The 72089-nt window shown below is 41.6% G+C and overlaps 1 protein-coding gene and 1 long non-coding RNA gene across 3 annotated transcripts; both read right to left on the bottom strand.

Annotated features, from left to right (window-relative positions):
- Positions 1-39770: 39770 nt before the first annotated feature.
- LOC309451398 lies at positions 39771-43267 on the bottom strand. Its single transcript, XR_014186246.1, has 3 exons — positions 43210-43267; positions 42440-42645; positions 39771-40641 (listed from the first exon to the last, which is right to left on the bottom strand). It is a non-coding gene; the product is annotated as an uncharacterized lncRNA (long non-coding RNA).
- Positions 43268-44427: 1160 nt separating this feature from the next.
- Positions 44428-58076, bottom strand: ARRDC3 (arrestin domain containing 3). 2 transcript variants are annotated; one of them, XM_082075819.1, is made up of 8 exons: positions 57605-58076; positions 54330-54411; positions 51643-51790; positions 50310-50412; positions 49655-49911; positions 49080-49242; positions 48129-48316; positions 44428-46711 (listed from the first exon to the last, which is right to left on the bottom strand). In XM_082075819.1, the coding sequence occupies exons 1-8, from the start codon at positions 57882-57884 to the stop codon at positions 46655-46657; spliced, it is 1278 nt and encodes a 425-aa protein (XP_081931945.1). In that variant the 5' UTR covers positions 57885-58076; the 3' UTR covers positions 44428-46654. The 2 variants fall into 2 exon arrangements, with proteins under 2 accessions (XP_081931945.1, XP_081931946.1); XM_082075820.1 differs by having other exon boundaries at positions 48129-48283.
- Positions 58077-72089: the final 14013 nt, after the last annotated feature.

Raw genomic sequence — 72089 nt, 5'->3', positions numbered from 1 at the left:
ACTTACTCCTGCTAGCAGCTGGCTTAAGTTGGATCAGGTTTGCCCATTCAGCATCATTTGAGAACACCGAATTCCTGATTAATTATATGCACTGTTATTATATGGAGAACTGGTTTCCTTCTCAGCCAAACCATTTCTCTCGGTCTTGCGGAAATTGGGCTCCTCATCCATGTGGAAAGTCTGGGTAGGCAGAAACAATGTGAGAACACAGCTGGAAAATAGTCATTATAGTGGAGACAGACTGAACAGAGGAAAAAATGACTTGGAGTATTGGAGATTTATTTCATTTGGTTGTATGAGAAATCTGTGGTGGAACAAAGTCCTCCCTCACGCAAAATATTTTATGCTCAGTTCTAACTGATTCCAGTGAAATTGATTTTGGATTGAATTATCTTCCCAGGTCTGTGAGTGAAGGTGGGAGTTGGAATATTCCCACATTAAAGGAACTCCAGTGTTTTCCCAGCGAATCCTTGATTACCTCCTTGCAGACTTTATTCAAGGATGAATTTTGAATCCGGTGATACTGGGCAGGGGATGGAAGCAGCTGTTGTCTCTGGCCTTAAATGTTACCAAACAGTATTGGTTACCATAGACTTCTCTCCTGTAGCGGTCACCTTATTTTCATTTTTTTCCTATTCCTTCCCATCAGTAACACAGCATGGAATCCAAACAGCAAGAAAACTTATACAATTACCTAATAAAACCTGCTTCTTTGGAAAGTCTGAGGAGCTTGCTCGTTATCTCTTTTTTCCCCCCAAGGTTCTAATAAAAGCAGATTGTGGAAAAGGACGTGACATTTTTACAATATTTATCCATGACCTGTATGGCCACAAGCGTCCAAAAGAAAGATGGGTAATTCTACCTAGACATGGCACGAAGAATGTGAGTGAGATTGGCTGTTTACCTTATTTAATTTTTAAAGAAAAGGATAGATAATAAACTGTCTGGCAGTTAGAATTTTCTGCAGAAACGCCGGACAAATACAGTAGCGTGTGCAAGTATCTAGAAGAAAACAAGGAGCTTAGAAACAGCCAACACAGATTTGTCAAGAACAAATCATGTCTAACCAGTTTAATTTCTGCCTTTGAAAATAAGGAAAGCTTTCTTAACAGATAAAAACAGCAGATGCTGCACATTCTGCTTTTAGTACAAGGTTGTATTGTTTCACCTGACACTTTTTTGGCAAGGAAACATGGTTAGCTGTATGTGCTGAAGGCTCGGTGCAATTCTAGTTGGAAAACCATTCTCAGAATTCAGTTGTTTAAATTCAGTGAATATGAGCTGTGTGTGGCACTCATCAATACTTTGTATTAATGATTAGATAATGAAATAAGAGTACACTTATTAATTGCCATTTAATTTAGAGGTAACATTAGGCTGGAAGAGAATGAGAATGTGTGGACAGGCTTGGCACAGTCTTGACAAGTTGGCAAATATGACTCAACAAGGACAAGCGCAGGGCATTGCCTCTCAGCAGGAACCATCATATTTTCAAACACAGAATGAAAAGCGACTGAGTTAGCAACATTTTTGTAAAAAAGGACTCAGAAATTATTATGGTCCACAGGTTGGATGAGTCAACAGTGCTGTTCAGGTGAGTAAAATTAGAAGAGACTAAGGTGAAACCACCTTTCCCTTCATCATTCAGTGCTGCAAGGTTTCCATGGCAGTGTTGAGTTTTAGATGGAAGGAAGAATAATTTGTAGAGAATCAAATAAGTAGGAATATGATCAAGGATCCAGAATAAATTCTCCAGAAGACAGATAAAAATCTTTTTACCTAAGCAAGAGGAATTAAGCTTCCTAACACCTAAAAAAGTTGCAAAATCCAAAGACAATCTGTCCTCTCATATAGATAAGTAATACATCAGAAAGCAGCGAGTTTAGCTTTCAAAAAGGGAACTTTGATTACGGGTTAAGGTTTTTCTGTAGGAATAAGGAAGTTCCATGCAGGAAAGCGGTGGAGCACCGGTTGCGTGTTGTAGTTGTGAAGAACGGGTTGGGCAAACGCTGTTCAGGAACGACACGTATGATTGATCCCGCATCACTTGCAAGGATGGAAGATGCCCTCATCAGGTTTCTTCACATCCTCCAGACTGTGACTTCGACACCTAGTAAGAAAATCTTAACCAAAGGCTCAAACTGACTTTTCAAGCCTCAATGTGGGGATGTAGACCAGAACTGGAGCAGCTGGGAGACACCTGCAAAACGAGACTAGACTTTAGGTAAGATTGTGTTCTTTTTTAACCTTTTCCACTCGGTTCTTATTCATAATAGCCATTTTATCTCCTTTTGTAATTTTCGGGCTGACCCCAGGTGCATAAGGAGACGTGTGTAGCTGGTGGTTAAAACTCAACTGGATGTGCTGAATTAATGTGCACGGAATAATGAAATATTGTGATCTGGATGTCAAAGTAACACAACTATTGAATTAAGCATTGACAGATTTGAATGTGCAGCCTTTTTGCGTAACAGTTGCCCCTTTTAAAAATAGCATGCTTTGGTTTAGCAGTGAGAAACAAATAGGCCTTAATTTATCATGGAATTGTTTTAGATCAATCATCCATATGCAGATGATTCAACCAGTTATTTCAGTATCTTGGTGGCAAGACTTTTTTCAATTTTCAAATTGTATCTCTTTGTCTTTCAGAACACAAACAATGGGAATGGAAACTTGCTTAAGCTGTTATTATGAACGTTGTTATTTTCTGCACTTTATTCATCTCCCTAATAATTCTGAGTGTTTGCTGTCTCTGCAGACAAACAGATAAATAAGCGCTAGTTTCACTGGGAAGCAACAGGATTTTGTTGTGTATGTCTGCATATATTTCTCTCAAGGTAATTTTTCCATAACAGATTAATATGGATCTTATCAGATTTTTCCTCCTATAGAGTGTGCATGTATGAAAATGAAGATGCTACTGAAAAAAGTCAACCACATAGAACACAATGTCAGTGTAAAATCTGACATTGCAAGGATGCTGCTTCCCTTTAGTGTCATCCTCACTGACCATAAAAAGCCACAGAAATTTGACATTCATGCTTCTTATTAGCAGAAATTGTCTGCACTTGTTTTCCTAAAGAATTAAGGGTCACAGCTGAGAATAAACATTAACTTTTGAAATGGATTTAATGAAAAATCTTGGCAGATAAATGAAATTACTAATTGAGAATCCAGATAAAGAAAAACTTCTGTGGGCACGTGTGCTTGAAAAATATAAACTAAACCCACTTACATGAGTAAAGTAGAACAGATCTAAAGAATTCAATAAAACCATTACCACTTGTAAAGTTGCATCTTATGAATCTGATTTCCAGCTTTTCTGCCTTGGCCAGACAGTCGGCTGCAGTTACATAAAAACTTTCCCGCCATAAGAAATTAACAGAAAAGAGACTTTTATCTTCATAGATTATGGATTATTTTGGAATATTTATTTTTGTTGTGTAACATTTTTTTAAAGACTTTTCAGAACTGTCTTTTAGTTTTTTAATGCCGTGGTACCAAAACAGCTGACAAGTTGCTATGGACTTACTAGTACTTGGTTATGATATGCTGATGTTACAATATTAACATTTTTTTCATGCAATTAAAATACATAAAATGTAATAGAGATTGTTGGACAGAACTTAAATTTGTTTCAACATTCTTCTACAAAACTGTAGCACCTGCAGCATCCTCTTTGAAATTGCTGTACTATATTCTGACGGGAGAATGAAGCCCATTCACATTTGCCATGGTGAGATCAAGATCACTATTTTTACTCTGCCAGAAGTATTTACTTTGTCAGAAAATGCTGAAAATATTTGTGAAGCAAGTTTTTTAGGTTTGCAACTAAAAAACTGAAAGAGTAACAGCATGTATTATTTTTGACTTGCACTGATATTTCTTAACCAGAAAACTCTGGAAATATCCTGATGAAGTTACTTTTTCCCATTTCTACACATCAGCTTGATTTAGTACAGACACTTAAAAAAAATAAAAAGCACTTTAGGATCTGGGATTGTATATAGAAAAATCATTGTGGTTTAGAGAAAATGTGGTGCCTTTTGTTTGCCGTCTAACACGCTTCCTCATATGTAAGCTTCAACATCTATGTCTGTCATCATGCTTACAGATGCACTGATTAAAAACACTTTTAAAACATTATTTTGTGATATCATTTCAGGAGTGGAAGATTTTTCAGCTTAAAACGCAAGGAAATTGTGAATACACTGGAATAGTTTACCAAAATGACATATTCATAGCACTGCAAGCTGGGATTTTCACTGATTTTATGACACGACTTTTTCTGCTGACTTAGTCTTATTGGCACAAAACTCTTCACATACACAAATCTGCAGCGTGAGGGCAGCTCTCTTTCTTTCCCTGGTGTATGTATAGATCTTTGCATTATAAACATAAATACACAATCCTCCTTGCCTCCAGCTGAGCTCTTAAATCCAATGGCATTTCGAGCTTTAAAGGTTGGTTAAGCACTTTGCAAGCAAATGTTCTGTTACTAACTTAAAATTTGCTTTTCATTAGTGGATATAATCAGACCTAAAGTACATAACTTTGGGGTGGTTTTGTTTTTGTTTGTTTGGGGGTTTTGGGGTTTTTTTGTTTTGTTTTTTTCAGGTTTTTCTTCCACTTTGAAGATAGTTGTGGGCATCTTTTCCCGCTCCCATCCCGCTGCATCCACCGCATGGTCCTGAGCAATGTCTCAGCCACCGGGTCATATCAGAAGGGAAGAACAGTCCGCCCCGTCTGCAAGGAGACCTAGAAAAGATTAATTCAGTGCTGTGAAATCAAAACGTGTTGAGAGACTGTTCCCAGGCAAACAGCTGCTGCGTTAGATTTTCATCATCGAGGGGCTGATGAGATTTACTTTAGGCTGCTTTTTTTTCCATTGGCACCGAGCCCCCATGATAAGGGTTCTTGTCTTTCTGCTGGTTATATTTTAACCTACCTGTTGGTTTTCTTATTTGAGAAGTTAAACGGAGCAGGCGTGGGGGGAAGGTCTGAATTAACTCTGCCGTTCTACTTCAAAGACACTTCTACTGTTGAACGCCCAATCCACTGGTGGCTATAGCTCTTTAATGCTTGTAATTAGCTTATGTAATGTAGGGAAATTAATTAACAGATGTCCTGGGTACTTTACCGACTTAAAGTGGACTCTTTTTTGCAGATTCATGAATGCATGGGGGAACTCAGCGCTTTTCAGAGCTGGGAGCGCCGACTGTATTAGCTGGCGTTGTGAAGCTATTTTTAGACCTTCAGCTATTTAGGTAATTGAAGCTTTTCCCACTTCCATCTAATGCTGTCTCTGTTGTATAACTCAGCTGGCGACCGGCTCGGTTCAAGGGACAGAGACACAGGAGACCCCACGGTGTGCGGGGTGAGATAAAAGAGCCACTCTCAGGTTTGGGGATTTAGCAGCCGTCAAAACAAAGAATTATAGTAAACACATGTGTAGGTGGAGGATGCGTCCCGTAGCTCTGAGAGAGCCGGAACACTGGATCATGTTTACTTACAAGGCTGAAAATGCATTAGCATTATTAATTTTCTGTGTAGAGTCAGCACTGAACCAAGGAATACATGAACATCTAGAGAGGTCTCTAAGGCTGAACAGCACTATTTCTTCAAGCCACCACCTCTGAGAAAGGGGCAGGTCCGAAATGGGAGCTGGATTCTCACCAAATCCAACATTTTCGTACGGCTTTTATCTCGCTGGCCTTCAAATTCCCAGCTTGGATGCTAGGCATGTGTAAGAAACACCAGGTAGGGCTCAGCTGCTTGGCACCTAAATTCAGTTTTCCCCTCTACAGCTGGCCCAAGGAGCACAATCCAACAAGCACCGAACAAGATAAGGCTAGAAAATACGAATTTTTAAAGGATTTTTTCTAACTGCGTTAACTAATGTAGATATGCTAGGCACACATTCTGCTCTTTCATCGGTATAGCCTTTAGCTCCCACAGTGTCCCTTCACCTATCTTAATTCCTAATCTCACTAAACTCTGCTCTTTTCACAAATGTGAAATATCCGAGCAGAGCGGAACACTGAGTCATAAAGTTTGCTTCAGAAAACTGAGATGGTTTAGTAACATAAGTGGCCTGTTTAGCTTTTCTCTTGGAAGATTAAATCATTCACTTGAAATAAAGTACATGGGTTGACATAATACTTCCTCTAGCAGCCTATATTCAAAACAGTGATTTTTTTGGTGTGGTATTTGGGATTGTGGGATGTGTGGAAAACAAAGGTCGTGTTTCTCAGATTTTTTGGGGGGTTATTAAAAAAACAATAATTAAAATTACATAACATATTCACCTATCCTCTCCCCCAAAATGACTTGGTGAAAATTGGCTAAATCAGTATCCAAAGGCTTTAGTATTTCACAGAGACATGGGCAGTAATATAATATTTCAAGATGAAATAACTTTTTTTTTTTTTGCAATAAATTGAGAGGCAGTTTTAATTAGATGCATTCTTAATGGAGTTTTCAGTGTGTTCCAGGTGAAAATATTTTCTTATAGTTTTCGGTTTAGACCATATACATCTCCGGCTGCAAAGTAAAACCCAAAAGTACAAACTAAACCACATATCTTGTCCTTAGGAAAACGAAGTCAGGTCTGTCACAGTGCTGGGCTGTACAAATCTGCCTTCACCTAGAAACAGAAAAAATATGGCTAAAAAAACCCAACCAACCAACCAAACAAAAAGAAACAACAAAAAAATACCCAAAGAAAAACAAATATCATCCTTGATGTAAAAGGTAGAGGGTTTTCAAATGCTTTTTTAGTCTCCAGAGCAGGAAACTAGATGCTTACCCTTTCTTTTGCTCCAAACCAAACTTTCAGTCCCTTCGAAAACTTTAATTACAATATTGATGTGGTAAGTCAGGGAGTGCCAGTTCAGCTCTTCCGGACGTAAATCCAGAAATGACAATGTTACTAGTGCTAAATATAGTTAGTGGTAGGTTTTGGGATCCCTCCTATATCCTCTAAGTGTGCAAATATGTCTCACTGATTGATTTATGTGTACAAAACAAACATGAATTCAGGTGCATGAGATACTCTTACCAGCAGGAAACCATTCTCCTGAAGTATAAACTCACAGTTACTGTAAAGCTTGTCTAGGAAATTAATTTTAGGCAGAAGAGAGAAGTGCGGTTGGAATGCTGGGTTCAAAACTTCATCTGTTTTAAAATGAGGATGCAGAAGAGAATATATAAATCTGGGTATAGTAAGATGCTTTTCCTCATCCTTATTGTTTGTTTTCATTCAGTAATATCCTTCTGAGAAGCATATCCTGATATTTAGAAGAGAAAAAAAAAATGCAGAATGTCTGTTTAAATTCTGCAGTTTTCAGAAAAAGAAACAACCAGACCGGGCAATAATAGCTCTGGATGGGCAGAAATGTCACAGCAGACCTTCTGCTTTTAGATGTGGGATTTAGAGCACAGATTTAGCAATTTGCTGCTTTCCATTTCTATACAGCTTGGTGTTAGGGAATAGATCTTGCAAGATCATTTGTTACACCAGTAGTGCCAAAATATCATTACTGTCCAGAGGACTTTTGAATAAAGAATGTCTTTTGAAAGATCTCACTTTAAAAGTATAAATGAAACTGCAAATTGTGTAGATTCGTGACACCTTGTAAACTGGGGTGTTTCTTAGCTGAAACAATGAAAAGACAGAAACACCCTGTAAAACTTGCAAATTCTCAGTTTGCCATTTTAAAAGCAAACATGCAGATCATTAGATGAAATTAATTTAACCCCAAGTTCGCTTTTACTGGAAAAATAATAGCGAAGATCAAACTTTAACAGAAAGTTGTTGGGTTTTCACTTGGTACTGAAATGCAAAAGCCTCTACCAGCACAATTTGATTTTTTTTTTCTTGTTTTCTTTATTTTCTTTTTGTTTTTTAGTGACTTCAGTGCAACTCGCAGTGCTGAGGACCCCTTTGCAGAGCACCCCTCTGCAGCAAAACCATCCTGTGCAAACATCTGGAGATTGCCCTGTGGGGAGCAAACTGGGGAACGACTCTTAACTCTGCCACAGCTTTTGGGCAGGAAAACCCCTTTAGTCCTGGCCCAGCTCCTGGGCTGGGCTTTGCGAAGGGTGGGCTGGTGAGAGCTAACAGATCTGTGGGTGCACCCCTTCTTCCATTGCCTTTTCCCAGAGAAAAGTGGGTTATTTATTACACAGCCTTGCTTGCCTCCCTCCCTCCCCCCGTGCCAACCCATCGCACGTGGGCTGTCGCAACCATCTCACAAGGAGGAGAGAGCAAGAGGACAACTTGTTGTCGGAATACCCTGAGGCAACACCAGCAGCCTTGTGCAACTGCTGCCTCGCTCTAATTTTTTCCATGAGCTACCAAGTCTTGTCTGTAGCTTTTTCTTTTTCTTTTTTTTTCCTTTTTTCTATTTTTTTTTTGGGGTAGCTATTTTATAACAAAGGTCACGTGAGTCCAAAAAAAAAAACCCGCCAACAATAAAATATGTAGTTTCCCAGTATGTAGTTTCCCAGTAGTGATGACTTCTGGCAATGAGTTTCATATGTCCTAATCTGAAACAAAGGCAGCACAGGAAGAGACAGTGACTCAGTCTGAGTCTCAGAAAGTAAACACTGTCTAACCAGTCTTATCTGGTTTTTAGGAGCTCGAGCGAGGCATTTTGCTGGGCCTGGATTTCTTCTGCGTAGGGGTACGTGTTAGGGACGGACGCAGTTTGTGAACTTGGCAAATGGGCTGCCAAATGCTCTTTAGCTGAGGATTTGAGAGGTACCTATGTGTGTCCCCTCAAGGGAACAGGCATATGTTAGGCAATGTCAGTGCTTTGTTTTCTCCTAAACATGTTCGCCAGCACTTTTTTTGAGCAGTTTGGGAAAGAGGGGGAATGGGATTTTTATCAGGGAGGAAACTTAGGGTGCCGCTCAGTCACTGTCCGAGTCAGTGCAAGTCATCTGCTGGGGCAAGTCACCTTTTCTTCACAGCAGTCCAGTTTCTTCTGAGCCTCAGACAGGGAACTGCTGGGAAGAGTCCAGCACAGAGCCATGAAGAGATGCTGCAGGGAGTGGAGCATCTCCCGTGTGAGGAAAGGCTGAGGGAGCTGGGGCTCTGGAGCTGGACAAGAGGACACTGAGGGGGGACTCATTCCTGGGATCAATATGGAAAGGGGGAGTGTCAGGAGGATGGAGCCAGGCTCTTCTGGTGACAACCAGTGATAGGACAAGGGGCAATGGGTGCAAACTGGAACACAGGAGGTTCCACTTAAATTTGGGAAGAAACTTGTTCCTGGTGAGGGTGGCAGAGCCTGGCCCAGGCTGCCCAGGGGGTTGTGGAGTCTCCTTCTGTGCAGACATTCCAACCCGCCTGGACACCTTCCTGTGTAACCTCAGCTGGGTGTTCCTGCTCCATGGGGGGATTGCACTGGATGAGCTTTCCAGGTCCCTTCCAGCCCCTGACATTCTGGGATTCTGTGATAGAACCCCCCCAGCTGTCCAACAGTTCTCCTTCCACATGCAGCAGAGACAGGCGATGCTGTTTCCACCCATATCATGGTCTCATCCTCACCAAAGGATCTCAGACATCTGGTTCATCCAAGCAGTTGTGGCCCTGCACTGAACAAGAGGGTGCTTCACACCTGCAGCTCTCTTGAAGGCAACTCTCATTGCCTTGCCATGTCAGTGTGATCTCCCTTCTCCTCCCTCCTGCAAACACAACCCAAAGTACAGAAATGTGTCCTCAGCAGGTGAGCCGCTATCTGCACTTTATGTATCTGGAGGTCTGTGGAGCTGAGAGAACTGAAGACACATTCCAGCTTCTAACCATTGCTTCATCTGGGGTGTTGATCTCTTCTTCCAAGTAACCAGTGATAGGATGAGAAGAAAAGGCCTCAAGTTGCACCCGAGGAGGTTCAGATATTACGAAAAATTTCTTAATGGAAAAGGTTGTCATGTATTGGGACAGGCTGCCCAGGGCAGTGGTAGAGTCACCATCCCCAGAGGCGTTTAAAAGATGTGTAGATATAGAACTTAGGCACATGGTTTACTGGTGGACTTGGCAGTGTTGGGTTAATGGTTGGACTTGACGATCCTAAGGGTCTTTTCCAGCCTAAGTGATTCTGTGATGCTATGATCTGCTGCTGGTAGAGGGACGACTGTGGAAAAACAAGTGCTGGTTTTGGTCCTCTTTGAAGATCCTTGGAAGCCCATGGGAAAACTGATGCACTTTCTTTGCCTGCCCAGCTCTTCTGTCCTTTCCTCCTCCTCCTTCATGGGTCCTTCAAACCTTCCTGGCAAAACAGGTGGAGTAAGAGCAAATGACACCCCTTCCAGCACTGAAACAATGACCCCGAAAGAATGTGGCTGCACGTACACAAACTAGTGCTGTGATTATATTTTAATAACACACTGAGGTGACCTTTCAATGAGTTGTCCTTCCAGTCATCCCAGGAAGACACTGGCAGTGTTTGTTACAGCACTGCTCGGCGCGTGTTGGAAAACACCGCAGCGTTAACTCCGTTTCAGAGATGGAGAAATCAAGGAACTTTTATCACTGTTAAAGTGGAAATGCAAAGCCGGGAGCTGCGAGCAGCTTTATCTGTCCCAGAAATTCAGGCCAGCATTCTTGAGGCATCAGCATTTCCATAGCAGCTAAGCACTTAGCACCTGCACTTGTGGATTTTCAACCATTCTTAACGCAGTATCTTCCCAGATTGAGGAACTGAGCTACTAACAAACATCTTGTTAAATTCTATGCAAGTTATTTAAGTCTAAAAGTAACTTGCATGATCAGTGTTCCCTTATCATGTTCAGGGAAATGCTTAGAGGTATTCCAGAAATGAGGACACCAGAAATACTATCTACTTAGACAGCAATCTGAAGTGAATAAATGCAGCTCACTTGTCAACCTAAGATGTCCTTTGTTGTTTTATTTTGCCGCTTAGTGCCAGCAGCCCGTGCCAAGTGCCGATCTGCATCACCGCTATGGTGACTGGGCCTGGACGGTGATTTTGTGGTGATGTATAGCGATTATAACCTTATAACTCTGGGGCTTATCAGTGAGGAGAGAGTGAAGAGAAGGGGGCAGGACATACATTTTTTGTATTTCATTTATTTATTTTATTTTTTATTATTTCCATTTTGTTGATTTATTATTTTTGTTATTATTATTATTTATTTTATCATTTTATCGTATTTTATTTTTATTATTTTATAATTTTCTCTCATTTATTTCATTTTTATTTTATTTTTTTACCTTATTTTATTTTCTATTATTTTCATTTCATCATTCTATTTTATTATTTTAATTCCTTTTTATTTTTATTTTATCTATTTTTTATTATTTTTCAATCTTTTTGACGCATTTTAATTTTTTATCACCCTGTTTTATTTTTTACTATCTTGCAATCTTCTTTTGCTTGTTTATTTAAATTTTTGCTTACTTATTTAAATGTTTGTTTATTTTTATCATCTTGCTTTATCTCTTATTTATTTTATAATTTTATTTTATGTATTTTATTTTTTATTTATTGTTTGTATGTGCATATTTTATATATATATATTTATATATTTTAATATATTTTATATTTTTATATATATATTTCTTATGCATTTACATATATTCCTTATATATTCATATATTTTTTATATATTTTTATATATATATCTGTGTATATATATGTGTGTGTGTATATATCTATCTATATAGATATACACATATATATCTCTATCTATATAGATAGAGATATCGATATAGAGAGATATATATATCGAGATTAGATAGATATAGATATAGATATAGATATAGATATAGATATAGATATAGATAGATATAGATATAGATATAGATATAGATATAGATATAGATATAGATATAGATATAGATATAGATATAGATATAGATATAGATATAGATATAGATATAGATATAGATATAGATATAGATATAGATATAGATATAGATATAGATATAGATATAGATATAGATATAGATATAGATATAGATATAGATATAGATATAGATATAGATATAGATATATCTCTTAATTTCTTTTCTGCAGCATGGACGGATGGAGACGCCGGCCTTCCCGCCCTCCCGGCGATGTCGTCCCCTGGGATGTCGCCCGTCGCGGAGTCCCCTGAGTCAGCGCTGAGTCACCGCCGTCCCCGATCGCCCCCGTCCCCCCTTCCCCGGGCAGGCAGCGTGCGGAGCCCCCGCACCCCCCGCGGCCGCAGCGCTGTTTTCCCGCAGGCTGGGGAGCGGGAGGATGTTCGCCAAGCGACGTGTTTCCTCTGCTCCCAGCGCTGCGACAAAAGCAAACAAACAGGAATACAAAACAAAACAAAACACGATAATAATAATAATTAAAAAAAACCCACTCCAAATAAAAATAAACCTCCTAACACCCCCTCCTCCCCCCCGTCCGCCTTTCCAGACGCAGCTAAAATACTGGCGCTGCTCTGCTGGTTTTATCCCTTCTAGGTTTTAAACGGATTTTTGGAAGGATTTAATTGAAACTAGAAGTGCGTACTTAGAAGGAAAGACCTGTTGGACTCCTGCCTTTTCGTTTTTATGAATTGCAGAAACCTTCAGCCCAAACCTCCGTTCCTTGCCCTCCCCTTCACGCAAGCCTCCAAATTAAAGGCAGGATTTCTGGGTTTGGTTGAAGCATACTCTGACAGTCAAAATACGCTAATTTGCAGTATAAGCTAAGTACCTAAAACCCTTTTGCTTAATTCAGGGAGGTTTTGCCATGAATTTGGTCTGTAACGGTGTTTTCGAGTCACAGAATTCCCTTTCTCATTGTAAAACCAGCTGCAGTGGGTTATCTCTGAGTGAATTAGCACTACCAGAGATTGGGACTTGTTTGATGTCCTTGGGGAGAACCCACTTGTGTATCAGGGGGAGAAAACGTTTATGCAAACTCTTACGGAATGCAACTGTTGAGTCCTTGCTCGGAGGCACTTTCTGAACTTCAGCTCCATATACTATAGAAAATCTTAGGTTAAAGCTGCTTAAGTGGTGTGCTTCCAGTTCTCCATGGGTAAAGCCAGATCATGAGCTGTGCTCTTCAGTGTATCATCTCTAATTTTCCTAATAGCTTGTGTCACCAGGCGGGATTTACCCTGTTTCTCCAAAAACAAGACAGTGTCTTATATTAACTTTGCTCCAAAACTTATCACTTTTTTACATGTATAGCTGCCTGGACACTACTTAAATTTCCTTTTTTAATGAACTGTAACTAAGGCTTATTTTTGGAGTAGGGCTTATATTTCAAGCATCCTCAAAAATGCTGAAAAATCATGCTAGGGCTTATATTTGGGGCAGGTCTTATATTCAGGGAAACAGGGTATTTCAGTCTTTCGCATGCAGAGTTTGTGCTGTGTCAGATATGCCTGTTGTTAATCTATACTTTGAGACACCTGAAAAGGTGCATGCAAAATGAGTTTTGCACAGGCTTACCTTATCACTTTTACCTAAAGAGTCTGGGCTGGGTTTTTTTGTTAACAAAAAGAGGGGGTTTTTTAATAAAAGGTAGTTTTAAACTCCTGGATTTTTGGATGTCCAAACTAAAGCACCTTATTTCTCAAAAACAGGTATCAGTAAGTGAAACGAGGGTCCTTTAAAGTAAGTAAATACAAACAAGATTTATTTCGTTTTGGTTTTTTTTGGAAGGATGTTGTTAAGGACAAGGAATGTTTCATTTTGAATTCACACTGTGTGACTTTTTTGAGCTGGAAAGATGTTAGTTGATTTAGACTGATGGTGAAAAAAATAAATTTAAATTTAGGGTATTCAGTTTCTCTCCACCTTTTCAAAAATTAGGCCTGTTTTAATATTTTTAAAAGTACATTGGAAATTGCTATTTGACCATTTTATTTTTTGTTTTCAAAAAAAAAATTGCGGGTGTGTTCCACTAAAACCTCCTGTCTCCAGTGAGTTTTATCTGCAGATGAGTGTTAATCTGTCTCTTCAATGAATAAAACATTCTTCCTTGATGTTCAAGGTTGGTGACTCCCAGCTCGATTAACTATTTTCTTTCTTTTTTAATAGCTTTTCTCTTATCTCCAACCAGGAATGTAGCCTCCCTTCAAGGTCTGGTCATCCTCTGAAGTCTGGATAACCCCACTCGTCTGTCCTTGTCTTTGTCCTTCCATCTGTAATCACCTCCCATGGACTCCACTATCCAGCTGCACATGTTGAGATCGCAGATATGGTGGGTACCACTTCCAAGATGTGAACACGTGAGAGATGGGGCAAGAGTTTCTCAACAGAAATGCGGATGAACTTGCCAGATAGGTTTGAAATTGGCTTAAAGGGGAGGGGAAGGAGGGGGACAACGACTATTCTATGGACCAGCAAGGAGGCTGATAAGACTATTCAACAGACCAGCAAGGAGGCTGGTAGAAGCATCTGGCTCATCTGATGATGACTAGGAGAGACAATACTGCAGGCAGTGATTGCAGAGAGCTATTCAGGCCTAAACGAGGGGAAAAAAGGGTGTTATGGCCTGAATAACACTAACTTGCCACAGGCTCAGGTAGAAACAGGGAAACAAACAGTGTGAGGGAGCTCTTGGGTTGTTCCATTTTATCCTTTGGCTTTCTTAAGGTCTTAAAAGACCGCCCAAGCTCCAAATAGGGCAGGCATTGAGAAAAAGCCATCTCAACTTGGAACCACGCAGACTTCGTGACCTCTTCTTTATTTTTTTTTGCAGCTGCAGAACACCCATGCAGTGCTAACACCAGCACGCCCAGTTAGTTCAGAGGAACAGAAAGACTCGATGCCTGCTTCTTTTCTTTCCCTTCGATTCAGCAGCTGGAAACAGGAGAGCCCGGCACACTGTGACCTGGTTTTTGCACTGTCCTTCAGGAGCTTGACGGCGGTCCAAAAAGCATTCCTCAGATCACAGGCTGTTGACACAGTACCTCAATATGAACCGTGAGCAGGCTGGATTTGTTCTATATTTATTGCTGCTGGCAGCCGTCGGGAGCGGAGCTGTGCATTTCTAGCATGCTCAAACCTCGTAAGCCCCAGAAAATGAATGTTACACAACAAATCTGGTCCGACGTAACCGGGCTCAGCCTATAGCCAGGCGATGCCCCTTGAGCTGACCTGCGGAATATTGGCCACGGTGTTGTGGTTCTCGTCGCCTCTTCTGCCAATGGGTGAGCTATGCTGGCAGAAAACTACTTTCTTGTGCCTTTTTTTTTTGTTGTTGTTTTGGTTTGTTTTTGTGCCAGTTTAACTCTCAGAGCAGCCTTTACTGTGCTGTGCACCAGTGCCAGCATGAGGGCAAACAGCAAGTTTATTGCTAAACAATATGAGACTCATCGCTCTCTTACCATCCCCATAGAAATAACTTCAAGGAGGAAAAGTACAAATGACAGAAACCCGGTATATATGGAAAGTGAGAGGAAAATTTGTTTAAATGGCTTTTGACAGCACATGCAGAATATCCCTTTTATGAAGAAGGAAAGCATATCATTAGGTTAAATGTTTTTTTTTATTCTTTAAAAAGGAAAGTAAGTTTTCAGATGTCTGAAAAGGAAAAAAAAAAGCTGACAGCTGCTCATTTTTTTTCCCCTTATTTTTATACCATCCAGTAGTCTGTGGTAACATTATGCTTAGCTAAGAAGCTGAAGTCCCCAACTGTAAGCATTTTAGAATGGGCTCAAATTCAAAGAGTGTGTAAGCTTGCATGTGCACACAAGCTATACAGCTGTACATTCATATGTGCAATTTTCTTATCACATCTTCATCAGTGAACTCCACGTACAGAAGACAGAGGGTGGTTTCTCTTCTCCTCTGACTTCCCTCTGGTTAGCTGAGAAAGAAACAAAAAATAATCTGACTCATGCTGTAATATATTTTTGTATGGGCTGCAACGGTTTTAACTTCCAGCCTTGGTTCCCAAGCTAAGCTGGGCTAAAACAAAGGGAGACAGAACAATAGCCTGAACGTGAACGGAGCCTTCAGTTGTGTTCTGTACTCCTGGAAAGGAGAGGGGGACAAGTCTTATTCAAGTTTTCCAGCACATGTCAAGTGGAAAGTAGAGCCCAGAAAAGAAACATTCAAATCAAGACTTCTGCAAGTGATTCAACTATTTTTCTCTCTTTTCTCCAGTAAGCTAACTTTATTATTGTTCCAATGTGGAGACCTCAGGCTGTTTCAAACCAACAATCTCAGCTGCTTCATGATCCTTGAGGGTTCACCTTCCAGCTCTTCAGAACTGGATATGAAAGGCTATATATATATATATATATATATATATATAGGTATATATATTATTTTTTTTTAAAGCATTGATTAAATTTTAAGTCTGTGGAGTCACCCTTGAATTTAAAGGCAGCAATTCAGCTGTTGCACATTTGCTGGCAGGGACTTGCACGGGAAGGGAGTGCTTGGAGAGAGTAAATCACCCTCTCACTCACACAGTAAATGAACTAAGAATATCACGGAGGTGCTGCGCTGCATTGCTGTGGTTACACATCTGTACCATGCGAGGCCCATTGCCCACTTTCAACATAATACTTTAAAACCGTAAAAAACACTGCCTCTTGAAGAAAGAGGAATGCTCTGCAGAAATACAAACTTATCTTGCGCAAATCCCCCACCCGGAGCTGAAGTTTCGAGCGGCGCTGGTGGGTCAGCACTTTGAGGTCGGCAGTAGTTGCATAAAAGCAAAACTCATAAACAAGCCGGTGAGTCAAACTCATTTCCTTGACTAACAGGAATAGGATTTCATAAACATAGCAATCACTTTGTGCTCTCCAAAGCGACTGTGAGCTGTGTTCGCCAGTTTACGGAGCACAGAAACAAGGAGCCGGGGGGGGCAGCGGGGGAAGGCAGCTGTTTCCCACAGCTTTTTGGGAAAGACCATTAAAAAAGAGCCTCTTTCAGAAAACGTGATTGGGCTTTGGCTAACAGGGGAGTCATTTTAGCAGGGCTTGTACAACTTGATAACACTGCCTTATTTCTGATCTGCTCTGTGCTGAAGTGCATGTTTACTCTATGCATTATGGAGTGGTGGCTTTATGTCCTTTCTTAATGTATTTGTGTAATTAAGTTGTGTTTAAAAAAATATTCAGTGGGCAAGACAAATCTTATTAAGACCCCAGTTTCATAAAATTCTCTGTGTTTCTAGTGAGGCAGCAAGGACCTTCGAATCCTCTTTACTTCAGTGGCAATTCAGACAGATCAGGTTTGTAAGGGATTCAAGATCTCACTAACGCAAGTAATCTACATTTTAAATTCAGAACACTGCTTTGCTTTGCCTTTTTTTTTTTTTTTACCAGCCTTTTAGAAATGTTGTGTTTCAGCTGATCAAATAGAAAATATATTCTGTATTCACACAGAATCACAGAATCACAGATTGGATTGGAAGGGACCTCAAAAGATCACCTAGTCCAATCCCAGTTACAACTTTACTCCAGAAGATATATTTTAAAACACTTTAGTACACAAAAAGCTGACAACCTCTTCAGTCCTATTCAAAAATACCCTGCCCTTGGTCCTCGGTGCAGAACAACTGCACACCACAAATATGTTTCCATGGGTGTCTCATGCCTTCAGTCATGCAAAAAGCTCAGGTTTGGGTCAGGGAGTGCATATAGCATGCTGAGGCCCAAAATTTAGTCCACAGTTGTTATTGTGGACAAACAATGTACTTTTCATACACCTTCCTTCAGATCTCAGGCTGGGTCTGCAAAGACATTCCTCCATTGTTCTGCAGCCTTCAGAGCACCCCTCTTTGTCATCAGTAATGCCATCTTAAATCTTTCATGATGTTGACACTTGAAAAGGTATTGAAACATCAGAATGTACTATTAATCCTAAAAAGCAGTGGATAAACCATAAACTCTGAAGGAGAGAGGTGTGTTTGTCTCCGTATTTCCCTAACCTTACCTTCCTCTTGTTTCTTAGAGAGATTAAGCCTTGCTGGAAGACCAGAACCTCGTGCAGGTGGTTTGGTGGTTTTTGTTTATTTGTTTTTTGAAAGCGTCAGCCTGGCATTCCCCCTTTCTCTGCCATGTGTTGTCACCATATCTCCTACCCTTTCCACCACTCTGCTTTGTGCAGGCAAAGGGAGAAGGTGAGGACATCCCTTCTGATGGTTCCTCTCCATCTCCACCACTGGAGCAGAGCAATGGTGGGCTTCCTCCTCCTCCATTTCAGTGAGCTGGTGGCGAGGCCTGATGGAGCAGGTCTTGAATCATCACAGTATGGTGAAATGTGTCCATAAACACCTCTCACACTACTCTGCTGTCCCACTGTCCGGACAGTGCTAACGCTGCCAAGACTTTGGAGCATACACTAGACTTTAGAAATTAGAGTGGTTGGTTGACACTGGTTTTGTTCACTGTAATTAGACACTGGCAGTCTCCAACATTATCAGTGGGGAGTAGAAAGATTTCTTCTGCCAGATTTTTATTGTCATTCACCAAAATGTACAGCAAATGGCAAATAAGTAGTTTTTCAATGTATGCTGTCAGAATAAAGTCCAGCTTGTTTGCACTGAAGGGCTATGTGGTGCAATTTCCACGTGACCTACTCATCATGCACTGCAAGGGTGTTCCTCTGTTTTTCCCCTCCCAGACTTCCTGTGCGCCTCTTCCTAGCTACCCTTAATTCCAGGGAGAAATCTGACATTTCTTGTCACACATTTAATCCACATTTTTTACTTGTTCGATGGCAAGGCTCTCTCTGTGTACTTCGTCTCCACCACTCCAGGATTTTTCTGTGTTTCTCTAGTTGTTTGTGCCTTTTATCCTGCTCCCTTGTGCCTTTATATCTCTGCTCTTTACTATGCTCACTCCTCTTCCTCTTTCTCCTCCCCCTCATTCAGGATGTGAGTGCTTTCAGAAGGGTATTAAAAAGTTGACAGAGCTGAAATGGAGCAACTTCTTTGGAAAAAAGTCAAAGATTGCTGGAGTTTGAAGTTCTGATGATCACATTCCAGTAGACTCACGTCTCCACCCTGCTGCGTCTCTGCTTTTCCCAGCGACAGCAATAGAGATTTGCCCTTTTATTTTCCCTGGAACTTCGGGACTGATTGGGTACATATGACATTCGTAAGCCGTTGTGTAACATCTAAATGGAGCAATATCTTCAAGTTGAGTACAAGACCTTGCAAGCGCAGTCAACAATACCAGGAAGTTGACCTGGATAAGATAATTTGTCAGTTGAGAGTAGATCCTGAAGACCTGGCAGCATCTTCATCCATGGGATTGAGGGGGCCGAGTGGAACAGGACAGAGAGTCCTTGGAGAGAACAAGCTGTCTACAGACACAGAACTTTGGATAAACATAAAAAGGACAAAACACAAAACCCCCAAACTCTGAAATTTTGGAAATCAGATGAATCCTGACCAGTGGTCACTTTTTTAGTCATGCTTTTGTCTAAGTGAACATATACTGTGGAAGTGAAAGTTAACAAAAAGAAAAAATTGATTGGCTGGCAAACTGCTATGAATATTCATACAGTACATTGCTATATCACTATTATTTCAGCTAGAAAATATATTGTCTGCAATTATTTTGGAAACCCAGAAACGTGAAATAGAAAGACAAGAAAGTAAATATTCCTTTCAATGTACAGTTATTCTGAAGTTCTAGATAAAACCTCATGTTATCTGGTACATGTCACCCCATGTTATCATCAGGATAAATGTGAGAAATATTCAGACTCCTCTGTGGAAGCAGGAAATAAAACAATGTTCCCCACTGCTGAAAACAGACACACAGTGAGATACAAATTTAACCTTCACAGAATCCCAGAATGTCAGGGATTGGAAGGGACCTGGAAAGCTCATCCAGTGCAATCCCCCCATGGAGCAGGAACACCCAGATGAGGTTACACAGGAAGGTGTCCAGGCGGGTTGGAATGTCTGCACAGAAGGAGACTCCACAACCCCCTGGGCAGCCTGGGCCAGGCTCTGCCACCCTCACCAGGAACAAGTTTCTTCTCAAATTTAGGTGGAACCTCCTGTGTTCCAGTTTGCACCCATTACCCCTTGTCCTGTCACTGGTTGTCACCAGAAGAGCCTGGCTCCATCCTCCTGACACTCCCCCTTTCCATACTGATCCCCAGGAATGAGTCCCCCCTCAGTGTCCTCTTGTCCAGCTCCAGAGCCCCAGCTCCCTCAGCCTTTCCTCACACGGGAGATGCTCCACTCCCTTCAGCATCTTGGTGGCTGCGCTGGACTCTCTCCAGCAGTTCCCTGTCCTGCTGGAACTGAGGGGCCACAACTGGACACAATATTCCAGGTGTGGTCTCCCCAGGGCAGAGCAGAGGGGCAGGAGAACCTCTCTGACCTACTGACCACCCCCTTCTAACCTACCCCAGGTACCATTGGCTTCCTGGCCACAAGGGCCCAGTGCTGGCTCATGGTCACCCTGCTGTCCCCAGGACCCCAGGTCCCTTTCCCCTACACTGCTTTCCAACAGGTCTTACAGGCCAACAGATTTTCTTGGCATCAGGTAGTAAATGCGAGGACTGGAGCAATAACTGGCAGTGTTTTGGGAGGATGGAACATTGGAAACTGCTGCTGACAAGCAACTGGCAAATAAATCTCCGAAGCTACACGAGAAACCCTGATCGGACCTGAAGGAAATACTTAAAAATAATTATAATTGAAATGCTAGTTTAGCTTTACGGGATTGGGCAGAAACAAGTGACATATACTAGCTTTTACTAAAGTTAATATATAGATGGTTCCTATATGTTCCTTGGGCAGGAATTCTAGTAGTGTTGGGAGTGTAAGAGGAAAACTTTGCTGCTAAAGGATACCTCCTACAGTAAATATTAACTCTATTTCAGGCAACCCAGTATTCACGTTCACATTAGGCTTCCCACATATGTTTCATATCCAATTTATGTCAACAGTAACTGAAAGCTGTTACCATCTGGGTTTTGGGTGGGCTACATGGAATGAGTTATCATGAAATAAGTAACGTCTCATATGAATGAAATATCATTCCAAGTCCTTTGGTGGCTTGTGGGAGCTGAGGAGAGAAGCCAAAGATCCCCAACTTGTGCAGAGTTTGAAATTAAAGAACCAAATTTTACTGGAATTAAGCAAAAATATCACCTTCAGTCTAGAGAATGGTGGGTTAGGGTATAGGATCTTCTATATGGTGATATTTGGTTATTTCACAGAAAATTTTAATAAGCACCCACATGTCCTCAAGTCTTGTGCTGTGCAAAATCTGTCATCTATTGTTTTTGTTCTGTATCTGGTGCAAAATCTACTTCAACTCTAACAATTCTACATTTATGATGAAGAATTAGCTAAACAAATAAAAGAGCTGGAACAGATGTTAACCTCTTCACTCTGGGGAAGCCAGATGTAAATTCACTGTAGGGGCCCAAATTCAGTAATTGGACTGCCTAACAAATTAGATATCTAGTATGCGCTGTGGTATGTGCAAGTTTATTGTTTTTATACAATTTCTTGTTTGTCATTGAAATATCTGTATTGCAGAACCAAGGTATTTCTTTAGATATTCATGGTTTCTATTCAGAAAAAAAAAAAAAACCAAACAAACAAACAAACAAAAAAACACACAGACACAAAAAAAAAAAACCAAAACAGAACAAACCAACACCAAAAAACCACCAGAGAAACAAACAAAGCTCAAGCCAAACCGACCAAACAATACATAATGTGAATCTTTGAGTAAAAATGTAGAGTTCTAGCCTTTGGCTTGGATGTTATATTAATGGGTGCACCACAGACAAGCAGATAAAGGGTTTGTTTTCTTAACCCAGCCTTTTGGATAAGTTAGTAGGACTTTTGCTACTGGCAATACTAAGGATCGGTTATATACCACAGGACCTGTTGTCCAAGGCAAGAGCTTCAGTATATATGGGGAAAAGTAGCCATGTAGCTCTACAATACTAAGAATGGCATTTCACTTGGGACCTCCAGAGGTCCCTTCCAATCTATATCGTTCAATGTTTCCATGACTGTTTGCAGTTCATTACCAGAGTGCTTTTGCTTTGAACTCTAAACTGAGTAAATCCGATTTATATTTTAGCCTTGCTATCTTTTTAATTTTCTGAAAAGATTGTGGTTTTAGGACTGGGGAATAACGAATGACATGACAGGTGGGAAAAGTATCAGCCCAACATATTTGTCTTCAGTTCATTGGTTGAACTGGTAGTTACACAGATGCATCAGTTATCTTAGGTGCAAAAATTACCTATTATCTTCATACCACTCTGTGAAAAAAAAAACATGGTTTTGAGATTCTGGGTCTTCTATAGAGATAAATAAAGACAGTAGGACTTTTGATTAAATAGCTACCAAAAATACCAAATTTTGATGAAGGGCATCTGTAAAACAGAACATTCAACAACCACAGGAGTGTTAATTAATCATCAGAATTATCCCTACCTGTTTCATCCTTGAAGAACCACCTTCTTCTGGAAGGCAGAGCTGTAGTGATGTTTCATATGACAATTTCATGACGTCATTAGAAAATTTTGGCCCAGCGGCATTTTTACTTTGTGAGAGCTCAGGATTTCACGTTTGGGTGTTCATAACTGTCATCATTGCCCCTTGACAGCCACCGATGGAGCTATGGATGTTTGTTTGCATGGGATAGGGGTAGATATTGCAACCTTGATGTATATCGCGTCCTTCATACACAGTGTGCTGGTTTAACTGAAAACGAGTTAATTTTCTTCATGCTGTTAGAAATCTATCTTTCTCATAGCTAGCAGGGTCATTATTTGGACTTAGTTTGAGAACAAGATATAACACCCCAGACAGACAATGTTTTTAATTGCTCTGGTCTTAGAGCCAAAGACGTTCTGAGCTCTGCCCACAGGAGTGAAGAATCGAGGAAGGGGGACATGGATGGGGCAGAGCTGGACCGACATGCAGGCTGATCAACAGAGTATTCCATCCCATTAGTGTCATATTGCATATTTAAGGAGAGTTGGAATCTTCCAGTCTCTCTCTCTCACTTCTTCGCTCTTTTTGTTGGAGGTAAGGCAGTTCTGTTCAGGATGTTTAGTTCGGTGTCCTGGTTTTGTTAAAAACAAGTTTCTCTTTTAGGGATTTTGCTTGTCAGCTAAAGCTTCATATTAGCTGCATTTTCCTGGAGAACCGGATACATGTTTTGGTAAACCTAGCAACGGAATGAAAACTTATTGATAAGCATGGATGGACATCTCGGGAGAGGGGCAACGAGAAATAGGTGACCAAGAAACTGACCAACTGTGTATAACATTCCATTCACGTGAATACTTCATATAAAAGTGGGAGATCACGAGGATCTCGTCCCTTTTTTCCTTTTCCCTTTTCCCTTCTGCTTATGACTGACATTAGGAGAGGACCTTGCGAGTCGTCGCTGCGAACTGAGGCCTAGTGAGAGACTGAATCCAGCTCCGGTTGGCTGCAGAGTCCAGTCCAGGACTTCGGGTGCCGGCTCTGCAGTTGCTGAGACTTTCCAGATTGTTTTTTGTATATTTTGTATTATTTTCTCTATTCTTATTAGTAGCATTAGTAAAACATTGTTAATTTTTCCAACTCTCCTCTCTCTGTCCTTCTTTCCCTCCCGATCGCCTGTGCTGAGTGGGAAGGGGGAGAGGGAGGGGCAAACGGGGGAAGTGGAGGGGACAGGGGGTTAACAATACATCTGCCATGGTTTTATTGTCAGCCCACAATCTAAACCCACAACATTCGGTCTTTTGCTGTTTTACAGAGGCCTCTGGTCTTTTCTGCCTTTTTTTCCTCTTTTCTCTCTCCAGGATCAGCTGTTCGAGACCAGGTGCTGCGTCCTGGGACTGGCTGCTCGGTGTGGACAGAGTTCATGAGGAATTGCCTTGGGTATCTTTATATTCTTTTTCTATTTTATATATCTATTTAGCAGCAGTGTGTTGTCGTTTTACTATTTTATTAAACTGTGTTTATCTCAATCCAAGTTTCTGCCTTCCCTTTCAATTCTCTCCCCTATTCAGGTACTGGAGAGGGGGGTGAGCAAGCGGCTATCGTGGTTGTATTGGTAGCTTGGGTTAAACCATGACACGCAGCCATCCCCTTCCTAGTCTCGGGGCCAACAAGGGAACTTTCCTTCACCTGTGAATGCCTTATAATAGTTGACTACTTAGTCATAAGTCTAACATGCTCTCCAGCTATTTCGGCTTCCAAATGAATTACGGAAGAATCACAAATAGGAGAAACCTACTGAGAAAACAGGATGAAAGCACGATTAAAGCCACATTACAGGGTGTTTAATGCCACGCTGTTGCATGGCTAACATCCCGTCTTTCTCTGTTTGTGTATGCGCATGGATTGGGAGCTGCAGAAAGATGAGCTGCTTCCTTGGCTGTAAATGCTCCTTTCTTCACTCTTGCCCCAGTGCTTGTTGGGTTTATCGTCCTCACTAAGACAGGGGAGGAATGACTTCAGACTCATTGGGCTTTTCTGCTGGTTAGAAACGATGGTACTGGTTGTTTGGCTGTTGGAGTTAATGCCTCTACCAAGGATAAACAGAGGATAAAAGAAAACGGAGAGCAGCTGGCAGAGACTCAACAGACTCCTCCACCCTATCCCTTCAGAGAATATTTTCTTAGGCTTTGTAGCTCAACTCTCAGTAATGTTAAGTTCCATTTAAGATGGATGTAGAAATACATAGTATATATATTTTTGAAGTCAAAGCAAACATTGAAGAACAAATTGTGAAATTTCATTTGGCAGAGGGTGGTTGCATCACCGTCTTTCCTCTCGGCCCCGGGAGGTTTCATAACATCTGAAGACATCATCATGACTGTGAGAAAGTTGACATTTAAAAAGAGTCTAAGAACGGGAAAAGTTATTAACCCTTAAATGTCAAGGACGGGAAGGGATTGCACCAGTAATCACAGGCTACTTAAGGAAGTAATGATCACACACAAGTTGAAATATGTATTCTACATTCTTATGTGCTGCAAAAAGACACCCTCTACATGCTCCCCATGCAGGGGATCCCCATATGCTCCCCCATTTCAAGACTTCAAGAGCTTTCACTGCCTGAGCTCTTATCTGGTGTCTTTGGAGTGTTACCCACAAGCAGAAGAGGGTCGACACATAGATGACTTAGTGTGTGCAATTAGGATAGTTTTCTTCCTGAGTGTCAAAGGTGCATTTATTGCATTGAATTTCATCCTCCATTTCATTGCTCAGAGGTGTGTTACCAAGAGATCCTCCTGCAGAACTTCATAATTGGCTTCAATCTGACTCTCCCAAATAGTTTTGTGTTGTCAGAGGCTGCTGTCGTGTCACTATTATTCCTTTATCTAAATTGCTTGTGAATGTGTTGAACAACAGAGATCTTGCTGATAACTTTCTCCTATCATGTAAAACTAATTTATTCCCTAGGTGTAAACCCCATTTGCCAATGTTTCTGATATAAAATTGAATGTTACATAGAACACACTTTTCTAGTGTTATGCAAGTGTGAGTGAATATTTTCATGTGTAGTATGTATTTGTATTTCTATGTATCTACTATGTGTAGGTATGTGCTTCTCTACATATTTGTATACATATATATATGCATGTATATAGGTGTGTGCATGTATACTTTTTTTTTTAATTCTGAATTTTATTAATTGACAATTTTATACCAATTTGCTGTTTGAAAGACCTCCAATAATGTCTATACACCCAGAAAATTATCTACTAAAGCTGATGACACAGAAAAAAATACAATATTGCTTTATTTGGCTCTGAAAATGTATACTTCTGGATCACCAGTACTGTAACATGAGCCTTGTTTATCTTGTGATGTTTGGCAGAGGGGGGGCCATATTTTTGGAAATGTTTTCTCTTTTATTGTCTTTAGAAAATTCACATAGTTTGTGTATTATCTTCAAAGCAGACATGACCGAACCCAGGAACCAGCAGATCTACCCCTCATGAGACTGTGACATGTTTTGAAAAGACTAATTGAGGTTAAATGCTGCAAAAATATTGCTTCATTTTATCTGTAACAAGAATTCAAGGAGAAAAAAATTGAATAGAATATTGACGTGACTAAATTGAGCACTTACTATCCAACTATGCAGACATGAAGGCTTTCATGTGCTTCCCCACACACATTTGTTTTTACCAATAGATGTTTTATTTGAGGTGAGGAAATCAAAATCAGAAAAACTGGCCTCTTTTCCATGACTTTTAGTCATAAATCTCAAATGAAAAATGAGGCAACCTTGCACACTCTAGACTCAGTAGATAAGCTTCAATTTGACAGTTTCAAACTCATGTTATTCTTGCCTGGCTTTTAGAAATAGTTTTCCATCAATGAGATGAAAGCACCCATTCAAGATAGCTCTTGTAAAATGCTTTGCTTAGATAGACAATACACTTGAAGTGACTACGATTTGACTGAAGTTCCAGTGCTTTTTATTTCATATAATTATGGTCAGCTGCTTTAAGACTGTGCGTTGTTGGTGAAAAGTTAACTGAATAACTGAACGATAATAGAAATCTTCTACATGAGTCACCCATTTAGCCAACATACTTCTTTGTTTTTCAGAGGATGCCCTTCACCAAGCATTCTGTTTTCTGACAATTTAAACAAAAGTTACTTTATCTACATGAATAACCTAATTGACTGCAGTGTAACTACCAACATACGTTGTATGAAGGCGTATGTTTACGCATCGTCAAGGCTGAGGAATGTAAATGGTGTCATGTATGGCCTTGTCCTTTTCATCCATTTACTCACTTGCTTCTGGTGGCGTTGATCGCAGCTGGATCATCCGACTTGCAGAGGTTGGGACTCATAATTTCTTCTGTGGAAGACCTCTAGAGAAAACAAAATTGCTGGAGGATGTAGAATCCAGATGATTCATTCACTAGACGCTCTCTCCCTTCTGAGTAACGACTGAATCACAGCCGATGCCGAGGGTGGAAAAGCCTGCTTGTCATAAAGAGCTGTGCCTATTTTTAGTCCTGCCCTTATATCCTGGTCGATATTCCCTCTTTATAAGACTTTCTAAAGTATGTCATGCCCTCAAACCACATTAGTAGGTGGAGTTGGTGTGTTTTGCCACTTGAGTCAGTTACTACCGAAAGGCAATCACAGATTGACGTTGAAGTTTATTCCAACTGAAATGAAGCGACCTCTCGGGTTTTACAGATGTATATATAAATCCTTGAAATCAAGAGCACATTTTTTGGGAAAAACTTGGTGTCCTTGTGAGCATGAGCCAGAGACAATAAGGGAATTGTTGTTGAGTTTATTTGGAGAACACTGATATACTGTTCCAGAGAGAACTGTACCCTGTTATACATCCCATATACAGGATATAGGATATTTGAAAGTTTTTTTGAAAGTTTTGTAATTTCAGGTCATTCCCCTCATTTATGTTTTGTACATTTCTTAGTGCTGTGAGGGGCTGGGATAGCAATGAAAGTGAGGGATAATAAAGTACGAATTATTTCATGCTGATGTGGGAATCATTGTTCAGCTGAGACAGCTGATGACCGAGGATTTTCAGTGTTGTGAGTTGCTGCATTTTCCTAAAGTAAATATGTGCCAGCTAGCACTTAATGAAATGCGGTTTCAGCTTTTTATTAACTGTAGCATATAGTTCAGTAAATAATAAATCATGGTCTTCCTGGCTTATTTCTGGGTTTCTCTGGATGTGTTCATATATGTATTTTGAGGTCGAATAATGCATATTGTGTAGATTTTACATACCATGCTTTTGGATACCTTGTTCTCTTGTAGGAGACTTTGCTCTCAAGAAAGCTGTTTGTTAGACATTGAGTGGCTGTTTTTAAATATAAACCAAATAGCTGTGGGTTTTTTTGTTTGGTTGGTTGGGTTTTTTCCATTTATTTTGTATACCCTGACTTTGTTAAGCATGGTGTAAGGTATACCATAAAATTTTTAACTAATATTGCTGGTACTGTATGGGGCAAATGGGAAGTCCCAGTACTGTGGCATAGGGAAAGTCATTAAGTTATGGTCATTAAGGTAAACTTGATATGTGAAGCTTTTTACGAACTAATAAGCAACAGGTTGTTATATTACCTATCTTTTTCCAAGCTAAAGAAAACTTTCTCCACCACTTTTCCCTGTATTGTTTCTACTATTTTCTTCAATGACCAGATTTTTCCCATTTGCTGAGTGGGACAGAAGTGAACTAGCTTGTGGTTAATTTACTTCCTCGTTGCTGTATTGGGATAATTAATGGTATAGTTCGTAATCCCGAGAATGGCACTGACTAATTCATTAGGCGCTAATGACGTGTTCATTTAAGTTGGCAGTTTAAGAGGCAGGGCCAAATCCTGATGCTGTGGCTGAGATTTTATTCTGCCCTGTAATTACGCAGAATCCTCTCATTAATTGAGATGAGATGAAAACTGAAAGCGGATTGTCTGGTCTTACAGTAATACCCAGGAAAAAGGAGGAAAAAGGTCTGACACTTCCTTTCTATCCCACCAGGTCTTTCCTTCTCTGAATCTTCTAGTCTTCGGTGTTTCCCACAGAGCTCAAACTCGTCACCTCTTCTTCGCCCTTTACCATGGGAGCAGATCCAAAATAAATTAATCCTCATGTTTGCCCCACACCGTTCCTTTGTTCAGCAGTCGTGCATTGATGTCTCATTGCAAGTATGTTTTCCTCCCTCCATATGGCTCAGAATATGATAAAGAGATAGGAGCAGAGCAGCAAAAGCCAACGTGCACAACGTCAGGAGCCACGGTGGAGCTCTTGACGGAGAACACCCTGGACTTTTTTGGTTTGCTCCACAACAGGAGGACTTTTTGAAATTGTGAATCCCACAGAGACTTTTACGAAAATCAGTGTCTGCTTTTGCATTTAGTTTTCCCTTTGAAAGAAAAATCCTCCTGTGGAGGTTATAAAATGGACTAAGCTTTATTTACCTAAGAGATAAGGAATTTTATTGTTTGCAAGGTTATTTATGACATAAGCAAAGACAAACAGAAGGATGAAAGGAAAGATAACATTTGTTGTGAGTACTCAAGGGAATACGTTCATGAACAGGGAGTTTAGTAAGTGCCAAGCTGATTATTTTTCCCATTTCCCACCACGGGAGTATAGTTAGGCTTGCATTAGCATATGGAGGTATGGCCAGCATGTGTTAGACTCTATTTTTGTCCATCATCTGTGAAAATTAGTGGCAACTGACACATCAATTAAATATTTTGGCCAAGGTGTGCAGCCTAAATGATAAACCCATTATAGGGTAGAACACCGGTTTCTCTTCTCCCAGTTGCATCCTCTGAATTAATACAGGAACACGGTCTTGCTGGGCTGGGACAGGGCAGAGACATGTTGGGAACACGAAGGTCAAAAAAAGGACCAGTGCTGACACTGTGTAGGGTGTGAGTTTATTGAAGAGCAATGAGCTAAATGCACTTTTAGATTGTTTTTTAAGATGATTCCATAAGTAATTCAGGGTGTAGCTATTAATTTTTTTTTTTTTGTCTTTTTATCCTGTCTTTAAGGGTTGAGGTTTTGAATTTGTTTAACCTTCCACGTTTCGAGTTTTTCTCCTGAAACAAGGTGGTTAGAAACTCACTACAGGCAACACCCCGAGGGTCCCGTGGACATCAAGCAGCCTCACTCCATGGACTGGGGCTTTTTTGGAAGCAGCAGAAGGCACATGATGAAATCACACCAGTGGGGACCTCTTGGTTGAGAAAGAGGAATAAACTCACAGTATCACAGTATCACAGTATGTTTGGGATTGGAAGGGACCTCAAAAGATCATCTAGCCCAATCCCCCTGCTGGAGCAGGAACACCTAGGTGAGGTTGCACAGGAACATGTCCAGGCGGGTTTTGAATGTCTCCAGAGAAGGAGACTCCACAACCCCCCTGGGCAGCCTGTTCCAGTGCTCTGCCACCCTCACTGAGAAGAAGTTTCTTCTCAAATTTAAGTGGAACCTCTTGTGTTCCAGCTTGATCCCATTACCCCTTGTCCTATCATTGTTTGCCACCAAGAAGAGCCTGGCTCCATCCCCATGGCACTCACCCTTTATATATTTATAAACATTAATAAGGTCCCCCCTTAGTCTCCTCTTCTCCAAACTAAAGAGACCCAGCTCCCTCAGCCTTTCTTCATAAGGGAGGTGCTCCACTCCCTTAATCATCTTGGTTGCCCTACGCTGGACCCTCTCCAGCAGTTCCCTGTCCTTCTTGAACTGAGGGGCCCAGAACTGGACACAATATTCCAGATGTGGTCTCACCAGGGTGGAGTAGAGGGGAAGGAGAACCTCTCTCGATCTAGTAACCACCCCCCTTCTAATACACCCCAGGATGCCATTGGCCTTCCTGGCCACAAGGGCACAGTGCTGGCTCATGGTCATCCTGTTGTCCACCAGGACCCCCAGGTCCCTTTCCCCTACACTGCTCTCTAATATGTAATCTCCCAACCTATACTCCCAGCAGGAGTCCCTGTGGCTGCGTTAACCCCGCAGTTGGCTCCACCATCACAAAGGTGAAGACTTGCCTGGGGCAGCCTGGTGGTCTTCTTCATCCCTTTATTCTCCTTCCCACCTTTCTTCACTGAACCATTTGTTCAAGGGTGAGAGGCTCAGACCCCATCTCACAACCAGGGTTTGATAACAGGTGCCTCCGAAAACGTACTCCACACCTAAGAGAGGTTTTGGAAATAATCCTAACCTTGAATGCAAAACATCTGCTGCATGCAAAACTAAGACGAGCTTAAAAATGAGCAGGTAGAGGACTGAGAAAAGAGTGATGTGCTGTGTTGGCTTTTCCCACCACGCAGTGGTGCAACATGAGGGTTTGAGCAGCATTTGAAGGAAAGGTGGACTTGCTGCACAGCGCCAGGTAATGAGTGGAATGAGTGCTAGATGGGGGAAAAAATCTTGTTACTGAAAGTTGAGCTTTTCATAGGTAGGAAGACTTCTCTCAGGAATAATGTGGGCCACATCTGGAGGAGACAGCTGGTGGATGACCCAGCTCTGCGCAGCTACGGCGCTGTTGTCCCCAGGTGTTTGTGAATCATCTGGCCTGAAGGATGCTTGATGACCCATCAAGCCAATTCAGAATGAAGATTGACAGAACTTCGTACACTAATTAAAACTCGGTAGGTATTGCTGAGGGCTCCAGCTGAAGCTGCCAGATGCTTCACTTCCCAGCGCTCAGCACCTCTGCTGTTCTATGTGTCTCTTGCACAGGACCAGCTTTGAGGGCAGTTGAAAGACAAAGCTGCCTGAGGTACCTGGAGGTTGGGGAAAGCAAAAAAGTAAATGTGAAATATCTCCTGCTTGCCAGCAGCAATTTCCAGAGAAAACAAACAAGGGTGAGGACCATCACTCCTTTTGTATTTTATTAGGAAATGAAGTTAGCGCCAAAAGGGTGACAAAATGTAATGTGAGAAAATAAGTTCAGTTCAGCTACTTTTATCTTTGCCTTTTCCACTTCTTTATTGCTGTTCTTCCATGTAGCTGTTCACAGAATCACAGCTGCTGAATATTTGCCCCAAGTAGCACGCTGTCATTGTTGCTTGTGCAGAAACTCACACTTTCCTTCTCTTTGTACTCAAAAGTTCTTGTGTGTGACATAAAACACCGGGTATTATCAACTCCAGCCATTCAAAAGCGATGTCAAGAAGAGGATTTTCTTAAGAGTAAATTTGAAGGTGACAAGTATGTATATGTATACCGTTGTGAATGTCAGGTTTTTGATGTCAGAGCTCACTCTGGTTGTGTCTTGAAACATTCCTCAATTATGTATTTGTGATTTACTGTTTTTCTAATTTTTTTTAATGGAAATTCCTCTGCTATCAACTGATTTGAGGCACAAGGTCTTTAAAGCTCAGATAAGACCGAAACCAAACAGCAAACCTCAGAGTGGTGTTCTGCACTCTGATAACAACATAGAAATCAAAATTAAAACTTTTGCAGTTTACTTTTTTTTGGGTTTGGGGTATTTTTTGTTGTTTTGGTGGGATTTTTTTAAGCAAAGTACAGATAATATCTTGTGTATCTGCCTCACATCATTACCTCTGAGACAATAAAATAACGTTGCCTCCTAGCTTTAAGTTGTGTATTTTGCAGCACGCGTTGGTCTAGGTTTAACAACAGCAAAGTGAGCAAAGTGCAATGGGTTTTCTTTTTTCCTGTTGCTTCCCCCTTAAAAAAAAAGTAACATTTATGAAAGGCGAGACTTTGCTTAATGAAAATGATGCTGTCAAGGTTTTCAGATGCTGTGGGTCTGTGCCCCCCTTTCCTTTCTTGCCGGCGTTTATGAGAAGTTGCGAGAAGCTTTGCGTGCGACCAAGGCGATGGCTTCAAGCAGCTGCTCCCCATCACCCCGGCTTTGTCAGGGCTGACGGAGATGACTCAGAAATAACAAAAAAAAGGAGCACGAGAAAGCAGGGATTGGCTTGCAAAAACATGACTCAGCTCCTGTTAAGTAAGCCCTGTGTTCGAGCACGTCTCGCAAACTCGTTGCGCAGCACGTTTAGCGGGGTGTTTCGCGTTTCTTTCCTGGCTCGTCCTCTGCGATTTCCTGTTTACAGGAGGCTGGAGGAGAACAGCACTGGCTGGACCGCGGCTGCAGGGGCACGTTCTGCAGGGTTGAACTTTGGAGCCCTCCCGGTGTCGTCCTAATCTTGAACAAAAAACACGGGGATTTCGTGCAGGCAGCAGTCGTGTGGTCTGGTGTGCACACACCAGCTGTCACACAGAGTCACAGAGTGTCAGGGGCTGGAAGGGACCTGGAAAGCTCATCCAGTGCAATCCCCCCATGGAGCAGGAACACCCAGATGAGGTTACACAGGAAGGTGTCCAGGCGGGTTGGAATGTCTGCACAGAAGGAGACTCCACAACCCCCCTGGGCAGCCTGGGCCAGGCTCTGCCACCCTCACCAGGAACAAGTTTCTTCTCATATTAAAGTGGAACCTCCTGTGTTCCCATTTGCACCTATTACCCCTTGTCCTATCACTGGTTGTCACCAGAAGAGCCTGGCTCCATCCTCCTGACACTCCCCCTTTCCATATTGATCCCCATGAATGAGTCCCCCCTCAGTGTCCTCTTGTCCAGCTCCAGAGCCCCAGCTCCCTCAGCCTTTCCTCACACGGGAGATGCTCCACTCCCTGCAGCATCTTGGTGGCTGCGCTGGACTCTCTCCAGCAGTTCCCTGTCCTGCTGGAACTGAGGGGCCACAACTGGACACAATATTCCAGGTGTGGTCTCCCCAGGGCAGAGTAGAGGGGAAGGAGAACCTCTCTGACCTACTGACCACCCCCTTCTAACCCACCCCAGGTCCCATTGGCTTCCTGGCCACAAGGGCCCAGTGCTGGCTCATGGTCATCCTGCTGTCCCCAGGACCCCCAGGTCCCTTTCCCCTACACTGCTCTCTAATAGGTCATTCCCCAACTCATACTGGAACCTGGGGTCGTTCCTGCCCAGATCCAGCCTTTCCTCAAACAGGAGATTCTGTCCTCCTGCTCTTACCTTCAAAATATTTCCCAAGCCTGAACACTTCGTAAATCATAAATAAGCATGTGTCATTTACAAGGCTTTTCATTTTTAACACACTCTTTTTTTCTTTTTTTTTTTTAAATATATTTCCTTATTTCCAAACAACTTAGAAAAATATATTCATTTAATATCTGTGGCATTTAAAAGTCTTTCAGTCAAATGGATTGAATGTATATGAAGAAAACACAAGTGATAAAATGAGTGCATTTCACATGCAGGATTTCTTTGAGATTTATGGCACAAAAGTTACTAAATACACACTGTACTTTTGGAGAGTAGATAATAAAATAAAGTGATGTCAGAATCTGTCGAGTTTACCTCCAAAATCACCTTCCATTTCTTTTAGACATACAAAATAATTTGAAATGTTTAATGACTATAAGAAGCTCTTTGACAATAGACTAGTCCTCAATTCTGTTTTCAGTGTCTATCCAAAAGACATGCACACATATGAGAACAGGAAAATAGGAAATTTCATATGCAGTCGCGTACCCTGAGCTCTAAATCTTATGTTCTACTAGACTTGCTTCAATGGACATTTAAAAAATGTAACCCTATATAAAATAAAGCGTGAAACAATTCTTTTTGTAAGGAAAATAGCGTGGTCAGCAGGACAAGGGCAGTGATCCTTCCCCTGTGCTCTGCATTGGGGAGGCCACACCTGGAGTGTTGTGTTCAGTTCTGGGCCCCTCAGTTCAGGAAAGAGATTGAAGTGCTGGAGCGGGTCCAGAGAAGAGCAACAAGACTGGGGAAGGGACTGGAACACAAGCCCTATGGGGAGAGGCTGAGGGAGCTGGGCTTGTTTAGTCAGGAGAAGAGGAGGCTTAGAGCTGAGCTCAGCACTCTCTAGAACTACCTGAAGGGCAGTTCTAGCCAGGTGGGGATTGGGCTCTTCTCCCAGGCATCAGCAATAGGACAAGGGGGCATGGGCTTCAACTCTGCCAGGGGAAATTGAGGCTGGAGATTAGAAAGCAATTCTGTGCAGAGAGAGTGTTCAGGCATTGGAATGGCTGCCCAGGGAGGTGCTGGACTCACCGGCCCTGGAGGTTTTTAAACTGAGATTGGCCATGGCACTTAGTGCCATGATCTGTCAATGGACTGGAGTTGGACCAAGGGTTGGACTGGATGATCTCTGAGGTCTTTTCCAACCCAGTCGATTCTGTCATATAAGTTTAAAGCCTTCAGAGGGTTGTTTATTATATTGTTTAATGGGGGAAGAAGGAGAAGTGTTTTGAATATGGAAAGTAAATTGCTGGTATGTTTTTTATTTGTTTCCTTGAAAAACAGTTTTTTTAACTTTAACATGAAATACACCTTAGATTTATATTTTTTTCCCAGTCAAGTTATTGATGTAGATTTTTAGACTAGTATAGCTGGAATGCATTGCTGATTATAGCAATTGCCTAGTCTTCCTTTACTTAAAAAGGAGCACATAGACTTGAAAAACCATAATGGAGGAAATCATTTGGGTAGCTCTCCCTGGCCAAGAATCCCTTCCCTTCCCTTTACAGAAACTGCTGCTTGTGTGTTTTATGATTCATTCACATGAAACCTCATTCAAATCCAAAATTATCCAAGGCTTCACTTAACACTTTATGATCGTACTGTAAGATGGGGATGATGGAAAGTATGTGGAATATATAGTTATTTAAAGTTTCTAAGCCTGCTCAGCTTTGAAAGTCTGAAGACTCTACTGAGATCATACTGGAAAAAGTGTATGAAGGTGGGAAGTGGTCTTTGAAATACTTAATATGTTAATACGAAGGCTGTAAAATGAGGTGACTAAGATGTATTTCAAATACTGTGTTTCCTGCATATTAAGGCTTTCGTGCCATAAGAATTTCTCTGGATTCACACCAAAAAATAAGTGCGCTTAGATGCTGTACTCAGTAAAAACGATCAAGGCTAAACTTTTGGTAGGTGTTTGGCCTAGTATATAGGTGCAGCAGCTAGATTAGACAATGCCATTATCACCATATATATGGCAATAAAGGTTGCTTATAAATCCCCTCTTCAAAGACAAAGGTCATCAGGAGCAAATGAGAGATTTTGGTTTATATGTCACCCCTATTTGTGCATATTTATTAACTCCAGTGCACACCGAATATTCCTAGTAACAATTAAAAAAATGCTTTCTAAGTCAAATATTTTTTGTTGCCGCTGGAAAACACGAATGTTGTGTAGATGTCAGAGCCTTGACCCCGAGAATGAATGAAAGGAGAAGACAGGCTCCAATATGATTATATCAAATGGAAAACCACAACTGTAGTTTATATCAGGTTAAAAAGGTGAGGTTATAGTATAAGAGTTATATTAGGTTCTAAGAGTTATATTAGATTGTAAGAGTCATGTTATCTTATAGGAGTTATATTAGGTTATAAGAGTTAACCGTGGTTAACCTTTCCTTTTGGCATTGTTAGGAGTTATTAGGACAGTCACCTTGTGCTTTGGAACATCTCTCTCTCATAGTCACGGTCAACATGATGAGAAAGGCAGCAAAATATTGTATTATAAACATAGCAGCGTCCTTGTAAGCTGTAAGATTTAGTTGTAATTTCATCTATGGCTGCTGTGTTATGTAACTCATCAGATATTCGCAGCACTTAAGAGTTTCACGAGCACGGGCCACGCAGGACGCTTGCTTTCCTTCTTTTGGCACATCTTTGGGCAGCCTCTTATTAGGCAATTTCTGTGCGCAGCATCGTCAGAAAGACGCCAGTAGAAGTAATTTCACATAATGAGCCTCCAAAGTGTCGATCCTCCGTGCTGCCTATGGCTTAGCTGCATTAAACAACATGCTTTTCTTTATCCAAGTGCTCTGCCGGGAGCAGTGGGCACCACGGCTGCCCTTCCAGAGTGACAGGACACATAACTCTCTGGTGAGAGCACCGGTTGCTTTAGAAAGCAATGGAAATTGGAGCAGTGTCTATTAGGAGATGACATGGGTATCGGAAAACTGAGGACAGGCTGGCTGGCAAGACTTCCAGCTTCCTGAAACGCGCAGTGTCTTGAGGCAAAAATCTGAAATATGGTGTATTTTTCAGTAATTAGTTTGTTTTGCTACAAAAACAAAACAAAACAAAACAAAACAAACCCTCTTAGTGTTACCTAGCAAGTTACTAATGAATTATAGCAGTTCGTCCGAACCTGGTAGGATGAATCGTGTGGCCAAGGCAATGACATGATCAATGTGCCCTCAGCCTGGGAGGCACTGGATGTGTATGGAGAGCACTGTGCCGGGTGCTCCGCGATGGATCCGCGTCGCTGGCAGGTCTGGCCGAGCATTCTGCAGCTTTGGTTGCAGAATGATCAGGTTTGGGCCAAAGAAATCATGAAATAAAACACAAGGGCACACGCAGTAAATTTGCTAGACGGTCAGTTTTACAGTGCACCTACGCTGTAGGATGCTGCGTTCCTTTCAGTTCAAAACTAATAATTTAAATTTCACTGTCTTCATTCATACACATCTTTAAATCATTTCCTCCTTGTCATTCTATGAAGCTGATGTTTTGAAGGCCTATGCCACATTTTTGATTGATCGTTCTTTGTCATTTGGGAGTGGTCCCCTCTTAGAACATTTCCTAAAAAAAAAAACTTTTGAAATATGGGCTTGATGAAATGAAAGAAATACATGTCATTTTTCCTTTAAATAAAACAGCTGCCTGAAATAACATCCCTGATTAAAAAACACAATATTTATGCTTCTCTGTGTCCTACTCACTTGCTTACGGGTTGAAAGTCACTAGCAGAATGTCATCATTGCCAGATCCTGCATCTGGATCTTTGATTTATTTGACAGATATGCAACATCCAAAATATCTAGGCGTATCGCCAGTGACTGTTTAGATGATGGTGCAGGGGAACGCACAATGTTCTTAATAGATCAGCGCCCCATCATTCTCCCAGAACTGACTTTTTGTGGTTGTCTTGGTTTGTGTTGATCTTCTGTGGTTTGAGTGAAGCACTTCTCTACCAGTTTTCTTCCACAGAAATAAACATGGCTGGGGAAGATGACATTTTTTTTACCTTTTTTTTCCCTGCAGGTATAGTAATATAGTACTCATGAATCAAAGCTAAAAGAAACTGAGTTAAAGACCCAAAACTAAATTATGTCAGTGGACTACAAGGAAATCAACACAATGGAAGAAACTTCAGCTTTTTAACTCAGTAAACAAAGCCAGTGAGCCACAAATCCTACTTTTGATGATCATTTTTGCCTCATCCACATACCGTGTTTACAGAACATGAAGACCAAAGAAGAAAAAAGAAAAGCTGCCTTAGCTAAATGCACCTTTACAACAGGCAGAAGTAAAATGTGCACTCATAATTGTGCAGAACTGGGCTTGTCATAACCCATATAAGTGCACAAGATGTGAAAAGGCTGAGCCTATTACTTTTGTTTCTTTAATAAGACCAGTTGCTTACATGCTATTTATTCAAATAATTGCAACCATCTCCTTCCCCCGCCCTTTCTTTTTCCTTTTGGAAAGAACAAACTCCTAGAAATAACTAGTGTCAGCTGTGAATTCTGCAGGCGAAGCCAAGAATATAAAGCCCGTGCAAGTGTGGACGGATCTGACCCTCGCGGGGGACACGGTGACACCGTCCCTTTCCCCCAGTCCCGTCAGGGCAGGCAGGCTGGTGTCAGCAGCACCTTTTACAGAATCAGTGCGTGGAGCCAAGAGCCCGATTTTCCCCCGCAGCTGCTGCTGAGAGCCCGCCAGCCCTTGCCATGGATGAGGCTGCACTTTCGCTATCCCCGCTGCCAGGGGGTGGTGTCTGGATCCTGCTGACGAGACACAGTGTCCCCATAGTTAACGTGGGCGCCCGTGCTTATGTTGCCCGGTGTAGGGTGTTCTGTGCTTGCTCACGGCTGGCGCGGCACGCTCGGCATCATCCCCGGTTTGCAAAGTCTACTTGGTTTGCTGCGTTGCGTTCAGCGTCGCGGGGACTGAGACGAAAGCAAATAGACGGCACCCGTTACCTTGACGCAAATTAAGTAGACGTGGTTTCGTGTTATGTCACACCAACTGCGTCCACGGCGCACGCTGCTGCCACTGACGAATTCCAGTTGTTTTTATTTTTCGGCGAGCAACATCACTCTTAAGTTTTGGTACTTTTTTATTTCACTCTCCGTCTTTTTGTAACAACGCTAGCCCTAAGGCTTCTTGGGAGCCTGGGTTAAAATTTACGAATGTAAAACTTTTCAAAGGTCACCAGAGCGCTTGATCCTCCTGTCAACAAGTTGCCTTGCACAAGGGCTGGAGAAAAGCATTTGGTTCGGTTCCTGGGTACAATTCAGAGCAGTCTGGAATAATCCTACAACAGCGTTTTGAAACCCCTTATTAAAACTGTCACCATATTTAGAAAGATCTACGGGCTGCAGAAACAGAACATCTTCTTATAAGGTTGGAAAACACAACAGCACGTCCAAGTCCAAAATGTCCTTGTCTGAACTCGCAAGATCTCTGTTTTGTGTAACCAGTCAACAGGCTTCTGCGTGACATAAATCAAAGCTGCTCCTCACCCCTTGCCCGCCTGGCGTGTGTTTGGGATGCCTGCATGTGTTACCCGAGGACCCGTGCAGGTGATGCAGGTGATGCAGGTGATGGAGGTGATGCAGGTGATGGAGGTGATGGAGGGGATGCAGGTGATAGAGATGGCACAGGTCCACAGGCAATTTGCTCCATCAGGTTCCTGGATAGCTCTCACTGTGTTCAGCAAAGGGCTTTTCCTGTCGCAGCGCCCTTACAAACTGCAGATTGCACTGCTGAGCTGAAGATACCAGAGTGTTCATCAAGGGCGAGGTGTCTGATGCGATGCTCTGGGCAGAGGGGCCAATCACCAGTGCAAAATTTGGGTTTTCTCACTTTTCCCCGTGCTGCGCTTCCTTTGTAATAATAGCAACTTCTCTTCTTCCCCTCCAGATCAGCTCACAGCGAGCCAAGGAGAAATAAATGACGTGTTGGGAGCGTTTTGTATTTGTCAACTGGTTGCCAAGAGGGTAAGGTTTAGCACAGCGGAGCTCGCCTTTTGCAGCAGCAAATAAATGGAGGCAACGTGCTGCTCACACTGTTTAAACCCTCAGTGTGATCTCAAACATATTTGTTCCCGTTTCTCCTGGTAGTGCCAGAAGCCTAGTTAGGATTAGGGCATGCAAAATCATGGAAGAGTACCAAATACATGCCAATGAATGCATTATAAAATTACTTTCTAATTGCATATGGTAAGCAAAAAGGATTAGCAGGAGTGCAAAGTGACGTGGCCTTTTCCATATGCTAGCTGCAAGAAAATGATGTTTATAAGCCATTTAAAGCTTCATTTGAGGGTTTTTTTGGGGTGGAGGGGTAGCTGTGAGACAGTGGTAGGATGCATTAACTCAGAGGTAAAGAAGATATGAGTTCGCTGCATTGTACTCCAACATCAGTCATTCCTGTGTACTTTTTGAACTGTGACAAAATCACCATCAGGATTAGTCAATTTGTGCTAATTGTGAGAAACTTCAGGGTAACGGTGCTGAAATACCTTAAAATAGTTCCCACATTGCAGCTGCTTATTTATTAGGTCACACCAAGAACAAAAAGTGACTTCTATACTAGGAATTTGCAAGTCTTCCATCTAATTGCTACTCCTAGTGTTTTATCAATTAAAAAAGATGCTTTTGGGGAGAAAATTTATAGTTTCTTTTCATATGCATTCTGGGAAGGCATTTCAGGTCAAAAAGATGGATGAAAGGGCATTTTTTTTGAGGAAATCCAGATTTATTTGAGGCTTTATTGGTGGCACAGAACGTAAGAGCAAACACAAGCAGTAACACAAGCAGTACATTTTTGAGCACTAGAAAGTTTGAATAAAATACAGGAAGGGGAAGACAGTGAAGGGATTAAGAGAAGATTGTTACTACCTTTGAATCATTAGAGGAAAAAGAGAGGGAAATTGGAAAGAAAAGAACAGTCTTGAGGTTTGAAAATTAATTTAAACTGCATTGTTTTACTTCTGCATAGGCCAGGTATTGTTTTCTTCATTTGTTTTCTTTGTGAGGATAGCTTTACGTGGTACAACTGATGAATCGCTTTATTGCTTTGGAGGTGTGTAACTCTGTCACAATAAATGGTGTTTGATGCACTAAAAAAATAATGGGCAGCAGTAAAACTGTCTTTCCTGTTTTACCCTGTAAAAAGATAGGTAAGAGGACTGTTCAGTTTAATTTATGGGAGATAATTAAATAGCCGTAAAACACTGATGCAGGTTTCTGTTTGTTCGTACCACATATTTAATACTGAAATAATTTTTGAAACCAGAGCTGGAGACATTACAATGATCTATTCTCTTAGCAATCCTAACCAGGAGAAATTGGCTGCTTAGAAAGAAACGGACCTGTGTTGTCAGACTTCAACTGATTTAGGGTATGCCCCCAAATGAGGGTGTAAATAATAAAAACATAACTTGTTAACCAGAAGTCATTACCCTGTGAGTACTCGACACCTTTTACAGAGCTACTGAACAAAGGGATTTATTAAATTCTGTTTCTTAACTGATGGGCATCACAGATTTGCTTGGAATGTTGCTATGACCATCTCCAGTGAGAGGTTTCATTCTGATACCAGGCAGCCCAATGACAGCAGCGCCTCGCTCATATCTGGGCAAATGCATTAATTTCCAGATAAAACCAAATAATATTAGGTTTTGCAATAGTTTTTCTCCTCCTCCTATGTTCCCTCCGTGTTTTAAGCTGGAAAAAGAAAAAGGATATCTACTTGGAGAAATTATGACGGGATGGTATCACGCTCATCAGTTCACTTTAGAAATAACAGCTATTAAACCAATAAACAGCTACCAGGTCCTGGTTTCCTCATCCCCAAACATTTGGCAGAGAGCTGGCAAGTCGAAGGCACGCTTTAGCCTGGCAAGACTTGAGATTAACAAACAGTACCAGGCTTTGTACTTTAATATTAGATATTGGATGTGGGTTTTTTTGTTTGTGGGTTTGTGGGTTTTTTTGTGTTTTTATTTTAATGGCATACCCCTCCCTCCCTAAAAATACATCACGGCAAACGTTTATTATAGCAAGGTGCCTGGAGCACACTGAAAACGAAGCATCCTTCTGAACTCTGAATCTTCCCCGTTAATGAGCTGGATGAGCTGAAAGGTACCACTGTTCAACTCGGATTTCACGGGCTCTGGTCTGAAGCCACCGCTCTGTCTAAGCGTCCCCTAGGTCAGGGGAAAGGGAAATCCATCTCTAAAAATAGCATGCTGTAGCTAGGTGGGGGAGTTCCAGGAGTGAATGAGTGCTGGGAGAAGAAATAGGTTGCTCTTCTCCTATTTCCAGGATATGGTCTGGAGGGCAGGTGGAATGTGCCTGACGATGTGCCTTTGCAAGTGGCTTTCACTAAAAAACCTCCACAAAAATCTAGGAGATGAAATCCATGATCAAGCCCTGGTACCTCCTCAGATCTCTGCGGATCTCAGAGAGGGATCTGCTCAAAATCCACAACACGTGGGAATCCCTGAATGTCAGGGGTTGGAAGGGACCTGGAAAGTGCAATCCCCCCATGGAGCAGGAACACCCAGATGAGGTTACACAGGAAGGTGTCCAGGCGGGTTGGAATGTCTGCACAGAAGGAGACTCCACAACCCCCCTGGGCAGCCTGGGCCAGGCTCTGACACCCTCACCCCCAACAAGTTTCTTCTCAAATATAAGTGGAACCTCCTGTGTTCCAGTTTGCACCTATTGCCCCTTGTCCTGTCATTGGTTGCCACCCAGAAGAGCCTGGCTCCATCCTCCTGACACTCCCCCTTTCCATATTGATCCCCATGAATGAGTCACCCCTCAGTCTCCTCCAAACTAAAGAGCCCCAGCTCCCTCCCCCTGAGCTCTACACACCAGGACTTGTCCTGCAACACCAGCCCACTGAAAATCTGCACTGGGCACTTGTCTCTCCGTAGAGACGCCCATAGTCATGTACCTTGGAGTCACAGGGGTTGGTCCAAATCAGCAGCATTCACCTGGGCAAGGACGTTTTCCTGTGAAAAGCCTGTTTTTGGGTGGGCGTCCATCTTCATGTGCCGTTTCTGGAGACTCCTCTTCAGTTCTGCAGCTGGGCTTTGTGATTCTGGCCATGCCGTGAAAAGCCGAGATGGCTGGAGCTTATGGAGAGTCATTCCTTCATTTCTGTAAAACACAAAAAGGCTTAAATCTAGAAAGAGAAGCTCAAGCTTTTCAACTTTTCACCCTTCTGTACATTTTTATGGTCAGCTGAGGGAAAAGAGCCCTAAGTGCCACATGCTGGTGTAGCACAGATTTGTACATGCACACAGGTAATTCAACATCCAGAAATAAGAAAAATTTGCACAGAAAGTCAGGTATTAAAAAATAAAACTTTTGATAATTCCTAATTTAATAATAACATTCACAGCAAAGCCAAGCTTAAATTAACTGTTAACTAGAGGTGCTGGTCTAAAAATGTGAGATTTCAAGAAAGTTTTGCAGAAGATTGCCAAAGTATGTCCCTTAAATGACACTCATGCTAATTTAAATTCTAACAGCGCCACATAGCATTAAATACTTGGTTACTAAGTGTTAGCATTAGGAAAAAAAAAATATATATATTGTCATCCAGCTATGAAGGAGCTCCAAGGAGATGAACAAAAGCCAAGAACTTTTGTGTTTCTTGGTGGATTTGAACCAGAACTCAGGCAAAAATGATTTAGTAGAAAAAAACAAAATAAAACAAACCCCACAAAAAATGTCTTCCTGGTTTCTCCATTGTGAAGTGACAAACTCAGAATTAAGCTGAAACTGTTTCATGGGGGGAGGTCCTACTGTTGGTGTTACATATGGAGTTAGGTCAAATGTTAGGCTGTTCCACCAGCAGCTGCACCATAAAACTGAGGGTACAACAGGAACACGGTGGTCCCAGCACCCCAAACGCCAATGGGGGGATCAGGGTCACGCTGGCTGCCCAAGGCCCTGGCTGCTCGCCCGCTGAACCTTCTCTGAGGTCAAATGACACGGTGATACCGCGGGATGACGACAATCCCGTCTGTTGGAGGCTCAGCTGCGCCTGGCATGCGGAAGCCAGGAGCTCTGCCGAGCTGGGACACGTCCAGCATCTGGTCACCTTGGACCTTCCAAGGGAACCTTCTCGAGCCCCCACATGGACAAATTGCATTTCCATAGTCCCACCTGCGAACCAGACTTCTGAAATCATTCCCCTTCTCCAGTTTGCTCAAAGCCCAACCCAAAAATGCCAACTCAATAGCCTGTTGTCCCCTTCCCCATTCCCCTGGCTGTACCACATGGAAAGGATCAAGCACCTGGAGTGATGGCCACCACAGCTGCAGTGACACACACACATTGTGGTTATTTTTTTCATACAGACATACTTTGGAAATAAAATATTTAAGCCATGTATAAAAAGTTATGACATACTGAAAACATGTAAAAGTTTTTTTTTTTTTTAAAAAAAAGTTTATTTTCCACAAGGAAGAGCAATAGGAAAAATTAAATTGTTTTCCACATAGTTTTCTTGAAACAGAGTCTACAAGGACATATTCAGCACCAAAACTAAAAAAAAAAAAAAAAAAAAAAAAAAGAAAGTACAAACAGCCATAGAATATAATCTATAAAGCAAACATTTAATATTGCACTTTGTTTCTCTAACGTTTGGATTTTACTTACTTTTCCCTAATTCAGATCAGAATTCTATATCAAATACTGGGCTACAACCATGAACCTCATGTCTTATAACGCTGAGAATTGACCAATACTTGTGGAAGAGTAATGCCTCTGAATAACTAACAATGTAACTCGAAGTCTGTATTTGATAAGCTTATAGAATTTCTCAGCCTAATCACAAAGGCTGTGATGCCTTGTCGATTACCATGATATTGGTCAATCCTGCTTCATATGCAATTCCCCATTATATTGTGATAAGTACTTTAATGCTATGTATATCAGCAATTGTTCCCTAGTCTGTTAAAGTAACAAAAAAAAGGAAAAAAAAAGTAAAACCACCAAATGCCCTTTTATGTCAACGATCCCATCAGCTTTTAGAATTGTCTGGTTGGAGAGGGTAGAGGGAAGGGACATTCACAAAACTGGCCTAGTAGCGTAAGACATCACCCAATTTCCTTCTCATCTGATATTCTTGCCCAAAGCCCAAGCCTTTTTAACTGAATCACTTAAAACGCGACTCATTTTATCACCCTGTTGTCATTTTTGAAACATGAATTATCGTTCATGTTCTCATAAAGGGCACTTATGGAAAAGCCTATTTTGTTGCATTTATGAAGCCTTAAAAACATGGCAGAGGTTTTTTTTTCTTTTTTAAGAACAAGCACCAGGCAGAATCACCAGCCGCCTCTATCCCCACTCCCTTCTGAGCTGTTTTATTGCACGAAGAGATAAATATGTGATTAATTGCATCTTGGTTTAAGCAGTCAACACCAGAAGCATATCCCTTTGTCAGCGGTCTGTGTTACACAATTTCTGAAAGGAAAAGTTGACTTCTGTTGTAAATCTCTAGCATGTAAGTGCTGGCATTTGTGTTAGCACATCTAAACCACTCCATTGCGCTCTTCTTCCTTGTGGCACACTCAAGGACGAGTGCTCTATCCATATATAACACATATATAATTTCTTGCATTCTCAATATATGGTGAGATTCACTGTCCTGCTTGTTTCAAAGCTCTTGAGAGTACCACAGAAGACACAATCATTGAAGCAACTCCAGCTAGTATTGACATACAGCTGGTAACACTGATCTTGCTCAGTTTAGTTATACTTCTAGTCTTACCTATTTTTACAGTATCATAAACCCTGAAGATAATACAAAGTGCACAAACTGAGCTCTTAGCATAGTCCAAGCTTTTCCTGCAGATTGAAGTATACTTTCTACTAGAGACTCATTACATATAGAATTTTTGGTGATTAGGTAACTACATATAAAAATAAATGTGCTTTCCCTTCCCATCCCTAGTACTTGAGATATCCATCTGCCTATGAATGCTGGACAGCATATGACTTTTTCCTTTAAAAAATTATTTTGAGGGTGAGCTGGTGTCTGCTGGTGCTGCTTTCATTTGTGCCTTTTTATCTTTTTTTAAAGCTTCACAACTTGAACATTTTTTTAGTAATGTATAAAGAGAAATGGGAATGAAGGTGGGTTTTGTAACTTTTGTGTATGTCCCTAGTCCAGATCCCCCTCTCAAGAACAAAAAACAAAACACAAACACAAAACAAAAAAAGAAGTAACTCAACAGTGCAACATAAAACAAATAGCATTCCAACAGTTTGGCAAGTGATGAGTTCACCTGAGATTAAGTGATTTTTTAGGCAGTCTGTAACAAAATGCTGCTTTGCGATAATAGTAGAAAGGCAACAAATTCTTAAAAGAAATCAAGAAGGTATACAATCTTGATGAAGTCTATTTAGTTTCTTTCTATTAACTCACCACCCCCCACCCTATCCCCATATCTGTTGCTTATCTACTACAGTAGGCTGAAAAACATACAGCAAGAAGGATTGGCTTGAAGGCATTTGATGTTTGTAAATAAATCCACAATAGGATCCAAGCTGAAGAGGTGATACATGATCAGCCTACTAGGACAAATCTGAGCATGTGCATATGCAGGTAAAGTCCAGGCTACATTAAATTAAAAAAAAAAAAAAAGTCAGTGCATTTGTCAAAGTCTGTTGCTGTTGTTTTTTTCTTGTCAAAGCTTTCTTTTGCTCCTTATTGTGCGGACCACAAACAAATAAGGGGTGGGGGGTAACAACAGTCCGGCATAAATGAGAAAAAGCTGTAGTGACACTGAACCGCACAACGTAAGCAATGAGCATGTGCAAATTTCCAAATCATAAGAGGAAGTCATCCCTCTCTTACAATGTGGTTTGAGTGTTTTGACACACGACTGTAGGTTAGTAAGGCTGCTCCTAGTATGTGCCAGTATCTAAGGGGAGGAAAAACAAAAAAAAGAGCTCAGGTCTTCAAGCATGTGGAGCAGTCCTACAACGTTACTGTAGGCTTCAAAGAATGATCACAGGTTGTTTTCGTGTATTCACCATACAGGCAAGAGCAAAACCACCTCCTCCGAAAAGTGTGTCTCCACCATGACGCCTTGACCTTCAACATGGCAAGTACGATTCAAAACCCTAGTCAGCTTGTTATGGATTTTCTTCAACGAGATGGGCAAGATGGTCTGTCATCTGTGGGCTGATCTGGGTTTGGATCAATCTATTCAAAAGAGGGGGAAAAAAAATTAAACAAAAATACAAACAAAAAAAAACCCCACAAAGGCATTTTTAGAGTCAATTGCCACAAGTAAATCAGTCCAAACAAAAACCTCACCAACATTTACAAGTTTAACACAATCATAATGATACATGGCATTCCCCATCCAAAGGTTATTCAAACAACTGAAAAACCTTTGAATTAAAGATTAGCAACTAAGTATTGTGGAAAATTTTAAACTGCAATCTGATGGTAACTGAAGCACAAAAAACTGAAAAAGAACTTCAGTAACACAAATCTTCACAATTTACTGTACACTAAAAATACAAGTTCATCACTAAAAACATGAAACTTAAAATATTTAATTCATTTGAGAAAACACTTTGCTCCAAAAAACACAAAATTATCAGTAAAAAGTCATTCTACTTTTAATTTACAAATAATTAGTCTTTAAACAACTCATAAAGTATCTTAGAAGTTGATGCGTTCCACACATTTCCTTCCTCCCTTTCTACAAAAGAAAGAAGGGGAGCAACCTTCTAACACTGGTCTCCAACTCTGGACAGTGAAACCAGTTTAAGTGTGCAATATATAGTTTTGTCAAAATTTTCAATTAATTTTATACAATCATGTTTTGAGAAAAATAAATTTTTAAAATATATATATATTTAAGAATATATTTTTTAATCTTTAATGAAAAGGAGTTGTATTCCAAGGTTAAACTATAGAAGGGTCCTCAAAAAGCACCCAGCACACAAAACTATGCCGATCTCTACCAACTCAATAGCAGATTAGTGTTCCAACAAGAAAAAAAAGAAGTGGATTTAATCAGGCACGATTTAGCCAAAGGACACTATTTTACATTTGTCCTATATCACTGCTTTTTCCTGAAAAAAAGCTTAAGTTATATCCTAGTTATTGAGTGGCTTGCAGAGAACTGAAAATGCAGCCAGAAATGTTGGAGAACTGTGTATTTACAGAAACCTATGTCAGGGAAAATACCTTTGTAACTTTTCTACCTGGAACTTCTGCAGGCACTGCATACACAGAACCAAAACGACACAGAGTAGTTTCAAAAAGAAGCAGAGCTGAAAAGCATTAGCATGTTGTGTATCTATAGATCCAAAATGTTGGTGTTAACCAAAGAAATGTATTATATATTTAATTCAAAGTTTTAGTGAAGTTGCAAAGTGGGCACATAAGTTTGGAAATTTCTACAAAGCATTAGAATTGTGAAGAAACCTGGAAACTCTTGATGCAATTCACCTGCAGTTTGCTAAACCACAGTCACCTTTAAGCCCTGGTCACCATTTTAATGATTTCTACTTATTTTAGGAAGGAGAAACAACTTCCTACATTTACTCCACAGGACAGAATCCAGAAAAACAGCTAATTAATCATCATATTCTGAGGTACCTACTTCTGAATAGAGGGGTGGAGGCAGAAAACGGAACTCCTGGATGTATGCAAACAATGGTCCTGGAAGCGCTCTCTCGAAGTCATCACAAGCACCCATGGGTGCAAGGCTGGACTGTCTCTGTTCTTCTGTGACCACTTCTGCATAGCTGGGAGGTGCTGCAGGGAAAAGGCACAGGCAGTTTGGACAAGCTGCCAGCATACGTAACACAAAAAACGTTGAACTTTTATTGTCATAAAATGCACTAGCAGGTAGGTAAATTACTTGGGTGACTTTTTAGCAGTAGCTGAACATGAAAAGGAGGTAGGCTGTTTTATTTTAAGATTATGTTCAAATCCAAGAGGTGGCCACTGATTATTGTGGCTTAATTACGCCCCTTAAAATTTAAAGCCTACTCAGAATAATGAAATTTCTGTACAGCTGGGAATGATAAAACATTGCATTACTCTGGACTCCAGAAATCTGAGTTTGGGATTTGCACATAAAGAAGGGATGTTTATCAGATGTGTCAAAACAGATGGAAGGAGACAGTTTCTCCTTTGTCAAGATAAGTTTCCCACTGAAATTAATTACTTTATCTTCTCACAAAGCTTTGGCTAAGGTAGGCAAAGGACAACAAACTATTCTGACAGGTTACAATACCTTGTAACCAAGGATGCAAGTGGGATACTGAAGGCAGAATTAATTCTGCAGAGCTACAATGGTACACTGTGCTTTCACACCTGCCACCTTCTAAGCAGCTGTATTTCACTGCTTCACCTTCAGAAAGGCAGGGAGGGAACTCTGTTCTTCTACAGAGGACAAACAGGTGGCAAAAAAACATCCACAAGGGATTTCCTGCGGGCTTTATGACAAAGGATGTAATTTGGGTCTGTCTGCACAACAGTCATGAATAAACCAGCCAAAAGTCAAAACAGACAAGCAAATTCACCGGGATTTTTATTGTTAAGTTACCTTCTGGTCTTTCAGGCAGTGTCAGACCAAGCCAATTCATGTTCATGCTACACTGGCTGCTGACACTTGATGTTCTGCTACCAAATGGGTGTAGAGGAATGGTACCAATGACCAGTGGTAAGTTAAGGAATAAATCCATGGCGCCTGGAATATCAACGTATACCTAAAAAACAAGAGAGATGTATGATTAAAATACAGGTTCATATGAACACTTCATAATTACAAGACTAAGTTCTCCGTCCATGCAATTTTCCCCAATGAACTTAAGCATCGTATTTTAGGGCCAATGTCCCTATAGAGACAAAAAGCTCCTCCAGTCAAAAGCACCTCAGGGTTCTTAACATGAGATCTCACATGGAAGTGTCACCTACTCATAACACATTTGCTTTGCTGGCACACCACAACTCTTTTAAGAACGTGTGTGATTTAAACAACTCATTTACAGACCTCCTGTCAGGACAAGAACACTAGGCTACGTATTTCTTTTGTAACTAGTTAGCACAGAGTGCTTCATTAGCACTTTGCAAGGCATGACAGAAACTACTCGTGCAAGACAAACAGACCATACAACATACCATCAGTGAGTACTCCACACGGATTATACTACAGTCGAGGATTGAAGGGGAAACAGGTGGAATTTTCAACTGTTTGCCATTCCAGGTTTCTGTTTTGCCAGATGACAAGGATTCCCCACGCAGGCTGGCCACAAGCTGCTTGACTTCCTTCATTTTCCCTTTGGCATAAAATGCCTGTGTTTGGTAAATGGCTGCCTTTGGCACCACCACACGGGAAGAGCAGTTCTCAATCTCAGCAAAGATCTGAATTGATTCACCTGAAACGAAACAGAATTTTATGTTCTCATTGTATTTACAAGGCAGCTTCAACAAATTGCCACATTCTGCATATTGTTGTAACGCACTGCACGCTGTTAGCAATGTTCTACCTTCAAAAACATCCACTGATGCTAATAGGAACAGGATCACCACGAGCAAATCTAACAGAGAAATGCACAGGTCCAACAGAAGCAAATGTGCTTCAACAATCTGAAAATTCGGCCAGAATTAGCTAACAAAACTAGTCATAGTTAAGAAAATGTCAAGAATATTGCTGAAAGCAGACTGAGGGGGTAAGAATAGTTTAAATATTTCATTTATATAAAAGCAGTTAAGTACAAACTGTTGTTTTAAAAGGGAAGGAAAAACATTTCCTATAATTAATTCTGTTACGTACCTGGGGTGTAGCCCTTCCTTTCAATTTTGGCACTTAAGGATATTGGGCCTGAGGTACAAAACCAACAACAGAGAGTCTTTTCTTTTGTGCCTGCTTGGGGTGACTGCAAGAAAATAACAACATTGTCCATTTAATTAGAGTTTCATCAATCTCTTAATCTATTTTAATCAACACAAAAATCACTTCCACAATGTGCTCATTGTTATGTATTTTGATAAACATAGCTAGTTTTATTTATAGTAAAAAAACTCGAGCAATTTAAATGGCACTATGCAGACATAAGGTTTATTCTAATTACATTACTCAGTAACGCCGCTTTTTCTGCTACACTTCATACTACAGTCACACTTAAGTTTTTATATATAAATACTGTAAAATTTAAGAAAAGGCTTTATAGCTTACATATCCCAACATATTGTTGGCAAAGCTTTTCATTTAGCAGTAAGCTAGAACATCTTTCCAGTACACTGTATTTCAGAAACAATAACCAAGCCAAAGTATTGTAACCTTGACTCCTGCTATTTCCTGTTTCAGAATGATCCCATGTCATCTATATTAAACAGACATTGTTATTTTGCACAGTATCAGGATTTCGGACTTGAATCAAACCCCATTAAAGTCAAATGGTAGTCCTTTGATTTTAATGGAATTTGTGCAAGGCTAATGTCCCATTGCAAGTCTGATTTTTTCATCCATACACACAAGAAACCTATTTCAATGGACTTCTGAGTGTTTTTTTCCCTCTCCATAGATTAGAATTTGAGGAAGAGGAGACAAAAAAAAAAATTTCATGCCAGATTGAAATCAAATCCTCATTGAAATCAGTTGTGATACTGAAATTATTTTAATGAAGTAACATTTCAGAAAAAGGTTATGCAGAATTGTGATAATTTCTCCCCATTGGTAGAAAATGATCCACATGGACATTATCAGTTATGCACGCCAGTACATTTTTAACTTTGCATTTGTAAGTTAGCAGTCTCTCCCTACAATATTCTTTCAAGTTTCACTGTTCCTTTTAAAGATTATTAAAAATCAAATAGGAACAGTTCTCAATTTTCCTTCTTAACGACATCTTACAATTTACTATTATCAATTTACATTGACAAAGCCATTTTACATATATTAAAAGTGAAGCAACTTTAAACACAGAAAAACATAGCTTTCAAAATACCAGTAGTTACAGCATTGCTGAACTGATGTAATGCTTACAAGATCAGCTGTAACTAAACTAGCAAATAAATATTAAGTAAAATTAGAGGTGGATATTGTTTCAGTTATTATACTTATTTTTATGCCAGAAACAAAAATTAGTAATTCTGTCAATTCTTACCAGTAATGAAGGAGTGTTGATATCTATATGTTCAAAGACTGTAAATTCCTTCTTTAATTTTACTGGTAGAAACCAAGGCCTATGCAATTCGGCTTTCACCCAATAGCGCACACTGCCATGTCTGCCTTCGAATGAGGTAGCAAGTGGTCTGTGCAGGACACAAAGGTCAAAATTGAGTAAAGTCTTTCTGTCTAATAATGATACAACTGGTCAGGTCAAGTATTAGTATGCAGAACTGCATTTTTTAATGCACTGTAGTATTTAATGCAGCATAACTTATTTGCAAAGTTTCCGTATCTCAGAAAAAAAAAAAAAAAATCAAGATTAAAGATGGGAGAAAAAAATCATCTCCAATTCATCCTACTATGGTTTTGCGTAGATTTTAAGAATCAAATAAAGAATTGTACTAGAAAATGCCAGGAGAGTACAAAGTTCCTTTAAACTTCCGAGGCCACTTTCACGCCTAGAATAAAGCATGGCCTTTTAAGGCCAAATTAAGACTACCAACTTAAAATTAGCATTAGTCTCAACCAACAATGGTTTTGGATATTGTATTTTGTAAATCATTGTCTATTTTTCACTTGGCTGGTATCTCAGTATCAGGTTAATTTTAGCTGTAACTCAGGCCTTTTATAGCTTGTTTTGCCTTAAGCAGAGTAAATATTTTAATTTAGAGTTCTGAAGAGAGACTATTTTGAGTACCTTCTAATTTTCCTCTACCCTGACAAGACCAGCTTAAACCATTTAAATTGCAAAGGGATGTACCTATGTAAGTACATATATCCCTATGTACATATCATCAAGACTATTCTGTTCTGAACTCTGACAGACAAAATAATTTTCAGGAGCTGGAGGAAAAACAAGGTGGAAAGGATCTCCAGACCCTTCAGCATCATCTTTTTTTTTTTCCTGTAACATCATAAAATGGAAGACGAAAGATCTTTATATCCCAGTTATCTCCAAATAACAGCAGTTTTCCATAACTTATTTTCCCTTATTTTTATGCAGGTAATATTTTCTGTTATACCATGTTTTGGATCTACCATACTATATAAATTAAAATTATTTGCAAAGTTTCCTCATCTTCCATAAGGAATAATATTAGCCACACTAGTACTTTACTAGACTGATTTATTCAGTTACAGGTTTGACTTCGGTTATTTGCACATCTGAGATGTCTACTGCCCTAATAATCCAAATGAAACAATTTTCTAATCAGTCTTCCATGTTTCAACCTGTCCCCTATTCTTTAGAGCAAAGCCCAGTAAGGACAGTGTGTGTCTTCCTTCCTCCTGCTGTTGATCTGTAGTTAAAGCAAATATTGGACATAGATCACATGGACACAAAAATACAAATAAGTAGGCAGTGTCAAAGTCAGGCTTTTAATACCAGCCTTTTTTTTTTTTTTTTTCAGTAATAACAATAGCTGGTTTCACGGTTACTCCTTAGGTCACTTCAAAATAACCTGTGTTTTCACCAATGCTTGTGCTATTTTACTGGCTATCTGCTTCAGTACAACCTAAGTGTTTCATGTTCACGTATACAGTTTAGGGTTTTCTTCATATTTAAATGCCCCTTCCAACTCAAAGGGAAGATCACTTATTAGCCTTATTTCTTTCTATGGTTGACATTTTTCACAGAAAGCTAAATTGTCTTTAAAAATCTCCATGTATACAGGTCTTCTCCACTGTTCTAGTAAGATCTACTGTGACATCCTGTGCTGTTCACTTTGAAACCAATCCGTAAAACTGTTTATCATCTGCAGGTTCTGCTAAAACCAGCACCTCTAATAAACAGATGGTTTATTAGCTTTAGTATGAGATACTGAGCTATTTCACATAACACAGCCCATTTTGTCAACCTTAATGGCTCGGCTGCTTGCCTTTTATAGCAAAACACTCCTTTTCCATCTATGTCAAGATTCCCTCTCTTCCTGTGTATTTAACTTTCTTGCAGTATTTTTAGCTAATTTCCACATTGATAACTCTTCTGTGTATAAATCTTCCATTCACAAGGTGCAGATCACACGTTTCAGAGTTGGAAGGGCAGGAGAACAACCTTAACACTTCTGCTCTCACTCTTGCTTCACCTTTGCTGAGACAAATGGGATAAATTACAGGAATTTTTCTTGCTTCATTCACTCATCTTTCCACTTACTGCCATTCAGGCTTTCGCATAAAAAACAGCCTGGGTACATCCTACTTAAAAGAAAAAACCTCCCATTTTGCACAAATATAGTTAAAGTTGCCATATCTGTTCCAGACTGAGCCCAAACAATTCAGCTGTGATCTTATCTCTCATTCTGCTGGTCTGCTTGGCTCCAGTAAACTGCTGCATGGGTTAGAAGGTATCTCAGCCACTCTGCAGGACTCCAGTGACGGTTCAAATTCTGCCCCCCCCCGCTGCTTCTTGGGAAGGGGTAAAATATTGCAAGACCTAGTAAGTCAGAAAGACTAGGTCAAAGGAAAAGTGAGCAACTGGGCAGCAACAAGCTCCCGTTTTGTGGAAATACAAAAAAAAAAAAATCAGTTTGAAAGCAACCTCTTCAGTTTAATGAGATTATACTCTCCACCGCATGTCAGAGCACAATTCCTACTACCATTGAAAAGGTTTCCCCTCCACCCACAGCAGGAGTTTTGCTCAGGAGGGTGGGCAGCAAGGCCAAAGGACTGCGTGTGGGCACTTACGTCTGTGGAAGCTCGAAGCTGAATGCATATTCATGCCTTCCTGAATGGATGGTGTGAAGGCCTTCTTCTGAATTGTCATCATCTAGGAGGGAAAGACAAAAAAAAAAAAGACACGCTACTCCACCTGAGCACATTTTTATATGTTGTACGGATTTCTCTTCCAGAACCAGAGGGATTTACACACTTGTTACAGCACTTAAGAACATGGTGTCACAGAAACAAGGGTCTCTGGTCCCTTCGCACTAACTGCTCAATGCAGAGACAAACCTCACCTACCAAAGGGTAAGGAAGATTGCAGATTCACCTGACAGAGCAGCAGAGGTTAATTTGCTTTAATTGATAATCCCACCTCTGAACACCACCACAGTTCTAACCGCTGCCATTTCAAGGCCTGCCAGCAAGGTCTGTAATGGAAATCATGCTTTCCACTTTGATTCAAGAATGGAAATGAAATAGAGATGGCTCTTTAACAGCATTAAGTGATCTGCACCAAGTCTGCTGCGTAAGATTAAATTTAGTAATTTGGCTTCCTTTTATCTCCTGCCTGGCAACAGTGTCCAGAAATTAATCACAAAAAATAGAATGGGAAGAACAAAAAAAAGGGTGTACAAGCACCACCTGGAAAGTACCAGACAAATTCAGGAGCACGGAATATGGAAAACTGTCCAATTAGCATTGTCTAGAGCTAAACTTTTTTATTTTTTGGTACATTAACTTGATCTTGCTTGGACAGCAAGATCCAGATATTTGCTGGTTCCACCGAGAAAGCTGACCTTTGTTTATGGTCCGATTTCTTGTGTTGCTTTAAATGCTGTAACAAATTTGTGGTTTGCTCCAGCATAATTACCATAAAACCAGAAAAGCGCTGACTCCATAAAAATAGAAAATTAAGAAGAAATAAATAACCGAGCATTTCGCGCATAAAAAGGGCTGGAGTAATAAACGGGGATATAGGGAGACAATGCGAAAGATAACCGCTTATATTTAATTGGTTGAAGCATTAATGCGGGCACACAGGAGGATGTAAGTTCACACTGTCCTAAGGAAATGCCGAAAATTAAAAAAAAAAAAAAAAAAACATTAAACAAACGAAAAGGAAGAGCCCCCAGCAGCAAGCTGTGGACACAAATGCTGCTTCATCAGCACGCAGCACCACGAAATGAATGTCAGGGAAAATGCGCCGAAAAGGGGCCAGAGGGTGAGGTTTTTTTAAATTATTTTTTATTTTAATGGCGGGGGGAGCGTTGCGTTTCGGCTCCCAGCACGGCGATCCGCTCCTCACAGACAAGTTCCCCGTCCCTCCTCCCTCCCTTCCTCCCCCTTTCTGCCAGCTCAGCAAGTCCCGCCGAGCGCGGCGGCCGAGCTGTGGTAAACAAGTGCTGAGCTGTCAATCAGGGGCCAGGCTGGAGCAGGAACCGACCGGCCTAAACCGGCGCCAGCGGATCCCCAGCCAGCCGGCTCATATACATACGGTATACGTTACACCCGCCGCATTCGCTCAGCAGCTCCGCCGCCTGAGGAGGGAGGGAGCGAGGGGAGGCGGGGCGCCGCTCGCCTTCCGCTCTCCGAGACCCCCTCGCAATGGGGCGGACGGTACCCGGGAGGGCGATGCGGACGTGACGGGCCCTCAGTGAGGGGGTTCCCGCCGCTCCTCAGGGGAGCGACCCCTTCCCCGCCTCGGGGGTCCGGGGAACCTGCTCCCTCAGCCCCCCCGCCAATCAGCGGCTGGCATCGCCTTAGCAACAGGGCAACAAACCCCCAGCCAGCCAATCAGGGGGGAGGTGGGGGGCGTGGCCTTGGGCCGCCAGCTCGGGGGGGGGAAGGAGCCCCCGGGGCGGTCATTGAAACTCGGCCGCGGTTCGGGGGGCAGCGCCCCTTCCTCTGCCCCCCCATATCCACCGCTCCACTGACACGCGTGGCCGTGTCCTCCCCGCCACAGGGGGGGTCGGCTGTGTCTGCACGTTGTCATCCGAGCTGTGTGAAGTTTCGCTGGGGCGAGAAATTTCTGAGACGACAGCGGCCTAAAGGTGGGGGGTGTTGAGCTATAGGTCACCTCAGGTATTAATTAAATACAAATAAAATAAAAAAAGAAGCAAAATATAGAGCTCCGCTGCGTTAATTTTAGAAATGCTTGGTAATGGGTTCGGTGCCGCCTGCAGCCAGAGTTAAAAACAATTATTCTTTTTACAAAGGAATATCCCTTCAGCGTATTTAAAAATTAAAAAAGCAAGCAGTAAAAAAAAAAAAAATAAATTACATAACCGGTTTTTAACACTTTATATTTTTCCTGTGCTAGGGGAATTAAGTCATCGCCACCACCTGACGCGTGCGGCCAATCTGCGCGAGGCAGGAGCCCCCCCCACCCCCCCCCGCCCCGACCGGTCCCAAACAGGATTGAACCGCTTCGAACAAAGGCTGCAAACTTCGGAAAAAAACAACCCCCCGGCCCTGCCGCTCGCACCCCGCCGCACAGGGGGGGTCGCCAGGCTGGGGGGGGGGGTACACCCTGCAGTATGGGACCCCCTCCCAAAATGTGGGGTGCGGGGCAGGAGGTTTTGCCTCCCCAGTTTTGGAAGGGATGCTCCCATTACCCTCCCCCCCCCCCTCCTTGCACCCCATGGTGGATTTTTAGACGGATTTTTACATCGGGGTGTCCCCCCTCTCTCTCCCCCACCCCAAAGGGAGAGGGAAATAGAAACGATTTACCGGGAGGAGGTTAAATTAAAAAAATATTAATTAAAAAAAATATTACACGTGGGGTGGTGATAGCATATGTCAAACTAAGCCACGGGGGATCTTTTATCTGGCAATAAAGAGCCACCCTTAAAAAAAATATATATATATATACACATATAAAATAATCATCACATTTTCGGGCCAAAAAGCAGAACACCCATGTGTCAAAAAGTCTGTTTTTAATGCTTTCATTGTATTTACAGGATTTGATAGGATGCTGCCAGTAAAGTCATTCACTGCCTATCTGGCTTGGATTTTTTTTTTTTTTTCTCACGGAGGCAAAAAGCCTGCTATTTTTTTTTTAAACAAAAAAGCAAAAAAAAAAGGACATTTTATAAAATAAGATATTAATCAATGGCTGTGTTGAAGGGCAGGTAGTTCAACTCCTGCGCGGAGCACTTTGCAGATGCATCTTCTGCAGCTTTCACATCAGGGTCCATCACCCCGGCGCAAAACCCGTGGAAGAAAAAAAGGGGGGGGGTGATAAAGGGAGATGCTTTTGCCTAATATAAAATTGCATGATGAAAAATATGCTTTACCTCTCTCGTGGCCGATCAGGACGTCCTTATGGTTGAAATACTCCACTTCTTCCGTGTAGTTCTGTGTGTAGGCAGTGTTGGATCCAGCGTTTCTCGACTCAGTCCAGCGCACTTTGGCGTGTCCCCTCGCGTGGATTTTGAGCGATTTCACTCTGATTTCCCCGGTCACTTCTAAACTGACCCTTCCTGAGACCGTGTCCCCGCTGGAGTAGACGGGGACATTGCTGTCATTCAGACAGTCAAAGCTTATTGTCAAACTCTTCACCTTCCCCAGCACCATTTTTTAATAGCAAAGCGTAGAAAAATATATTGTAAGAAAAAAAAAAAAAGAAAAAAAAAAAACAACCAAACAAAATCCCCTTAAGGAAAGAGCGACGGTGGCAGCGCTGCCCCTACAGCCGGCTCATGGGGACGGCGGGGAAGCCCCGGCCGAAGCCCCGGCGCGGAGGCCGCTGCTCCGCCGCTGCGCTCTCCCCACAAAGGCGCTGCCGGCCCGGCGGCCGCCGCCCCTTATAACCCGAGTGACAAACAAGCGGCACCGCGCATGCGCCTCCCCGCCCGCCGCCACGCCCACAGCCACGCCCACAACCCGCCCCGCACTCGGGGCTGCGCTTTGGGGACGCGTTTTTGGGGTGTCGAGGCGCTGTTAGGGAGACCCTTTACCACACACCGCCCCACACGCTCCCTGTTGTGGGTGTTCTCTTCCGCTGATTTCTTTTTCTTTCCCTAGTTTCCTGGTGCCATTTCTTGGGTAGACTTGGTTATTTATTAGAAGGGGGTGGTCAGTAGGTCAGAGAGGTTCTCCTGCCCCTCTGCTCTGCCCTGGGGAGACCACACCTGGAATATTGTGTCCAGCTGTGGCCCCTCAGTTCCAGCAGGACAGGGAACTGCTGGAGAGAGTCCAGCGCAGCCACCAAGATGCTGCAGGGAGTGGAGCATCTCCCGTGTGAGGAAAGGCTGAGGGAGCTGGGGCTCTGGAGCTGGACAAGAGGACACTGAGGGGGGACTCATTCATGGGGATCAGTATGGAAAGGGGGAGTGTCAGGAGGATGGAGCCAGGCTCTTCTGGGTGACAACCAGTGATAGGACAAGGGGCAATGGGTCCAAACTGGCATACAGGAGGTTATACTTAAATTTGAGAAGAAACTTCTTCATGGTGAGAGTGCCAGAGCCTGGCCCAGGCTGCCCAGGGGGTTGTGGAGTCTCCTTCTGTGCAGACATTCCAACCCACCTGGACACCTTCCTGTGTAACCTCATCTGGGTGTTCCTGCTCCATGGGGGGCTTGCACTGGATGAGCTTTCCAGGTCCCTTCCAATCCCTGACATTGTGTGACTGTGATTTAACGCTGGCTTTGTTAATCCTCGCTGGTCCCCCACAAGGTTTTCAATGGGGTGCGTGATGTTCGATGGGTGAGCTTTCACACTTCGGGGGTTTGCACTGGAGCGCGCCGCTAAAGTTCAGGCTTAATGTTTTGAAAGCATATTGCTGTATTTACAAGTAAAAAGTCATTCGTGCTTTCCTTGACCTGACACCTGGTGGAGGTTCTTGTGCTTTTTATGACCGGAGATGTTCTCTGTGTCCTGAGAGCGTGTTAGGACTTTTTATGCTTTTGCACCATCTTGTGGTAAATCTTCAAACTTCCTTAGGGTGGGGAAACATAGAATCATTTAGGTAGGAAAAGACCATTAAGATCACCAAGTGCAACTGTAAAAACATGACTTGCAAAGGAAGAAAGAGTGTTTATTCCTCCCCTGCTAGTGCTTTTCTTGTTGCTCTTGTGTCTTTATCTGCAGATGGCCTCATGCATATGTTTATTTGCACGTTTTTCCTCTTTTCTGCCATGTAGAAGATAATCATGTCCTCCACGAGTCACAGGAACCATAACTCCGTGCTCTGCAGCTGCTGTAGGACGTGTCCAAGGAGGCAGCCAGACGGGGTGCAGCTTCCATCCACAGAGCTTGGGCACAGCTCCTGCCTTCTGCTTTTGGGTTCATTCTCACCTTTTCCAGAGTAAATCTGCAGAGATCACAGAATCCCAGAATGTGAGGGGTTGAAGGGACCTGGAAAGCTCATCCAGTGCAATCCCCCCATGGAGCAGGAACACCCAGATGAGGTTACACAGGAAGGTGTCCAGGCGGGTTGGAATGTCTGCACAGAAGGAGACTCCACAACCCCCTGGGCAGCCTGGGCCAGTCTCTACCACCCTCACCGGGAACAAGTTTCTTCTCAACTTTAAGTGGAACCTCCTGTGTTCCAGTTTGAACCCACTGCCCCTTGTCCTATCACTGGTTGTCACCAGAAGAGCCTGGCTCCATCCTCCTGACACTCCCCCTTTCCATATTGATCCCCAGGAATGAGTCCCCCCTCAGTGTCCTCTTGTCCAGCTCCAGAGCCCCAGCTCCCTCAGCCTTTCCTCACACGGGAGATGCTCCACTCCCTTCAGCATCTTGGTGGCTGCGCTGGACTCTCTCCAGCAGTAATTAAGATTATGAAGTGATCGAGATTATGAAGAGCACAGCAGTTAACGTTTTCTGGGAAACTGAAGGCCCAAATTCCTTCATAACTGGGTTATGGTGCATGCTCATTTATATTCTGATACGTGTGACATCTATTGTATACTGATTGCATTTGCCCATTTCAGGCTCACTGGCGAAGCATAACATACATTGCTAAGCTGCTGTAAATCTTACCCTATATATTATCTGTGGACATTGTTGCTCTAACTTGCCACCTTTCTTGCTAGGATTGCTGTCTTTTGTCGGTCCATTTTTGACACACAACTCAAGAATACCACGGGTTATGGGACCAGCCCATTTTTGACACACAACTCAAGAATACCACAGGTTATGGGACCAGCTCCAAGAATTTCATGTAAGGAACCTGTCTGGAAGGTCACACCATTGGTGAGCTTTTGGGTGATCTGCTAGGCCTTCAGGTTTTGCCAATTTGCAGACAGTTATGAGTCCTGACCATGTGTCATGCTGAGCAGCAGGCAGCTCCTTCCTGTTTCTGGATTGTTGTCCGGAGGAAAACGCACTGGATGGTCACCCAGCCTCTTGAGTCATGTGGTGAAAACCACCAATAAACCTAATTTTCACTGCAATAGTGAGACAACTGCAATATGGATCAATTATTGAGGGCTACAGGCATGATCAAGCCTTCTTGAATATTTTTCCAAACGTATAGAACCAATTCCATTGAATTTAGCAGGACATTTGGATGCCCATGCGATGCAAAATCTCACAATCTTTGAAGCTCTCTAATTTCCTTATATTGCTATGCTGTTTTTGTGAGTTAATTAAAAAATATCCTGAGTGATCAGATGTGCAGTTTTACATGAAAGTTGACGCAGTTTTACATGAAAGTTGACCCAGTTTCCTAGACTAGTTCTAAATTTCTGTTACAGCTTGGTGAAAGAAAAAAATATAAATCAATTTCATATTCACTCTGTGCTATGTATATATATATATATACACACCCAAAGCATTTGAGCTGAGATTTGTTTCTGTTTGAAATAATGACCCTTCTTCTCCCAGTGCCCCAAGCAGGAAACTTTCCTGTGTTTTTTTTTTTTTTAATATATAATTTTTTTTTTTTTTTAATTCATCTGTACTATCTCTTCCCTAAAACATGAGTCTCCTTCCTGCAGCTTTTCACCTCTGTGTCTTTTAAGTAAGGAGGATGGATTCAGAACAGCATTTCCTGTGTTGCATCCTGTTGGTGACTGTGGGCACAACTATAAACTCCCAAATCTCAAGATTTTGTTGTGAATCTGGCGGTATTTGGTATGTTTTAAAGTCTCAGATTCAGGCGAGGTAAGACGCTCATCTCTATCAGATACTTTTAGACCTGATGAGTTCAGAAAAGAGCCTTCAGTTCACCGGAACATCCCAGAAATCATCACACAAATGAAACAATCCAAATCTTGGCCTTTTGCATGTAATTTAAATCTGGAGCACGGAGCAGGCCGACACGGTTTGCTTAAGCGTGTGCTATGAATAATAAACTTTAGATTGATTGTTTTGTGGAATGGTGTTGTATTCATGTGTATTCGTGTATTTCCCACATCCTGTCAAAAGTCACACACACATCCAGCCTCTGCAGCTTTTTTCCTTTTTAATATTTCTGGTACTGTGCCATTCATTTTATCTTTGTGCTCATGATTTATACGTTTTGAGCCATCTTGTGGCAAACGTGGTGAACTGCCTTTTACCAGCCTTTTGCCCGTGAATTCCTGTAAACCTGCTGTTAATTGCTGAAGACTTTTTGTCAAAATAAAATATTTTAAAACTATAATTCTGCTTTTATTTAAACGGAGAACATGCTATGAAGTGTGACTCAAAGAGGTACTTAGCAGTTATCATCAGATTTTTAGTTAACTGTAAATACTAGTTAATTTTCAGGAGTTAAGTTTTTATTTTTTGTCAAATGAATTACCCTTTAGTTGTTAAGAGTTATATAGATCCTGAAACAGGATTTTAAAAACTGACTGCAAAGATGATCAGGTCTTATCATCTTAGGTTAACGATAAGCAGCGAAGTCTTAGTTTTAACATACTTAGCGTGGTCACTATTTGTCAGGAGCCTCCAATAACCTTTGTCAGGCCTTGTACACAATTGACCATGAAGGTGATGCTTAGTAGCTCCAATGAAGATGGCAATATTCCAGATATTCCATCCTCTCTAAAGAGATAAAGGTTAGACCTCGCTTAAAGAACCATGTTGTGAAACTAGCAAGCTCTCTCTTATACATTTTGGTTTTGGTTTTTTTTTTTTTTTTTTGGTGGAAAGAGGGGAAAGAGGAGAGAAAAGCTTGTTAGAAGATTATGGAAAATCAGGGAAAGAAAATAAAGAAATCCTGGCCTGCTGGGTAATACAGATTGTATTGCCTGAGAATCTTCACTGGAAACTGTTGAGAATTATTGGTAATTAATCTGAATACATAATATTGATTAATCTGAACTTAACTATTCCAGTACCAATGACTGTGTGGTGTCTGTGCATTCTGCCCTGTTTCTGAGAGGCTGTCACAGGACACTAATCGACTGAATAAAGTCAGGTAATGCCTTCAAACAGGATTTATTAATATATTCAATTATAGTTCCATTAATATTAACTAACTGCAGGTTCAAGATGGCAAGTGGGATATGTTACTACACAGCTGACTTAGCTACGTTTTGAAGGCTAACCCAAAATGAGCAATCATTCACCCAACAGGATGAGAGTTGCCAACCTCGAGGTGGTGTTCCCAACCTCAAACCTTGGGTGGTGTTCCGACCAAAGGGAAGAGTCCCCAACTGCAGACTCCAGGCTCCAAGAGGGTTTAGGCAACCTAGAGAGATTAATCCTTTATGTGGCAGGCTGTTGTGCAGGCTGAGATCCAGCAGATGGATGTGGATGTAGAAATAGCCAGATTTTAGGTCACCCAGCTCCAAATAAATATTCTGAAACTTCTTTTTGATATTTCACCCAACCTGGCGGGAGGGTTTGTTGTTTCTTATTTTTAAGTTTGTTGGATGCCTACGTTTGCACTTTTCTATATGCCTAGAACTTTCCCAGCCTTGACATGACCTTTGCATTCATGCTGAAGATCACTCAAAATCCAGAGATAAGGAGTGATTCTGCTTTGTTACCACTAATGTCTTTATCTAATCTCATGTCTTATCATACACTTGAAAAATCTACAAGGATGGGCGTGATGCACAGTGATCTTGAGAACAGTCATATTTTAAAAAATGTCCTCTTGACTCACTGATCAAGAAAATAACTTTAACAGGAATATCCAGATTCTTCTCCCATGTCCTTAGAGACCATCCTCACATATTATCTGGGGTGGAGGACATTGTTTGCCCCACTTTTTGAAGCTGTTTCAGTGTGCAGCAAAGTATGGTCTAGAGACCGTGTTTTCTAGTGGTTCAGGTGTTCATACTGAAGGAAGAATCCTGGGTTAAAACACCAAACAGTACTCCAGGATGATTTTTATATTTCATGCAGTGAATGAATGGAAAATGCAAAATGTACTTAGTGTTGGGGTAGCGGGGAGTGATTTAGGGTCCTGCTTGTCACAGAATGACGTTTAGATCACTCAAAGAAAAGCGTGACTAAACAATAGGAGTACTTGAGTCTGGGGTCTTCATGTTTCTCATTGTATCTTTTTCACTGATCTCAGGTGGGCCTTTGTTCTGTTTAACTGTAGATATTGTTTATAGTCCATAGCACTGAAGGTGATGTTTTGTCTGAATTAATCCTTTTCTTCCCAGCAAACCGCAGAACAGGCCTGATCTCACAAATGTCTGTAACGTCTTCACGGTAGCCTTGAATTCATCCTTTTCCCCCTGGTCAATTCCGTTCTTCCCAGCAAAGTACAAACCAGACCTTATCCCATGCATGTTCAGTGGCCCCTTTTTGTAAGCATAAGCAGAACTTTACAGCAAATTCAGATAACTAAGTAAAATGAAGCAGAGAGCATATTAAAAATCACACAACCTTATAATCCTAGGCAATTAGTTGTATGTTGTATGCATTTACTTAAGCTAAATGACTGATGTGAAACTTAAATTTGGCTCGTCCACTGGTCTGTGATCAGTAAAATCCATCACCACACAGCCAGTTATTCAGCAGAGAGAGCTCAAAGTAGGCTGACCCAGGCTGTCATATTTGTAGAATAAAGTGTTTGACCTATTGTCGAGGGTTAAGATTGCGGGGTGACAATCAAACCCTGGCAGATGTATTGTTAACCTCCTCTTCCCCCCACTTCCCCCATTTACCCCTCCCTCTCCCCCCCTTCCCACTCAGGATAGGTGATCGGGAGGGAAAGAAGGACAGAGAGAAGAGAGTTGGAAAAATTAACAATGTTTTACTAATGCTACTAATAAGAATAGAGAAAATAATACAAAATACACAAAACCAATCTTGAAAGTCTCAGCAACTGCAGAGCCGGCACCCGAAGTCCTGGACTGGACTCTGCAGCCAACTGGAGCTGGATTCAGTCTCTCACTAGGCCTCAGTTCGCAGCGACGACTCGCAAGGTCCTCTCCTAATGTCGCCGTAAAGAAAAAGGGAAAAGGGATGAGATCCTCATGATCTCCCACTTTTATATGAAGTATGCACGTGAATGGGATGTTACACACAGTTTGTCGTTTTCTTGGTCACCTGTTTCTCGTCGCCCCTCTCGTGAGATGTCCATCCATGCTCATCAATAACTTCGCATTCCATTGCTCTGTTTACCAAAATATGTATCTGGTTCTCCAGGAAAATGCAGCTCACATGAAGCTTTAGCTGACAGGCAAATTCACTAAAAGAGAAACTTGTTTTTTAACAAAACCAGGACACCCATAGTCAAATTGGACACAGTGGGAAAAGTCTGCACGAGACCCCCTGCACCCACAAATTATCAGTTATTTTACTAAGCAGGCTTATTATGGGTTTGGTTTTATAATGGTCCTCAGTCACATAAGGAAACTTGGAGTTTGTGAAACTGATTCCTAAATTTAAAAGAATCAGGAGCTAGGAGCAGCTTTGCCTGATTCTCATCTATAACCTTGCAGAATAGTATTTATTAGTGAAAAAGAATGTATACAACAAAGAGTTTTATTTCTGGTCACTCTGTTTTCAGAAAGTACGTATTATCAGTAAGGAAAGTATTCAAATTGAAAGAAATTGAAAGTTTTATTTGCAATTTATAGTTAGGTTTGTCTGTTTGTTTTGGAGATTTTTGTTGTTTTCTCTTTTTGTTCGCCTATTTCTAAAGCTTTGCTAAATTAATGATTTAGAGTAACTTGAGTTCTGAGGTGTATTTGCTATTAGAAACATAACTTGAGTTATGTATTAATAGCATTAAACTGAATACTTGCAAGTTTTGGTTTGAGAAAATAGTTGCTAGTGCTGTTAAAATGAGAAAAACAAACAGCTAAACACATATTTAAGCTAATGTCTCCTGGAAAGTGCAACAGAAGTACAAGCTTAGAGTTGCAGTTAGTAATATATTAATATAAGCATGTGCTTGAAATAGCTACCTCGGAGATGATGATGGGCAGTCAAACAGGGGCCTGAGCTAGAATACTAGGTTTCTTTTTTTTTTGTTGTCGTTCTTTTTGCTGTTACCATTTTTTGGTAAGCAAGGATTGTAGGGGAGGTAATACCTTGTATTAGACTAATTTATAGTCTGTGAAAAGAACAGACCAGCTTTCAGCACACCATCTCAGCTTCAAACCTTAAGTAAGGCAGTATTTTTAGAAAGAAAGCGACCCCGAGGCAAGCTGAGTTCTGCTTTAGACCATCTATTATACTTCAGCTTCCTGAGCTAAACTAATAAGCACATCCAACCTGCCTTTATAAGCAAGATAATTATTCCCGCAACAAGAGTGATGGTTATCACTGCTGGGGAAGCCACGCTACTCTATTTCTGGCCCCTTAAGCGACATGGAAGCCATGCCTCTCTCGTTTTTGCTGTTAAAAATTGAAGACGTGGGCACTGTGAAACCCCTTGTTGGCTCAGAAGCACCGTGGGGAGAGTTTATGAGGTTTGCAGAAATACTCAGAGTACTCAGCACTAGAAATAAACCTTCATGGCCACAGCAAAACTGAAATGGCAGGAGGGTGATGGCTGTGGGGGTGGAAACCATACGTGGCTTTGGGCTGGAACCTTGGGATGGGAAGATGCTTGGACAGAAAAGGACCAAGCAAGAGCGTAATGATGCGGGATAGTCTACTAAGCACAGGCGTTTTGAGGATTTTTGGTAACTTTTAGTGTTAATGAGCGAAGTGCTTGCAGCAAAGTGCTTGTGAAGTGGGGAAGAGTAAAGACGGAATTACAGGAGCTGCAGGCAGAAGAGAACAGGACGTACGTCTGACAATCAGCTCCTTCTACGGGGCGGGCCAGGTTTGAAGGATTTAGGCAGAAGGAGCTCAGTCCGAACTGTGATAATGGGAAAATCCCTGCCTGTCTTTTGAGACACTCCATTTCAAATGCATCTCAAAGGTTTACTAGAAACTTTTGCTCATTTTGACCGGGGTTGAGCACCTTGTTCTTTTTCTTATTCCAGCTGATTAGGACCCAGAAACTGGACATTTGTTGGCTACCTGAAGGGACACAGCCTGAAAATATATCACAGTTAAGCCATGATGGCATTCTGGTTGTATGACAGGTATGTCCATGTGCACACACATGTCAGATTTGTTAGGGACAGTTTGCAAGATGGGGCTCCTCCTCTTCTCTGCTCTGCTCGTAGCATCTGTCTGGCAGGTGAGACCCCTTTGTCATGGGAGGCAGCCCCTGGCACTGTGACATATGCTGGTGGGGTCCTATAAAACAGGACATTGGCCTTTATAGATCTCTATTTTATTTTTTTTTTTCATATACAGGCCATATAAAAGCAGGAGGAGTCTAGGCAGATAAGTATAATTGCATGGAACGTTATTTGTGCAGGGAAATCTGTACTGTTCCAGCTGCGTGGCATAGTTTGTGCACAACTCATTGTTTCATGCAACCTGACATGTCAGTAAACGCACCTTTTTTTTTAAATTATTATTATTTTTTCTGTTTAACCTATCTGAAGTTATATTGTCTCCAGTTGTGGCCCCTCAGTTCCAGCAGGAAATTGTTTCGGTGGCAAACAATGATAGGACAAGGGGTAATGGGATCAAGCTGGAACACAAGATGTTCCACTTAAATTTGAGAAGAAACTTCTTCTCAGTGAGGGTGGCAGAGCCTGGCCCAGGCTGCCCAGGGGGGTTGTGGAGTCTCCTTCTGTGCAGACATTCCAACCCGCCTGGACACCTTCCTGTGTAACCTCAGCTGGGTGTTCCTGCTCCATGGGGGGATTGCACTGGATGAGCTTTCCAGGGCCCTTCCAACTCCTCACATTCTGGGATTCTGTGAAGATTCCCTCTCTCCAGGCTGTGCATCCCAAGCAAGCAGATTCATTTCCTTCCCACCCCCACTCAACAGCTGCACAGCAGCGAGACAACACTGACCTCTGTCCTCAGGAGATATTTGGGGGCTACCACAGATAGCTGTGGATCCAGCATAACATTGTTCATGAGTCTTATTCTCAGATCCTTAATTCTCCATAAATACTGTGTTTGGACCTAGCAGAAGTGCCTGCATTCAATTCTGGAGATAGGCATTTGAGTGAAATGTGTAGTTGTTTTTCTCTCTGGTTTTCCATGAACCACCAACTTTGGCAAAGGCATTTTGTGTTTTTCTGGGCTGCGAGTTCCTTGCTCACTTGTAGTGACTCATACTTTTTCACTACCATGCTGAGTGAATTATTAAAGTAGAGTGATAATTCGTGCATTTTTTCTTTCTTTAACCTGAGGAATGCCTTCATCAAATGAACAGTATTTTTATGGAGACCCAAGATGATCTGCACAGCGCTGATCTGAATAAACTTATACACTGAAGCTAGTAGCATCACTGTTTTCTCCTTCACTCCCATTTTTGTTTGTGGTGATGACATGGTTACCAAGTAATGGAAGAAATGCTTCAGGCTTTCCTCTTACTCCAACAGGTTAGAACTCTCTTCCAGATGTAGTTGCCTAAATTTTGCTGAAATCGCCAGAACAGTAGGATACAGAACATGGGAAATTACGAAGTGAAATACTAGGTTGCAAGATGTGTAATGGCATTCTTATGTTCCGATCAAGGCAAGTGATGCAGCTTAAGACTGTTTTTACCCTGAGATTTCTGTAAAAATGGGCAACCTCATGGTAAATTGTTGACACATGTGTCTGAGTGTCTTCCAGCAGTTAACCTGCACACTGTGAAGATTGCAGAAGAAGAGCCCTTTTCAGCAGGATGGCAAAGTTTTATTGAGAAAATAAAATAATTTAGCTGGGCAGATTTGAAGATGGTGCTTTGCTGAGACTGTTAATTGTTATTTCATTGGCCTGCTGGGGATGCTTAAAATCAGCTTCACACTGAAGACAGAAACTCCTTAATAGGACCATCAAGTGTAGCATCCTGTTAAGCTAAATTTCTGTTGTTCGGTGTTGTTAAATCTGAATCACACGTCTACTGCCTTCTGCCTTTTCACCCCATGTGGGCAAGCATTAAAAATAGCCACTGAAGAAAGAAAATAGATGTTAAGTTTTAAACACCCATGGTCCCTTCTGAGAACTTGACCAAGAAAAATTCTCTGTGCTCGGGTGGAGGGACACACAGACGTATTTCTTGGATTGACTGTGACTGGTGCACAGAAGCAGTCCTGAAAGATGCAATGCTTCGCGGATAGAGGTGTTGATTTATCCTTCAACAACAGCTTAGGAAATTTTGCAACTTCTATACTCAAATAAATCAGTCAAGGAAGGAGCTTGCTGCTGCGTAACATGTGGAGTTGTCAGTCGTTTTTATCTTTGAAACTGCTATTAATATCTTTTGGGAAAAGAGTCACACGAAGGCAGCAGAGCAGTCATGTTAAGTAGGGACTGATTAAGGGGATATTAAGGGCCTTATTAAGTGCTGCAGAGCAGGGAAGGGTAATGCTGAGCATCTAAATTATGGAAAACATGACGAATGTCGCTGCCACGTATTTTCATTCATTAGGGCCAAACAAGTCTCAGACCTTCAAGCCCAAGCTCCCCCTCAGGGTTTGTCAGTGAGCCTTGTGTGGCTTCAATAACGTGGTTTAACAAATTAATTGTTGCGGCAACCTCAGAAAGTCCCTTTTTCCTGCTGAGGGAATGGGGGAACACAGAGAATCCCAAATCGCCCAACAGTTTAATGTCTTCTACTGTTAGAGATGACAAGATACTTCAGCATTTTTTCTACCTTTTTCTTCTTACTTTTTTTGTTTAAATTACAGAAGGAGCAACTCTCCCCCTGCCCAGCATTCTACTGTTACATGAGGAGATGAAGCAGAAGCTGAGCAGAAGATCCAAGTGGCCCAAATTAATGAAACATTAGAAAAGTGAACAAGCTTGATCAATGCAATACACAGTTTTGTAGTTCAGCATAATGCCCTTTGCAGCAGATGATGTAATTGTTATGAAACTAACCCTGGGTGATAAAATGCTTAAGAATACTGTTTGGAGAAGCTGCTACAGAACAAGAAGTCCCAGAACAAAGTCTTTGGTTGATAATCACTGGCAAAGTTCATCCGTGTCACCTCTCGGTTTCAGAGCTAGTCAATGACATTCACCCCGACTGTTTCGTTTTTATGCATGACTGTGTGCAGTTCTGTCTGAAAATAAAGCTTAGGTAGCAGTTTTGGCTTATCTGAGTGAGCCTGAGAAAGTCCTGGAGTTTTTCTCATGTACAAGTTTAAGTTTTGTTGTATTTTTTTTTAATGTAGATGGATTTTTATTTCTTTTTAAACTGAAGTAAATTTCTTATCTGCACAATATACTCCCCAAGAATAGGTTCTTGCCTATGTACCAGAATAACTAAAATGAGATATTTTTTATGATATTGCAAGTAATTGGAAAAAAAAACAAACAAAAAACCAAAAAACACACAGTTGTTTTTAAGGAGAAAAAAAATGGTCATATGTCATTGACAATATGTATTAAAATAGTGAAGTTCTTGTCAATAGAGCAGCTAAAACAGATGATCGTGTGTATTGTAGATTCCAGTGTGAGCACTTACACTGAGAGCATCTAAAATTACAGTATAGTGGAAAAAGAAGGGTGTAAACTGGTAGTGACCTCAGTCACTGTGATTAGTGTTGTTAAATTTGAGCAAATACTGAGAGAAAAACTGAAGAAGAAGAAAAAAGAATGAGGATACAGTAGAAACTGGGAATGTTGTGAACATTTTTTCATGGCAATTCAGGGGAGCTATGCTGAACGCTTTGTATTTCTGGGCCATATTGATCTATGGTGGGTAGTTACACTGCTGTTTTAACTGAACTCACTCGTATAGGTGAAATAGGTAACTACTGCCAGTTTTCATTTCAGGTGTTTATGAGTTGTGAATAGCAGTTGAATTGGGGGAGTAGATTCTTTTTCTGCATGTCCACTAGTGGTAAGAAAGGAAGACAAGGGTTAAAAGTGTTTTTGAACAATGCATAAAGCCAGAACTTTGCTCATTAGCTGGCTTTTGTTGCCATCTGGTGGCTGCTTGTCTATATTTCAGGAGGAGAAACTGCAATATGTTCACATTTTGTGTGCTAGTATTCAGTGTTCATATAATTTCGAAAAGAAAACATAAAATCATGAATTACATAAAAGATATTGAGTATTTGGGAAATGCTCTGATATGCCATCCAGAGACCTGAACAGGCTGGAGAGTTGAGCAGGAAAGAATTTAGTTAAATAGAACAAGGGCAAGTGTAGAGTCTTGAATCTGGGCAGGAACACCCCAGGTTCCAGTATAAGTTGGGGAATGACCTGTTGGAGAGCAGAGTAGGGGAAAGGGACCTGGGGGTCCTGGGGACAGCAGGGTGACCATGAGCCAGCACTGGGCCCTTGTGGCCAGGAAGCCAATGGGACCTGGGGTGGGTTAGAAGGGGGTGGTCAGTAGGTCAGAGAGGTTCTCCTGCCCCTCTACTCTGCCCTGGGGAGACCACACCTGGAATATTGTGTCCAGTTGTGGCCCCTCAGTTCCAGCAGACAGGGAACTGCTGCAGAGAGTCCAGCGCAGCCACCAAGATGCTGCAGGGAGTGGAGCATCTCCCGTGTGAGGAAAGGCTGAGGGAGCTGGGGCTGTGGAGCTGGACAAGAGGACACTGAGGGGGGACTCATTCATGGGGATCAATATGGAAAGGGGGAGTGTCAGGAGGATGGAGCCAGGCTCTTCTCAGTGACAGCCAATGATAGGACAAGGGGCAATGGGTGCAAATGAGAACACAGGAGGTTCCACTTAAATTTGAGAAGAAACTTGTTCCTGGTGAGGGTGTCAGAGCCTGACCCAGGCTGCCCAGGGAGGTTGTGGAGTCTCCTTCTGTGCAGACATTCCAACCCGCCTGGACACCTTCCTGTGTAACCTCATCTGGGTGTTCCTGCTCCATGGGGGGATTGCACTTTCCAGGTTCCTTCCAACCCCTGACATTCTGGGATTCTGTGACTCTGTGATATATTATAATTCTTAGTGACATGGTTTAGAGGTGGACTTAGCAGGGCTAGGTTTACAGTTAGACTCAATCTTAAAGTTCTTTTCCAACCTAAATGATTCTATGGTTCTATTATAATCTATATAATATTACAGAATCACAGAATCACAGTCTCCACTTCTCCAAGCTAAAAAGCCCCAGCTCCTCTATACTAATACATAGGATGTAAAAAGTATGAGATAAGGATACATGTAAGTGAATGCAGCCTAAAAACCCTGTTGACTTCAGCAGTAATAAAAACACAGTGTGCCACGCCGCATCAGATAGTTGCGTCTCTCTAAAATGGTAACACAGAGGCCAAAATAAAATTTCTGATGTAAGCCAGAACAAGATAATTAGGATCCTGACCTGCTCTTTGAATTAGCTCTTTTTTTTTATGAGGATATATATGGCACAGTATTCCTTAAACCCATCTTGTATTTCTACTTCAGCAT

The sequence above is a fragment of the Streptopelia decaocto genome, assembly GCF_964273445.1.
Source record: "Streptopelia decaocto genome assembly, chromosome: Z".
In the NCBI taxonomy this organism is placed as follows: Eukaryota; Metazoa; Chordata; class Aves; order Columbiformes; family Columbidae; genus Streptopelia; species Streptopelia decaocto.
The sequence above is the reverse complement of the archived record's forward strand: the minus strand, read 5'-3'. Positions and strand labels throughout refer to the sequence as shown.

Bases quoted from the DNA above. Each gene is read 5' to 3' on its own strand.
- ARRDC3 (XM_082075819.1), bottom strand. From the start codon at position 57,884: ATGGTGCTGGGGAAGGTGAAGAGTTTGACAATAAGCTTTGACTGTCTG. The intron at 50,413-51,642 runs GTAAGAATTGAC...ATTTTCTTGCAG, and splicing joins TCAACACTCCTTCATTACTG to TCACCCCAAGCAGGCACAAA. The intron at 49,243-49,654 runs GTATGTTGTATG...CTTGTTTTTTAG, and splicing joins GTGTGGAGTACTCACTGATG to GTATACGTTGATATTCCAGG.